The sequence below is a fragment of the Macaca fascicularis genome, chromosome 10 (assembly GCF_037993035.2).
Source record: "Macaca fascicularis isolate 582-1 chromosome 10, T2T-MFA8v1.1".
NCBI lineage: Eukaryota > Metazoa > Chordata > Mammalia > Primates > Cercopithecidae > Macaca > Macaca fascicularis.
This window is the reverse complement of record NC_088384.1, coordinates 34,010,690-34,081,319: the sequence shown is the minus strand read 5'-3', so window position 1 is coordinate 34,081,319 and position 70,630 is coordinate 34,010,690. Positions and strand designations below refer to the sequence as shown.

Below are 70,630 nucleotides of genomic sequence, written 5' to 3'. Positions count from 1 at the left end.
GGCTGAGGCAGGAGAATGGTGTGAATCCGGTAGTCGGAGCTTGCAGTGAGCCAAGACTGCATCACTGCACTCCAGCCTGGGCGACAGAGCGAGACTCCGTCTCCAAAGAAAAAAAAAAAAAAAAAGAAAAGAAAACAAAAAGAGCCTTCCCTAACTAACTGGACTGTCTGGATAGGGACAAATGAGTTTTTCTCTGGGGGTTTTCTTTGAGGACTTGCAGATTTTCATCTGTGCATCCTGCTTCACTCAAATGCTGCCATCACTCCTTGTGAGGCTCAGGTTGTCTGTCTTAGGCAACGGGAGCCTCTTCAGGTGCTTGGGCAGCGCCTGGGTTAGCCTCTGTGCCTCCAGGCGCTATGCAACATTCCAGGCTTATCTAGCACACTCCCCACCCCGGACCTGGACGCCTCCCTCTCTCCAAGGAGCCTGGTTCCTGTTAGCAGGGACCTTCCTTCTCTCTTGATTGCTGTAGCTACTTTTCGCTTTTGGGAGCACCTATGAATCTGTCAGTCATTTCTGAGTCTATTTTATGCCTCCCATTATTCTTACGAGCGAGTTCAATAGGGAAAATAGCTCTTTCTAAGGGGTGTGTGTGTGTGTGTGTGTGTGTGTGTGTGTGCGCGCGCGCGCATGACGGGGGCAGGGGAGAGAGAAAGAGACAGACATTTTGTAAAGACTGGCATATGTATTAGTGTGAGATTAAAGAGGGCATTAAAAGAGGCTAAAAACGTTGTCTTCATGCTAGTGGTTTTCAGTTCCCCAGATCCTTGACTCTTCCTCCCATGATCTTTGATTTTCCTAAAATATCCCTGCATCCTCCCTGGAAAGCCCCAGAATGTTCCAGAAGTGAGAGCAGGCTGGGGGCCGGGCAGCACCGTAGGCAGGACTAGAGGGTGGTCGGGATGTGGTGGTGGTGAGGGGGCGACAGACCCAGAAGGCCGAGGGTTAGGACCACAGAGGATACTGTCACTTAGAAGGATAATATATAGGACCGGGCCCCCCTCGGGCCTCTCCAGTGTCCCCTCAGCTTCCACACCTCCCTGGGAAGCCACAGCCACGTGCTGAATGTGACGCCGTGGTCTGGGTGGATAACTCGCTGGTTGTTGGTGGCTTCTGGATGCAGACGCTGCTTTCCTTAGGTCTGAATTGAACCCTCAGATGGAGGCAGAGACTAGACCCCACAATAAAGGAGAGAGGAGCAGGGACCCGGGAGCTCCTTCTATGTGTGCTGCTTCCCGGTGGAGAAAAATGCTACCAGGTAGTACCGTAATGAAAATGATAATGGCAAGACAGCATCAACAACTCTGGCTAACTTATACTTTTCAGATGAGGACAGGTTCAGTAACTCAGCCCAGGCCATGCAGCACAGAAAGTAAACTGAGAAGGCCAGGTGTGAACCTGGGGCGTGGGCCGCTCTGTGGGTAAAGCCTCTCCCTAGCCACCAGGCTTACGGAGATCCAGCGGGTTGCGTCCCCCGTCGGACTTCACCCCGTGTCGGGCTGCCCCGTGCTCATCCTTGTGCTCATCCTCCCTCAAGGCAAGGACCAGGTGTCACTCAGTTCCAGCGCAGAGACAGGACTAGGGTGGGGGCACAGTTGTAAAATTGAACTACGGGGCAATGGTCCTGACGCTCTGACCCCTCAAGATGCTACTCGAGGCAGCTGCCCTGCTCTCCATGCCCAGAAATTCTTCCACGTCCCCAGGAGCCCCACACTTTGACATGGACTCTACTGGCTTCTGTGCTCAGCCGTGCCCTCTGGAAGCTCTGCCCCTGGCTTGGGTTACCTGGAGCTGGAAAATGCCAGGGCAGGTCATAGATAAAAATAGAAACCCACAGACCTGGCACATGCTTCCTGTTGGGCTCAGGCAGCTGCCCCAGGCACAGTGCCACCTTGTGTGGGCCACTGCTTCCCCAGGGCAAGGTGTGGGTGGGACGATGAGTCTATCATCCCTATGCGTGCATGCACACACACACACACACACACTCTCCCCACCCCCCTTTTTCTTTAATAATTTCAACTTTTACTTTAGATTCAGAGAGTACATGTGCAGATTTGTTACACTGGTATATATCGTGATGCCAAGGTTTGGGGTCCAATTAATCCCATCATCCAGGTAGTGAGCATGGTACCCAAAGGTTAGTTTTCCAATCCTTGCCCCCTCCTTCCCTCCCTGCTCTAGTAGTCCCCAATGTCTACTGTTGCCATTTTTCTGTCCATGAGTACCCCATGTTTAGCTCCCACTTATAAGAATATGTGGTATTTGGTTTTCTATTCCTGCATTAATTTGCATAGGATAATAACCTCCAGCTGCATCCATGTTGCTGCAAAGGATATGATTTCATTCTTTTTTGGGGGCTGCGTAGTATTCCATGGTGTATATGTACCACATTTTCTGTATCCAGCCCACCGTTGCTGGGCACCTGGTTGGTTCTGTGTCTTTGCTGTTGTGAAGAGTGCTGTCATGAATGTGTGAGTGCACGTGTCTTTTTGGTAGGACGATTTTCTTTTGGATGTATACCCGGTAACAGGATTGCTGAGTGAAATGGTAGTTCTAAGTTCTTTGAGAAATCTCCAAGCTGTTTTCCACGGTGGCTGAACCAATTTACATTCCCGTCAGCGCACTCCCCATCTTAAGCTGTTAGTACAAATACCAATCAGGCACTTGTGGCTTCACATCAGAGCAAGGCAGAGCTAAGGACACTCCGGGGTCAGCTTTCCTTGACACTTGGCCTGGCATAGGTAAGGGGCAGGCTATGGGGCTACAAAGATTTTCCAATTGTTTGGCATGCAGGAGGGGCCTAATTTATACCCTCCCAATCCTCTCTTGGGATAACAAATAATCCTTTACTTCTACACCGGTAACCATGATACTACTGACATGGCATATACTTCCAGAGCATGTTCCTTTCATGAGTGCTCATTCGCTCTGTGATACCCTGAGACTGTGTGTGCGTGTATGTACACATGTGTGCACAATGCTCAGAAAGTCAGGGTCAGGAGTGGCTATGAATGCTGGCTTGCGTGGGAGTAGGTTGAAGGAGTTTCTGCCATGATCACCAGTTCTTCCTTGGGCCTTCTTCACCAGTGCAGGAGTCTTGTGGTTTGGAATTAGCCCCTTGCTTCATCTTTGCAACCGCTCTCTGTTTTTCTTTCCTGGTGTAAAAGGTTAACCCTGGGAGGCAACCTTCAGAGCAAAGCACAAAACAGCTGTGTCTTCTTTGGATCTAAGTCCTGGTCCAGCTGCTCTAGAGCTGGGGCACCTGCAGCCTCAACGCCAGCTGGCAGTGCGGGGCTGGGGCCGGGCTGGCCTGCAAGGTGAATGTTACGGGGGTGTAGGGCAAAGGCATGCTGGGGGCCTGGACTCTCTGACCTCGATGCTTCCCTCTCCCCACAGCGGGAATGCATATCAGTCCACGTGGGCCAAGCAGGAGTTCAGATTGGCAATGCCTGCTGGGAGCTCTTCTGCCTGGAACACGGCATCCAGGCAGATGGCACTTTTGATGCTCAAGCCAGCAAGATCAATGATGATGACTCCTTCACCACCTTTTTCAGCGAGACTGGCAATGGGAAGCACGTGCCCCGGGCCGTCATGATAGATCTGGAGCCTACCGTAGTGGGTGAGTGGGGGCGGAGATCCTCTCCACAGAGAACACCGTGAAACCGCAGAGGCATTGACCCACAGTAGCTAAGGAAGGAGCCTCTCTAGCTGGAAGGTGGGGCTGGTGCAACCGGAGCCTCCCACCCCACGTGACATCTGTCAGCTCCTTGGGGTCCCCACATTCTCGGAGAATCTCATAACAGTGATCAAGACTCTATGCCGAACAAAATGCCTCCCACTCAAACCCCCGAGACCTGCGGCGCCGTGCCAAAATGGTCACATCGCTACTAAATACTAAGGATAAGAAAATCCAAATAATTGTAGGAATTATAAGACTCCCCTAAGTGACCCGTTTCCCTAAGTATAGGTTTCGGAGTCTGCCCTCAGGGGTGGGTATAACCTCAGAGCATCTTACACACAAAGGGGCCTATCACGGTGGGCACATTCCTTCACAGCCAGGGGCTGCTGGAGTTCTGGAATGAGGTTCCTTCAGGTTTAGGAAACGTAGAGGAATTCTGCCTCGTGTCTGGGCAGATCTCCACCTCCCATACTATCCCCCAATAGTGCCACTTCCCCCATTTCTGACCCCTGGGTCAACTCTCAGTTGAACATCAGGATTTCCCCAGCTTCAAGCCTCGCTCATCAAGCAAGACATGGACAGTTCCCCAAAGAGGACTGGGCGTGAACTATAGTGCCTGAACACCAATGTCTAGGGGCAACAGAGGGCAGATGCTCCACCCCCTTGATGCTTTGTACCAATGCACAAAGTGCAGGTTACCTCCCAGGCCACTGCACAGATGACTTTTCTGCACGCAGTAGAGGAACCCCAAAGAGAAAAGGCGACATAGTTGGGGCCTGATGTGTCTTGATCTGCTTGTGTGGACCCTTGGAAGTGAGCAGAGACCCCTTAAAGGCCTCTCTAGGGCTCTTGCTCCTCTAGGACCTGGAACATAGCTTTGCTTCACATTATTCTAAAATATGTCTAATGCCTGGCATGTATTATTGCCACCACGAGGTGGAGTTGAGGGGTGGGACAACTCTTGGGAGGGTCTAGGTTCTGGGCAGATCATCCTGAATCTTTCTCCATGTCCCTAGAACATGTTAATGCAAATGGACTTAAGTTAAACTCTTGGTACACCTTGCAACATGAAAGGAAAAACGAAAGGGAAACCTTGAGGGTCAAGGTGGAAGGGAGGAGAGGCAGCTGGCATTGGTGTTCGATGTGCTTTGTTTTTTGTTTTTTGGTATTTTGCTTTTTTTGTTTTGTTTTGTTTTGTTTTTTTGAGACGGAGTCTCGCTCTGTCGCCCAGGCTGGAGGGCAGTGGCCGGATCTCGGCTCACTGCAAGCTCCGCCTCCCGGGTTCACGCCATTCTCCTGCCTCAGCCTCCCGAGTAGCTGGGACTACAGGCGCCTGCCACCTCGCCCGGCTAATTTTTTGTATTTTTAGTAGAGATGGGGTTTCACCGTGTTAGCCAACATGTTCTCGATCTCCTGACCTCGTGATCTGCCTGCTTTGGCCTCCCAAAATGCTGGGATTACAGGCGTGAGCCATGGTGCCCGGCCGGCCCAAGTTTTGTCGTTGTGGGTTTTTATTTTGGAGATGGAGTCTTGCTCTGTCTTGTTGCCCAGGCTGGAGTGCAGTACAAGATCTCGGATCACCTCAGCTTCTGCCTCCCAGGTTCAAGCGATTCTCCTGCCTCAGCCTCCCGAGTAGCTGGGAGTACAAGCGCACGCCGCCACACCCGGCTAATTTTTTGTATTTTAGTAGAGATGGGGTTTCACCATCTTGCCCAGGCTGGTCTCGAACTCCTAAGCTCAGGCAATCCGCCCACCTTGGCCTCCCAAAGTGTTAGGATTGCAGGCGTAAGCCACTGCGCCGGCAGTGTTGGATGAGCTTTGTAAAGCTCAGGCTTTTTAGGGTTCCAGCCAGCAGGGCAGCCTGCTTCTCACCACCCACATGAGCCACAGGCCTTGGCTCTGTTGGTCCCTGAGCTCCCCAGGAATTCTCGTAGCCTTTTGCGGATTCATTATGATGTGGTCTGGCTTAAAACCTCCGTGGAGTTTTATAGGTAGGGGAGACCGGAAGGGGGTCCTGCGGTAGTGTGATAGGGAGGGGGGCTTCTCCCCTGGGCAGTAGGACCTAACGGTCTTCCTCTCTTGGAAGATGAGGTTCGGGCAGGAACCTACCGCCAGCTCTTCCATCCAGAGCAGCTCATCACAGGAAAGGAGGATGCAGCCAACAATTATGCCCGGGGCCACTACACGGTGGGCAAAGAGAGCATTGACCTGGTGCTGGACCGCATACGGAAGCTGGTAAGAGTCAGGAGGGCAGGGGATGGGTGGGCCAGGCTGGAGTGGACACAATTGGCCCCATGCCTCTTTGATGAGGCTGGGGAGAGGCATGTGACCCCCGGCTATAGGATGGAGCTCCTAAGGTTTGGGAATTTCTGCTTAAATTCTTTAAGAAGCACGCAAAGGGATGATGCCCCTTCCTGTGTGTTGGCATCATAGACTGTGTTCCAGGCTGAGGCCCTACTCATTGATACTCTCTGGTAGTATCTGGGGAAGCTTCCGCGTGTAAGGCAGGATGAGGTCTCTGCTGGTTGGAAACACAGGTTAACAAAGCATTTAACTTGGAAGAGAAGAGGAAGAGATTGCTGATCCATTTGGGCACTTACAAATGCCATTACAAATGTCAAGTACATTCCTTCATTTAACCCTTAATAATTATACTTAGGAGGTCTCCTTCTGTACTTTACAGATGAAGAAAGTGAGGGCCGGGGTGGTTCAATATCTTAGCCTGGGTCACACAGCTAAAAAGTGGCAGAGTTGGGGCTTGAACTCAGTTGGTTGGACTATAAAGCTCTGAGTTGTAGGTTGTGTCACTTTCTTTCTTTAAGCTTCCATTTGCTTATCTGTAAGTGGAAAAGCTTGGACCTGATCACATGTTCTTTGCCTGGGAGCTAAGGGTGCCAATTTTTTTTTTTTTTTTGGAGTCGGAGTCTCACTCTATCGCCCAGGCTGGAGTGCAGTGGCCGGATCTCAGCTCACTGCAAGCTCTGCCTCCCGGGTTTACGCCATTCCCCTGCCTCAGCCTCCCGAGTAGCTGGGACTACAGGCGCCTGCCATCTCGCCCAGCTAGTTTTTTGTATTTTTTTAGTAGAGACGGGGTTTCACTGTGTTCGCCAGGATGGTCTCAATCTCCTGACCTCGTGATCCGCCCGTCTCGGCCTCCCAAAGTGCTGGGATTACAGACTTGAGCCACCGCACCCGGCTGGGTGCCAAATTTTTGCATATATTCACTTTTTCTGTTTAGAGGAGGGCTTGTCAGGGTCATTGGCCTCAAAGCTGTCTGTGGTCCCCAAAAGTTCAAATCACACCCAGTGGGAAAATCCTGTGATTCTGTGAATTCTCTGATAAGAGCTGACATCCGTGCCTACAACGCATCAGTCCTTGCTCAGCATGTTATGCTATTTCATTTAATTGTCACAATAACCTTATGAGGATTTTCTATTGTCCCTATTTTCACTAAGAAGGAAGAGAAGTGGCCGGGCACAGTGGCGCATACCTGTAATCCCAGCACTTTGGAAGGCTAAGGGGGGCGGATCACGAGGTCAAGAAATGGAGACCATCCTGGCCAACATGGTGAAACCCCATCTCTACTAAAAATACAAAAAATTAGCTGGGCATGGTGGCAGGCGCCTGTAGTCACAGCTACTCAGGAGGCTGAGGCAGGAGAATTGCTTGAACCCAAAAGGCGGAGGTTGCAGTGAACCAAGATTGCACCACTGCACTCCAGCCTGGCGACAGAGCGAGACACTGTCTCAAAATAAAAAAGAAGGAACAGAAGTTTGGAGAGGTTCAGTAACTTGCTCAAGTTCTTACAACCAAGAAATGGCAAAGTTGATGTTAGAACTCAGGCTTTCCGGCTCCATGTACCTTTCTGAAATTGGTGCCCTGAGTCACCTTCCAAGGTTAGGTTGAAGTCTGTAGGTAGCAGTTCCCACAAAATCAAATGACAATAGCAGGGAGAGTGGGCAAGGAGTTGGGGCCCCCAAAGGGCAAAGTCACCATCCACTGTGGTTCTGAAACTCTCATTCCCTGTTCAACCAAGCTAGTGGGCTGAAACCTTCATGTACCTAGAGGCGTGTGCCCCTGCAGCTTGCCATCCTATTAAAACAAAAATAGAGACAGAGTCTTGCTCTGTCATCCAGGCCAGAGTACAGTGGTGTGATCATAGATTTCTGCAGCTGTGAGCTCCTGGGCTCAAGTGATCCCCCTCCCTCAGCATCCCAAGTAACTGGGACTACAGGTGTGTGCCACCATGCCCAGTTCATTTTTACAATTTTTTGTAGATCTTACTATGTTGCCCGGGCTGGTTGGGAACTCCTGGCCTCAATGGATCCTCCTGCCTCAGCTTCCCAAGGCCAATGGATCCTTGGCCTCAATGGATCCTCGGCCTCAATGGAGCCTCCTGACTCAGACAGGCATTGAGTCACTGTGCCTGGCCCCATCCCATATTTTAGCCACTCCTCCAAAGATCAGTACAACTCCTTTTATTTCCTTACTTCTTCATAGCTGTTTTGATTTCATCCACAAAACACTGTAGAGAGGTGGGATGGGGCAGACAGAGTCGGTGGTCTGGCGTTTTTCACTGTGGGGTGTTCTCAGAAACTTGTCTTCATGATTTCTTCTCCTGTCCTGCTCTCCCCAGACAGACGCTTGCTCTGGCCTGCAGGGTTTCCTGATTTTCCACAGTTTTGGTGGAGGCACTGGCTCCGGCTTCACTTCTCTGCTGATGGAACGCCTCTCCCTGGATTATGGCAAGAAATCCAAGCTGGAGTTTGCCATCTACCCAGCCCCCCAGGTCTCTACTGCAGTGGTGGAGCCCTACAACTCCATCCTGACCACCCACACCACGCTGGAACATTCAGATTGTGCTTTCATGGTGGACAACGAAGCCATCTATGACATCTGCCGCAGGAACCTCGACATCGAGCGCCCTACCTATACCAACCTCAACCGCCTCATCAGTCAGATTGTGTCCTCAATCACTGCTTCTCTCCGCTTTGACGGGGCCCTCAATGTGGACCTCACTGAGTTCCAGACCAACCTGGTACCCTATCCCCGCATCCACTTCCCGCTGGTCACCTACGCGCCCATCATCTCTGCCGAGAAAGCCTATCACGAACAGCTCTCCGTGGCCGAGATCACCAGCTCCTGCTTTGAGCCCAACAGCCAGATGGTGAAGTGCGACCCGAGACATGGCAAGTACATGGCCTGCTGCATGCTCTACCGGGGCGACGTGGTGCCCAAGGATGTGAACGTTGCTATTGCTGCCATCAAGACCAAGAGGACCATCCAGTTTGTAGACTGGTGTCCCACAGGCTTCAAGGTGAGAGCTGATGACTTAGGAAGGGGGGAGAGGACCAGAGAAGCAGAGGGAGATTACCAAAGATACGCAATTCCATGGGTGCTTCAGGCTTTATGTGATGATAAGGGGAGGGGCACTTCAACCAAATGTAACATGAGTGGAATTCAGCTTTGGTTGAGACACAAATGCTGTTAAAGTTTTGTCTGTTTCGGCCATTTTAGAAAAGTTTGGTGCTATTTTAAATTGGTTAATTGGTTAATCACCTTTGGTTTTGTTTACTGAGCAACAAGTAATGATTTGGTATTGGCCGGAATCTACTGACCTGAAGGGCCATGCTTTTGGTGTTCATGATTTAATTCAATTTGCCTAATGTTAGTTATTTTTTTTTGAGACGGAGTCTCACTCTGTCGCCCAGGCTGGAGTGCAGTGGCACAATCTCGGCTCATTGCAAGCTCCGCCTCCCAGGTTCACGCCATTCTCCTGCCTCAGCCTCCCAAGCAGCTGGGACTACAGGCGCCCGCCTCCACGCCTGGCTAATTTTTTGTATTTTTAGTAGAGACAGGGTTTCACCGTGTTACCCAGGATGATCTCGATCTCCTGACCTCATGATCCACCTGCCTAGGCCTCCCAAAGTGCTGGGATTACAGGCGTGAGCCACTGCTGCTGGCCTTTATTTATTATTTATTTTTTATTTTTATTTTTGTGAGTCTTGCTCTGTCACCCAAGCTGGAGTGCAGTGGCACGATCTCGGCTCACTGCAAGCTCTGCCTCCTGGGTTCACGTCATTCTCCTGCCTCAGCCTCCCGAGTAGCTGGGACTACAGGCGCTGGCCACCACGCCCGGCTAATTTTTTGTATTTTTAGTAGAGACAGGGTTTCACCATGTTAGCCAGGATGGTCTCGATCTCCTGACCTCGTGATCTGCCTGCCTTGGCCTCCCGAAGTGCTGGGATTACAGGCATAAGCCACCGCACCCGGCCAATTTTTGTATTTTTGGTAGAGAGAGGGGTTTCACCATGTTAGCCAGGATGGTCTTGATCTCTTGACCCTGTGATCCACCCATCTTGGCCTCCCAAAGTGCTGAGATTACAGGCGTGAGCCACCGCACCCGGCCTCCAACTTAAAGTTAGTTTTCATGGATATTTTACGCTTCCTTGTACAGCATGATGTTGTGGCCATTTTAATTTTAGAGTTAACCAAATTATTCCAGTTGCCAGAGGAGTATGATGCCTCCCTCTCACACAAAGATGTGCTCTCCCAATTTATTTTGAAAATGTAAATATCTATCCTGCACATCTCAATCAATTTGGAGTAATAAGATACTTTTATAGTTATTCTATGATTGCTATTTTCCATTGCCATTAACCAGGAATAAGCAAAAACCAGCAAGCCGCATGACTGGTGGTTGACCAGGTGCCCGCAGTCTGGAAAATGCCAGGCTCAGAGAGTCAGTGGGGAGATACGAAATAGCGAGGGTAGGCCCTGGGGCCCCAGGACCAGGAATGCCGAATGGTTGAAGTCAACCCTCTGAGCTGGACCGGCAGGCATGCACCCTGGCTGTGCATGTGAACAGCTCAGCCACTCCCCTCATGGTCTTTTGTCAGATTCTGCCATCATAACAGCTACCACATTCCCTTTAACTAGTGTCCTCTAGTCGTGCTCTCTCTTTTTATTTTATTTTTTTAAATTTTTTTCCCCTGAGACGGAGTCTTGCTCTGTTGCCCGGGCTGGAGTGCAGTGGTGCGATCTTGCCTCACTACAACCTCCGCCTCCTGGGTTCAAGTGATTCTCTTGCCTTTGCCTTCCAAGTAGCTGGGATTACTGGTGTGCACCACCATGCCTGGCTAATTTTTGTATTTTTAGTAGAGATGGGGTTTCACCATATTGGCCAGGCTGGTCTCAAACTCCTGACCTCAAGTGATCCACCCACCTCGGCCTCCCAAAGCACTGGGATTACAGGCATGAGCCACCAAGCCCGGCCCCTAGTCATGCTTTCAATCATTCAGAGGTTTTTTTTTTTTTTTTTTTTTTGAGACGGAGTCTGGCTCTGTCACCCAGGCTGGAGTGCAGTGGCGCTATCTCGGCTCACTGCAAGCTCCGCCTCCCGGGTTTACGCCATTCTCCTGCCTCAGCCTCCCGAGTAGCTGGGACTACAGGCGCCCGCCACCTCGCCCGGCTAGTTTTTTGTATTTTTTAGTAGAGACGGGGTTTCACCGTGTTAGCCAGGATGGTCTCGATCTCCTGACCTCGTGATCCGCCCATCTCGGCCTCCCAAAGTGCTGGGATTACAGGCTTGAGCCACCGCGCCCGGCCCATTCAGAGGTTTTACGGATACCTATTATGTGTCAGGATTTGTCTCCGTTGCTGGAGGTGAAGAGATGAACATGCCTCAGTTCTTCCTGGCAGGAGTTACAAGTGTGAGGCACCAGCTGCCTGCTGGCCTCATGGCTGCCCTGTGTGAGTCTGAGGCTTTGACCTGGCTGTTCTGCTGAGTGAAGAGTGTGGCATTCCTTTTCACTGCTATCCTCCTAGCTACATATACAATTTTGCCTCAACACTATGCTTATTTTTTGTGTGGCAGTTCTAATCATCCTGGCAAACCCAGTCAAGGTCTTCCAAAACATGAAGTTCTTTTTTCTTTTTCAAATGGAAACAAACAACAAGCTAGTAGGAGAATGAATGGGAAAAAAAGAGAATGAATGAGAGAGACATGGCGGGTGATGGGGAAATTAACAAAAAGGAAATGCCCCCTCATTCTCTCCTTCCAGCAGAAGCTCTGGGGTTATGTCCTGAAGGATCATTATGGTAGTATTAGCATAAGCTAAGAAAAGTACGTTCCCTGGAGTGAATGCTGCTAAACTGCATCTTTTTTTTTTTTTTTTTTTTTGAGACGGAGTCTCGCTCTGTCGCCCAGGCTGGAGTGCAGTGGCCAGATCTCAGCTCACTACAAGCTCCGCCTCCCAGGTTTACGCCATTCTCCTGCCTCAGCCTCCCGAGTAGCTGGGACTACAGGCGCCCGCCACCTCGCCCGGCTGGTTTTTTGTACTTTTTAGTAGAGACGGGGTTTCACCGGGTTAGCCAGGATGGTCTCGATCTCCTGACCTCGTGATCCGCCCGTCTCGGCCTCCCAAAGTGCTGGGATTACAGGCTTGAGCCACCGCGCCCGGCCTAAACTGCATCTTACATTCTCTCCAGCAGTGTTTGTCCCCGCTTGACTCAGGTCAAGAGATGTTAGCACTTAGAGGAGGGCAAGCTGGCCCAGGCTCAAGGTTTATGGCAGTCGGTTCAGATCTAGCAACATATGTGACATGGCCAAGTTCATATTCATTGCCTTTCCCTTCCCCACTTTGCCCCTCTCCCAGTAGCACCTCCGCCTCCAAGATGCCACCTGTGCCTAAGAGGAATGACGGCTGCTGTGGGCCCAGTGGCTGGCTGGCTACCCATGTTGCTGCACAGCTGGCTGCCATTCCCACCCCAGCCCCTCAGGAGGATGTGCATTTTAAAGCTATGGATTTAAGAGACTGGCAATTAAAATGTGGTGGTCTCAGTGGGAGAGGTGGCCGAGGACATCCCTGTGGTTCTCAGTCCCCATAAGTAATGTCACGGTTTGCCACGTTAGACTTGTCCCAGTTTCCCATGGTTCCTGGGGTTGGCTTTGGTTTGGGACATGTGTTGGGAAGAAGAGAGATTTCCAGGATAGCGGCGCCACCGCAAGACGGGGCTGGGCTGAGCCTGGGAGACCTGCCATGCTGCCAGAACTTGGCAAGACCTTCAACAACCTTCTTGGATTGGAGTCCCTGCTTTTCTTCTAAGAACTCCCGATTTCCAAAAACATAGAGCCTGGTTAACACCAGCACCACCCCAGGGCCTTTCGGCTCTCTTTATTTACTGCTCTGGAATATCCCTGTGACCTCTTCCAACAGTTTTCACTCTTGGCAGGGAAACTTCCTTAAATTTACTTGCAACACAACTAAAGAGGAGCTTCAGATGACCACTTGGGAGAGAGTACACTTTTGAATAGCTTCGCATCTAGAATGCATTTCCCTCTTACACACACACATGTACCAGACACCTCCCCACCCGCTCCTAATGTTGCTCGTGACTCATTTGCCTACTTGCTGAGCCCCCTATACCAGCCCTGTCCTCCTTCTCTAGCCTTTGATTGCCCAGCCCTTCCCCACCTACTTTTTGTTTGTTTGTTTGTTTGTTTGTTTTTTGAGACGGAGTCTCGCTCTGTCGCCCAGGCTGGAGTGCCGTGGCCGGATCTCAGCTCACTGCAAGCTCCGCCTCCCGGGTTTACGCCATTCTCCTGCCTCAGCCTCCCGAGTAGCTGGGACTACAGGCGCCCGCCACCGCGCCCGGCTAGTTTTTTGTATTTTTTAGTAGAGACGGGGTTTCACTGGGTTAGCCAGGATGGTCTCGATCTGCTGACCTCGTGATCCGCCCGTCTTGGCCTCCCAAAGTGCTGGGATTACAGGCTTTAGCCACCACGCCCGGCCTTGTTTGTTTGTTTTTTAAGAGACAGGGTTGGCCGGGTGCAGTGGCTCATGCCTGTAATCCCAGCACTTTGGGAGGCCGAGACGGGCGGATCACGAGGTCAGGAGATCGAGACCATCCTGGACAACACGGTGAAACCCCATCTCTACTAAAACTACAAAAAATTAGCCAGGCGTGGTGGCGGGCGCCTGTAGTCCCAGTTACTCGGGAGACTGAGGCAGGAGAATGGCGTGAACCTGGGAGGCGGAGCTTGCAGTGAGCCGAGACTGTGCCACTGCACTCCAGCCTGGGCAACAGGGCGAGACTCCGTCTCAAAAAAAAAAAAGAGAGACAGGGTCTCACTCTGTCCCTGCTACTAGAGTACAGTGGTACCACTGTAGCCCACTGTAGCCTTGACCTCATGGGCTCAAGTGTTCCTCCCACCTCAGCCTCCCTGAGTAGCTGGGACTAGTAGGCGTGGCCACCATGCCTGGCTAATTTTTTTTTTTTGGTAGAGATGGGTTTGTGCTCTGTTGCCCCGCCTGCTTTCACTTTCTCTTCAGCTCCTCCCTCACCACCTGCTGGCTTCCCCAGTCCCATCCCGCCTGCTGCATCCCACAGACCCACTCCCACGCCCATGACCGTGACTTGAAGCCATGCCAGGTGACCAAGATGCCCCATCCTGAGTTATCCTCTGACTGACTTGAATCTTCTTCTGTGGCTCCTCCTCTTTCTCTGTCCCTCAGGTGGGCATCAACTACCAGCCCCCGACTGTGGTGCCTGGGGGAGACCTGGCCAAGGTGCAGCGGGCCGTCTGCATGCTCAGCAACACCACGGCCATTGCGGAGGCCTGGGCCCGCCTCGACCACAAGTTTGACCTCATGTACGCCAAGCGGGCCTTTGTGCATTGGTATGTCGGAGAGGGAATGGAAGAAGGAGAATTTTCTGAGGCCAGGGAAGACTTAGCTGCCCTGGAGAAGGATTATGAAGAAGTGGGGACTGATTCGTTTGAAGAAGAAAATGAAGGGGAGGAATTTTAAATATACACCTTTCCCTTGGCTGTGTCTGTTTATTTATGCTGCTCCTCTCAAAGCACATGTTCAAGAGTAACAGAACACTGTCCCCACCCCAGCCTGATTCCTGCCTTACCCAGGAAGAGGGTGACCGGCCCCAGTACCCAGGGTGGCACGACTGGACCATAAGTGGACACTGAACTCCATCAGGCTCTCCCTGGGTAGGAGCAGCTTTGTGTCACCAAAGAAAGTGAGGGCCACTCTCCCCGGGGGTGGGGCTGCAGCCCAGTTTCACATGTGAGGAGGCCTAATCAGGAGTTTCAATTCCAGATGGTGCTGGGTCCAGCCCTAAAACATGGCCTGCTGGCTGGGGAGTGGGAACACTCAGAGAAAAGGGAGATCTGGGCCTGGGAAGATTCTGGGGCGGGGGTGAGCGGAAGTTCACATGAGTGGGTCTATAGCCCGCTCCGGGCATCGTCTAGACTTAGCGTGCATTCACTCCCCCATCACATATTCCAGCACACACCCTGTCCTAGGCAGTAAGAGCTGGAGAGTTGGTGATAAGCGAGACAGACACATTTCCTGCCCTCACACGTCAGTAAGCGAATGAGATCATGTCAGCTGGTGTCAACTGACAGAAAGTAAAAGGCAGTGGTGAGAGAGTGTCTGGCCGTGCTCCCGTGGACTGCGTGATCAGAGACAGCCTCATGGAGGCCTGGGCCACGTGAGAGGATGCTGGGTGCAGGGAGAAGCAAGTGCAAACACAGACTGGGAACAAGCTTGGAGCGTCTGCAGAGCCGAAGGAGATTGTTCCCTGGAGGATGGTGAGAGGGGAAGAGTGAGGGAGACAAGACTCAGGAGCCAGGCAGGGCCAGAGTGCATCCAGCACTATAGGCCATGGACAGGAGTTTAGAATTTTTTCTAAGTGAAACAGGCATTTGGAAGGTTTCAAGCAGGATATCTATACCTTATTTCTATATTCATACTGACCTTATCTCCACTCTTCCCAGTCTCAAAATGGATATTCTGCTCATTGTGTAGATGAACAGACTGGGATGTTTTAGGTGTTGGAGACAGTAGGAGGTACAGCTCAGATGCAGGGCCTGCCTTTCCTCCTGTCCACCCTACACTATGCCATTATCTTTTTTTTTTTTTTTTTTTTTTTGAGATGGAGTCTCGCTCTGTCACCCAGGCTAGAATGCAGTGGCGCAGTCTCGGCTGTCTGCAAGCTCCGCCTCCTGGGTTCACACCACTCTCCTGCCTCGGCCTCCTGAGTAGCTGGAACTACAGGCGCCTGCCACCACACCCGGCTAATTTTTATAATTTTAGTAGAGGCGGAGTTTCACCGTGTTAGCCAGGATGGTCTGGATCTCCTGACCTTGTGATCGGCCTGCCTCAGCCTCCCAAAGTGCTGGGATTACAGGCGTGAGCCACCGCGCCCGGCCTACCCTACGCCATTTCTAACCCTGTGTGTTCGTGCCAGGTTCCAGCTGCTGCCTGATAAAATACTGGACAGAGAGACACACAGTCTGTATCATCTGCAAAGGAGGGGGTGGCTACCTGCTCCTCTTCCTCAAGTGGGCAGCTCTGGCGGAATTTAAGGAGTAACCAAAAGGCTATGAACCAGCTAGGAAGATACCCAGGGCTGGGCCCATGGTAGGTCCCTGGGCATTAAATGCACACGTCTTTACATGTGGACGTTTCTGTCCTGCATTCCTTGGAAGCTCTAAGAGAAATAGAGTAAAACGTCCCAAGGAAAGGAAGATTAGACACGAGGTGATGCCAGTCACTTCTAGAGGCCCAGATCTGTCGTCCACTGTGACCGCTCTTGCCAGAGGTCATGCCTGCACCAGGTTCCATGGGAATTGGCCTGGACACACTTAGCTGTGGTAGAGAATCAGGGTCAGGAGCTGTCAGTCCCCCTTTAGGAGGATGCATCCTTCTCTCTTGATAAAGATGAGACCAACTCAGATAAGCTTGAAAGGACTTCCTGCGTATGTGAGTATACCCTGTTATGGGGAGTATAACACACCTGCTAGGCAGGGCTTAGGGCGGGGACAAAGCGTGTGTGATACGTTCCTCTCCTGTAGATTAATACAAATTAGGGGCCGGGCGCGGTGGCTCAAGCCTGTAATCCCAGCACTTTGGGAGGCCGAGGTGGGCGGATCACAAGGTCAGGAGATCGAGACCACAGTGAAACCCCGTCTCTACTAAAAATACAAAAAAAAAAAAAAAAAAAAAAAAAATTAGCCGGGCGCGGTGGCGGGCGCCTGTAGTCCCAGCTACTCAGGAGGCTGAGGCAAGAGAATGGCGGGAACCCGGGAGGCGGAGCTTGCAGTGAGCCGAGATCGCGCCACTGCACTCCAGCCTGGGCAACAGCGTGAGACTCTGTCTCAAAAAAAAAAAAAAAAAAAAAAAATACAAATTAGGTTAAAATAAACATGATGGCAAAGTCACAAAAGTGCTAAGAGGCATGAATACAGGGAGATGGGTCAGCAGGGAAGTTTGGGATGATACACAAGGGCCTTGGATGTATCCCTGCTCCTCCCGGCTGCTTCTCCTCTCCCACTTCTCCTCCTTTGCTTGAGTCCTTGTCTAACTGTGGGGACTGCCAGAACTGTCAGCTTCAATGGTCCTGCTCATGAAGCAGGAGGCTGAGTTTTAGAACTGGGGACAAGGGATCCTAGAAAGAGGGTGAGAAGGAAAGCGGGTGGCTCTCTACGATTCCCCAAGATAGGTAGCTTTGTAAGTCTTTCCCCAGAGTGGGATTGCCTAGAGACTTAAAACTGTAAAGCAAATTTGGTGAACACTAGGGAAAGGATGGGCATCAGGAAAAGAGAACCGCACAATGGCCTTTGACAAGGAGCTTGGTTCGTCCACTGGGCTGAACCGCTCGATAACCCCGTCCTGGAATCCCAGTGCAGCTCTCTTGGGAAGCCCTAAGTCATATTTACTTACCATGAAAAATCAATTTCATTGTTAAATATTTTACCCCAGGCACAGAAGAATCCATAGTTAACATAATGTCTAGTGAGTCCTCTTTCACCCTCCACCCTGATTTCTCAAATGCATTTCTTGGCTCTCTGTCATTTGAGAGCGTGAGTATCCACATGCACCCCCTGCTCTGGTCCCAAATTCTCAGCAAGAGCGACACACCTCCAGTCTTCCAACAGAAATCAGCTTGGGTTCCAGAAATGAACCTACTGAGGAAGAAGACAGTATGTTTATTTTCTGTAAACTTGCAGACTCTATCAGCAATTTGATCTGGCTCCATTACTCTGAGTTTTTAAGGATCACTGGGCCTGGGCTGGGCGCGGTGGCTCGCTCCTGTAATCCCAGCACTTTGGGAGGCCAAGGCCAATGGATTCCTTTAGCTCAGGAGTTTGAGATCAGCCTGGGCAACAAGGTGAAACCTTGTCTCTATTTTAAAAAAATAAATAAATAAATAAAAAAAGCAGACCCCAGTGGCACTGCCTTTTCTATTAAATGCAAACATGCTAAAGGGATAGAAAACTTCCCTTTGTGTGAGTCCAAACTATCCACAGTGTTTTTTATTTTTTATTTTATTTTTTGAGATGGAGTCTTGTTCTGTCACCCAGGCTGGGGTGCAATGGTGTCATCTCAGCTCACTGCAACCTCTGCCTCCCAGGTTCAAGTGAGTCTCCTGCCTCAGCCTCCCAAGTAGCTGGGATTACAGGCGCGCACCACCACAACTGGCTAATTTTTGTATTTTTCATAGAGACGGGGTTTCACCATGTTGGTCAGGCTGGTCTCAAACCTGGCCAGACTTCAGGTGATCTGCCCACCTTGGCCTCCCAAAGAGCTGGGATTACAGGCGTGAGCCACTGTGCCCGGCCCACAATTTTTTTAAAGTACCATAATTAACTTTTCAAAAGATTTCGTGGCAAATTTATGTTGGCCACTTTAGGGATGAGTGAGTGGGGCAAAAGGAGAGGATACTGAGACTGAGAGAAATTAAATGTCATAGTGTGTAGGGCAGCCTTCTTCCCTCATGCATTGGAATCCTTAAGAGTTCAGGTGAGTCCTCACATAGCCATTCTTTTTTCATGAATATGCAGTATGGAACCCCTCATGGGAACTTCTATACACTGCATTTGGACCTTAGAAACTAAAGCCTCCAGTGTGAGGCTGCTTGTTAAGCTCATGGTCAGTGAGACAGAACACGGTGTTACCGAGCACGCTCCATGGTCTTGCAGTAGGGGGAAATAAAAACACAGAAAATGATTTTCCTTATAAATTGCAACACAAAAATCACTAGTAAAATGTTGATAAACAGAATCCATACCATACTGAAAAGATATATCACAAGCCTGGGCGACGTAATGAGATCCTGTCTCTAAAAACATCAAAACCAAACAACTTAGCTGGGCGTGGTGGCACACACCTGTGGTCCCAGCTACTTGGGAAGCTGAGGCAGGTGGATTGCTTGAGCCCAGGAGTTTGAGGCCAGGCAGGGCAACATAGTGAGACCACAATTCTGAAAGAAAAAATCTACGGCATAACTAAGAAGGATTTATTCTAGGAATTCAACCAGGGTTCAGTATTAGAAACTTCATCTGTTTCTCCAGATGTCTTAGCAACTTGGAGAGACACTAGAGAAACTGATTAAGGTCAAGAATAAGGCGAGGATTAAGGATGCATAGTATTGCTACTACTGTTTCAACTGCACTGGAAATATGAGCTAATGCAATTAGGGAAGGAAAAATAACTAAAAGAATAATTAGAAATGAAGATGAAAAACTATCTCTGATGATATGATGGAACATGGAAAATCCTGCAGAATTAATGGTAAGACTAATTTAAACAAAATGGAGCCTTCAGGCCGGGTGTGGTGGTTCATGCCTGTAATCCCAGCACTTTCGGAGGCTGAGGCAGGCAGATCACTTGAGGTCAGCAGTTTGACACCAGTCTGGCCAACATGGTGAAACCCCATCTCTATCAAAAAGATAAAAAATCAGCCGGGTGTGGTGGCACACACCTGTAATCCCACGTACTCGGGAGGCTGAGGCAGGAGAATCATTTGAACCCTAGAGGCAGAGGTTGCAGTGAGCTGAGATCACGCCACTGCACTCCAGCCTGGGCGACAGAGCAAGACTCTGTTAAAAAAAAAAAAAAAAAAAGTAGCCTTCATCTTATAAACATACAAGCAGTCAGGATAGGATATAGTGGAAGAGAAAAAGAAAAAACCTCTATTAACAATAGCAATGAAGTAGTTAGGTACTTAGCAATAACAATCTAGGACATGTTAGAAGCCTTTATGAGAAAAATTTTAAACTCAAAGACACAAAAGTAGATGAGCAAATTTAATGACATTTCTTATATCTCTCAACAAAATAAACATGTTATTTTCCCTCAATTAATAAACGTAATGCAACCTAATAAGAATGCCCATAACCGTTTCTTAAAACCCTTCATTTCGAAATAAGGATAGATCCACAGGAAGTTGCAAAAATAGTAGAGAGAGGTTGAGAGTACTCTTAACCCAGTTTTCTCTAATGACTACATTTTTACAGAATATCAAAACCAGGAAAGTAACATTGACACAAAGTGTGTGTGTACCTCTATGAAGTTTTATGAAGTACAGAGAGGTTGAGAGTACCCTTAACTTAATTAACCCAGTTTAAATGTTTGTATGGAATATCTTTTTTTCAGTTTTATTATCAACCTTTTTATATCATTATATTCAAAATTTCTTAGGAAATACTTTTTTTTTTTTTTTTTTGTCAAGGCCTCACTCTCTTGCCCAGCCAGGAGTGCAGCGGCACAATCAGATCACTGAAGCCTTGAACTCCTGGCCTCAAGCAATCCTCCTGCCTCATTCTCCTAAGTAGCTGGGGCTACAGGTGTGTGCTACCACACCAGGCTAAATTAAAAAAAAAAAAATTGGCCAGGCGCGGTGGCTCACCCCTGCAATCCCAGCACTTTGGGAGGCCAAGGCGGGCGCATCATGAGGTCAGGAGACCATCCTGGCTAACACGGTGAAACTCCGTCTCTACTGAAAAAATACAAAAATTGGCTGGGCGTGGTGGTGGGCGCCTGTAATCCCAGATACTTGGGAGGCTGAGACAGGAGAATGGAGTGAACCCGGGAGGCGGAGCTTGCAGTGAGCCGAGATCGCGCCACTGCACTCCAGCCTGGGCGACAGAGGGAGACTCCGAGTCAAAACAAACAAAAAAAAGAGTCAGGTGAACACATGTTCTGATCCACCCGAGGCAAAAGGAGCCCATGTGGAGCGCAGCACGTCTGTGTGGCAGGAGCCGCCTGGAGGAGCAGAGAGCAAAGCAAAGGGGCTTGGGACGGAACACGACGGGAGTGGCAGGAGCAGCCAGCGGGAAGCCAGGGAGACGGTTTGGAGATCAGCCCGTCGGGGGCAGGGGCAGGCAAAACCTGTAGATTCCTGTGGACGCCCTAGAATTGTGCAGTTACTTCTGAGTGAGGCATGAAACCAGTGAGTACTGAGGCTACAACTAATGTTGCAATTTAATTTCCACCTAGGCTGCGGAGCGTCAGAAGCTCTCACTCACAACGGGGATATTAACAAGGTCGGCCATCCGGAGGGAAATCCCTCAGCACAGAGAACATGAAGTGTGCACCCCACCCCCGGGCTGCAAGTCCACTCTCGCCCAGAGATGGAGGGAAATACATAGGAGGAAGTCCTCACTGGTAACATTGTATGGGCAGTAACCTGGCTGCTCAAACAAGGGTTTATAACTAAAGTGTAGTTACACAATGCTGACCTGTTGGAAGTAATGGAAGAGGTTCATATGCACACACGGATAAAATTAAAATGTTTCAGTCTGAGTTTAAATCTTAGAAAAAATAAATAATAAACCAGATGAGGTCTAGAGAGGAAAAATTATTTACCTAAAAAATGCAGACCGGGCACGGTGGCTCAAGCCTGTAATCCCAGCACTTTGGGAGGCCGAGGCAGGCAGATCACGAGGTCAGGAGATCGAGACCATCCTGGCTAACATGGTGAAACCCCGTCTCTACTAAAAATACAAAAAAAAAAAAAAAAAAAATTACCCGGGCGTGGTGGCGGACGCCTGTAGTCCCAGCTACTCGGTACTCGGGAGACTGAGGCAGGAGAATGGCGTGAACCCGGGAGGCGGAGCTTGCAGTAAGCCGAGATCACACCACTGCACTCCAGCGTGGGCAACAGAAAGAGACTCCATCTCAAAAAAAAGAAAATTTTTTTTTGTAGGGATGAAGTCTTGGTACCTTGCCCAGGTTGGTCTCCAACTCCTGGGCTCAAGCGATCCTCCTACCTCAGTGTCCAGTGTGAGCCACCATGCTTGGCGGTTGGTTCTTTTTTAAAAAAAAAGAAAAGAAAAGAAAAGAAAAGAAAAAACACCTACTCTGCCAATCTGTCTTTTTATTACTTTATTTCTATTTGATTGTTTTCAAAATTTTTATGGATGGGGCAAATTTGTTTGCCTCAGTATCATTAAATTGTAAAAACTAGATTTACAAAAAGATATATATATATTAAAAACAACCATTGTGGCAGTTATTTTAGACTGTGGAATTATAAGTAATTTCCCCCTTTACATGTTTTATATTTTTCAGTTTTTCTACAGTGAACATGTATTGCTTTATATTAAGGAAATGTTTATGTTGAGAATACTCAGTAGGCTACAGTTTGAAGATGAATTTTGTGACCTGAAAGCTGGGTTGTTACCAATATTGTAAGGCCTTTGGCTTCCATTTGCTGTGAGATGTGGTAGCAGTGGAAAGTTGTGCACAGAGAAGTGACATTATCTGGCCTGTGTTTATAAAAACCTGCTTGTTTATTTATTTAGAGATGGAGTCTCACTCTGTCACCCAGGCTGGAGTGCAGTGGAGCAATCTCAGCTCACTGCAACCTTCACCTCCTGGGTTCAAATGATTCTCCTGCCTCAGCCTCCCGAGTAGCTAGGATTACAGCCACCTGCCACCATGCCCAGCTAATTTTTGTATTTTTAGTAGAGACGGGGTTTCACTGTGTTGGCCAACCTGGTCTCGAACTCCGGACCTCAAGTCTTCTGCACACCTCGGCCTTCCAAAGTGCTGGGATTACAGGCGTGAGCCACTGAGTCCGGCCCTATGCAGTTTTGTTATATGCATAGATTGCATAGTGGTCAAGTCAGGGCTTTTAGGGTATCCATTACCCAAATAATGTGCATTGTACCCAATTAGTAATTACCTATCATATGATCCCCTCATGCTCCTTCACCCTTCCAAGTCTTCATTGTCTGTCACCCCACTCTGTCTTCCTGTGCACACATTTTGTAGCCCCCACTTATGAGTGAGAGCAGGTGATATTTGACTTTGTGTGCCTGGCTTGTTTCAGTCACCAATCTATCTTTTTATTAGTGTATTTAGACTGTAATTTAATATAATTACCTGTATGTTAAGGCTTAGGTCTTCCATAGAATTTTTTTGCTATGTTTGTTTCCTCTGTTCTTTGTTTCTCTGTTTTCTATTTCCTGCTTTCCTTTGGGTTACTAGCACCTTCCTAGAATTCCATTTTGATATGTCTATAGTGATTTAGTGTGTATCTCTTTGTGTAAATTCTTTAATAGCTGCTCCACATATTACATTATATTGTTATCTCAGTTTACTAGTGTTGACATTTTACCAGTTCGACTGAAGTGTAGAAACCTTACAGTTCCTTTAAGGCGTCTCTCTCACAGTTATCTTAAAAATTCTTCTACATACTTCAATAACCATGTTAGACAATGTTAAAATTTTTGCTTCAACCATCAAAGATACTCTCGAAAACTCAACAGAAGAAATGTCTAGTGTATTTATCTACATTTTTACTCTTTCTGTTGTTCTGTGTTCCTCCCTGATGTTCTAAGACTTATCATTTCCTTTCTATTTCAAGAATTTCCTTTAGCCATTTTTTTAATGGTAGGTCTGCTGGTGACAAATTCTTAGTAGTTTTTCATCTGAGATTGCCCTGATATCCCTTCCATTTTTGAAGGCTGTTTTCACTGGATAATAGAATTCTCGATTGACAGTGCTTCTCTTTCAGCACTTGGAAAGCACTGTGTCACTTCCTTCTGGTCTCTGTGATTTCGGAGAAGAAATATGCTGTCACTTAAAAATTGCTTTTCCCAGCCGGGCGCAGTGGCTCATGCTTGTGGCTCATCCCAGCACTTTGGGAGGCCAAGGTGGGCAGATCATGAGGTCAAGAGATTGAGACCATCCTGGCCAACATGGTGAAACCCCATCTCTACTAAAAATACAAAAATTAGCTGGGCATGGTGGCCATGCCTGTAGTCTCAGCTACTCGGGAGGCTGAGTGAGAATTGCTTGAACCCAGGAGGCAGAGGTGGCAGTGAGCCAAGATTGCACCACTGCACTCCAGCCTGGCAACAGAGACACCATCTCAAAAAAAAAAAAAAAAAAAAAGAAAAATGCTTTTCCCTTATAAATATGGTATAATTTCTGCCTTGCTGTTTTTAATACTTTTTTCTTTGCCTTTAGTTTTCAGACGTTTGATTAGGATATATATTGATATAGATTTCCTCAGACTTATCTTGTTAGGAGTTCATTCAGTTTTAGCTATGTCTTTTGCAATTTTTGGAAAATCTTGAGCCATCGTATCTTTGAGTATTTTTCAGCTTCATGCTTTTTTCTTTCTTGGGGGGACTTTGAAGACATGATGTTAAGTCTTACATCACAGTCCCAAGGGTTACTGAGGCGCTGCTAATTTTTTCCAGTCTATTTTATCTCTGCAGTTAATGTTGATTAATTTCTATTATTTAATTTCCAGTTTCCTGACTCTTTTCTCTGTTATCTCCAATCTTTGACCCTACCCTGTGATTTTTTTTCCTCTTTAACCTTTAGCCTGCCCTGACATGTTTTTTCTTTTTTAATAAGCTTTTTTTTAGGGTTTTTTTTTTTTTTTTTTTTTTTTTTTTTTTGAGATGGAGTCTCACGCTGTCGCCCAGGCTGGAGTGCAGTGGTGCAATCTCAGCTTAGTGCAACTTCTGCCTCCTGGGTTCAAGCGATTCTCTTGCCTCAGCTTCCCGAGTAGCTGGGATTACAGGTATGCACCACTATGCCCAGCTAATTTTTTTTTTTTTTTGTATTTTTAGTAGAGAGGGGATTTCACCATGTTAGCCAGGTTGGTCTTGAATTCCTGACCTCAAGTGATCCAACCGCCTTGGCCTCCCAAAGTGCTGGGATTACAGGCATGAGCCACTGTGCCCACCCTGGAAACTGATTCTTAGCAGTTGTTGATTTCACTATACTTGTCAGGAATCTTCTAAGCTGCGAAGGGGGAGGGAAAAAGAATCGTCTAAGTTTCTTCACAGCAAAGGAAATAACAGGAAAGGGACAACCCACAGAATGGGAAAATATTTGCAAACTATACATCTAACAAAGGATTAATTACCTATATATAAACTATGTAAGTGTGTCCGGAATTGATGGGTTCTTGGTCTCACTGACTTCGAGAATGAAGCCACGGACGCTTGCGGTGAGTGTTACAATTCTTTTCTTAAAAGATCGTGTGTCCGAAGCTTGTTCCTTCAGATGTTCAGATGTGTCTGGAGCTTCTTCCTTCTTGGGGGGTTCGTGGTCTCACTGTCAGAAGTGAAGCTGCAGACCTTCGTGGTGTTACAGCTCTTAAAGGCAGCGCCTCTGGAGTTGTTCATTCTTCCCAGTGGGTTCGTCCTCTCACTGGCATCAATAGTGAAACTGCAGATCTTCAAGGTGAGTGTTACAGCTCATCAAAGCAGCTCATAAAAACAGCGTGGACCCAAAGAGTGAGCAGCAGCAAGATGTATTGCAGAGCGAAAGAACAAAGCTTTCACACTGTAGCAGGAAGCCCCAACTGGTTACCACTGCTGGCTCCTGCAGCCTGCTTTTATTCCCTTATCTGGTCCCACCCACATCCTGCTGATTGGTCCATTTTACAGAGAGCTGATTGGTCCAGTTTACAGAGAGCTGATTGGTGCGTTTACAATCCTTGAGCTAGACACAGAGTCACAGAGTGCTAGTCCTCCAAGTCCCCACTAGGTTAGTGAGATACAGAGTGCTGATTGGTGCACATACGATCCTCTGGCTAGATACAAAAGTTCTCCAAGTCCCCATCCAGTTCAGGAGCCCAGCTGGCTTCACCCAGTGGATCCTGCACCAGGGCTGCAGGCAGAGCTGCCTGCCAGTCCCGAGCGGAGCCGCGCCTGCACTCCTCAGCCCTGGGGCTGTCGACGGGACCGGGACCGGCGCCACGGAGCAGCGGGCGACGCCCTTCGGGGAGGCTCAGGCAGCGAGGGAGCCCACCGCAGGGGGAGGAGCTCAGACATGGCGGGCGGCAGGTCCCCAGCCCTGCCCCGCGGGGAGGCAGCTAAGGCCCGGCGAGAATTTGAGTGCTGCGGGCTGGCACTGCTGGGGGACCCTGCGCAACCTCCGCAGCTGCTGGCCCGGGTACTAAGCCCCTCACTGCCCTGGGCCGACGGCGCCCGCCAGTCTCTCCGTGTGCGGGGCCCGCCGAACCGGCGCCCGCGCCCGCCGGAGCTCACACCGGCCCGCCAGTGCAGCCCCGGTTCCCGCCGGCCCCTCTCCCTCCACATCTCCCCGCAAGCAGATGGAGGAGGTTCCGGCCTCAGCCAGCCCAGAGAGGGGCTCCCACGGTGCGGTGCCGGGCGGAAGGACTCCTCAAGCGCCGCCAGAGTGGGCGCCGAGGCCGAGGAGGCGCTGAGAGGGCTGTTAGCACATTGTCACCTCTCATAAGGACCTCAAATAACTCAATAGCAAGGAAACAAATAATCTGATTAAAAATGGGCAAATGGGCCGGGTGCAGTGGCTCACGCCTGTAATCCCAGCACTTTGGGAGGCCGAGGTGGGCGGATCACGAGGTCAGGAGATTGAGACCATCCTGGCTAACATGGTGAAACCCCTGTCTCTATTAAAAATACAAAAAATTAGCCGGGTGTGGCTAATGCAGGCGCCTGTAGTCCCCGATACAGGCTGCAGTAAGCTGCAGTAAACTCAGGTTGCAGGAGGCTGAGGCAGGAGAATGGCGTTAGCCCAGGAGGCGGAGCTTGCAGTGAGCCGAGATCGCGCCACTACACTCTAGCCTGGGTGACAGAGTGAGACTCTTTATTTAAAAAAAAAAAAAAAAAAAAATAGGGCAAATGATCTGAAGAAGATTTTCATTTTCTCAAAAGAAGACATACTAGTGGCCATCAGGTATATAAGTAAATGCTCAACATCACAAAGCATCAGAGAAATGCAATTGAAACCACAATAATAGGTATCATCTCACCTCAGTTAAAATGGCTATTATCAAAAAAACAGAAAATAACAAATTCTGGGGAGGATGTGGAGAAAAGGGAAGCCTCGTACACTGTTGGTGGAAATGTAAATTCGTATAGCCATTGTGGAAAACAGTATGGAGGTTCCTCAAAAAACTGAAACTAGAACTACCATATGATCTAGCAATCCCACTGCTGGGTATGCACCCAAAAGAAAGCAAATCAGTATATTGAAGAGATATCTGCACGCCCATGTTTCCTGTAGGACTAGTCACAATAGCCAAGATATGGAATCAATCCAAGTGTCCATCAACAGATGAATGGATAAAAAATGTGCTAGATAAGGCCGGGCGCGGTGGCTCATGCCTGTAATCCCAGCACTTTGGGAGGCTGAGGCAGGTAAATCATGAGGTCAGGAGATTGAGACCATTCTGGTTAACAAGGTGAAACCCCGTCTCTACTAAACATACAAAAGTTAGCCAGTCGTGGTGGCAGGCACCTGTAGTCCCAGCTACTTGGGAGGCTGAAGAAGGAGAACGGCGTGATCCCGGGGGATGGAGCTTGCAGTGAGGCAAGATCCTGCCACTGCACTCCAGCCTGGGTGACAGCGAGACTCTGTCTCAAAAAAAAAAAAAAAAAAAAAAAAACAGTGCTAGATATACACAGTAGAATATTGTTCAGTCATAAAAAGAATGAAATCCTGTCAGTTGTAGCAACATGGATGAAACCAGAGGACATTATGTTAAGTGAAATAAGCTAGGCACCTAAAGATACATATCCCACCTTCTCCTATGTGGGAGCTAAAAACCTTGATTTCAGGGAGGTGGAGAGTAGAATGATGACTGCCAGAGGCTGGCAAGCAGTAGGAGGGAGGGAAGGATGAAAAGAGGTTGGTTATGGGTACAAAGATAGATAGAGGAAATGATAGCGCTGTACATTGATAATAGTTAATAATTTATTGTATATTTCAAAATAGCTAGAAGATTTGGAATGTTCCCAGTACAAACAAATAATAAACATTTGAAGTGATGAATACCTTCATCACCCTGATTTGATCATTGCACATTGTATGCATGTATCGAAGTATCACATGTACCACATAAATATGTACAATTACTGTGTATCTATAAATATAAGAAACAAAGGAAAAAGTTGCTGTAAAAACAGTATTGGGATAATTGTCAAAATTTAAATACTGAATATATTATATATGGGAAAATTGTATGAATATGAAATTATCTGAATTTGGTAATAATTGCACTGGAGTTGTGTGAACGGGCGCGGTGGCTCCCGCCTATAATCCCAGTACTTTGGGCGGCCAAGGCAGGTGGATCATGAGGTCAGGGGTTCGAGACCAGCCTGGACAAGATGGTGAAACCCCGTCTCTACTAAAAATACAAAAATTAGCCAGGTATAGTGGTGCATGCCTGTAGTCCCAGCTACTTGGGAGGCTGAGGCAGGAGAATCGTTTGAACCTGGGAGGCTGAGGTTGCAGTGAGCCGAGATCGTGCCATTGCACTCCAACCTGGGTGAAAGAGCAAAACTCCATCTAAACAGTAAGTAAATAAATAACTAAATAAAAATAATAATTGCACTGGGGTTATGTATGAAAACATCTTTGATTCTATGAGGTTCATATTGAATTATTTAGAGCTGAAGAATTTTGACCTCTTCAATTTACTCTCAAGTAGTCCAGCAAAAGAAAAAAGTGCGTAAATATATACACATATATACTGTGTACACACGCATACACATAGGTGTGTGTGTATGAGAGAGATTAGTGAAGGAAGGGTACGTTGGGTTGTTATAATATTTGTAATAACTTTTATGTTTAACATTCCTAATATAAAATATTTAATTTTGAAAGGTTCTCCATTAAGAAAACAAATTGCCAGAGGATAGGGCGTGCCTGGGAAAGGTGACAGATGCCAAGTCAGACTCTGTTTGAGTTGCACCCTGAAACCTACGCCAGGAAAAGGAAATGCTGAGTTGTGTTGGACCACTTCTACTCAACAGCTCCTCTCCTCAGGAGAATGCGTATTCCCAAAACAATACTGACAGGGAGGTTCAATGTTTAATTCATCTTAAAAATTATTGTTTATCTTTGGAAGCATGCAAAATACAGTAAAATTTAAAATAAAAAAACATCTTGACAAAATGCAGAGAAGAAAATAGGCAGGAGAAAGTTGTGGAGAGGGACTGAGCAGACGTCACAAGAAAACCACGCGTTTGTAGAGAATGTGCTTTGTAAAGGAGTACTACTTTCTCAGACATTGGTTCTGTTTTCTTTAAAAAAAAAAAACTTTTTTTTTTTTTTTGAGACGAACTCTGGCTCTGTTGCCAGGCTGGAGAGCAGTGGCATGATCTTGGCTCACTGCAACCTCCACCTCCGGGATCAAGCAATTCTCCTGCCTCAGCCTCCCGAGTAGCTGGGACTACAGGTGCACACACCACCACATCCAGCTAATTTTTGTATTTTTAGTAGAGACAAGGTTTCACCATGTTGGCCAGGATGGTCTCGATCTCCTGACCTCACGATCTGCCTGCCTTGGCCTCCCAAAGTGCTGGAATTAAGGCGTGAGCCATCGTGCCCGGCCACATCACTTGCCCTTACCCCATGCAACAAACCCTGTCCTTTCCCCAGGACAAAAATTCTTGTCAGTTTCTATAAATTGTTCCTCACGTTGGGCAAATAGCTTTTTTCTAAACAGCTTTCCACTGTGAGGGGAAGTAGATTAACCCATTAAAGTCAGCCAACACCTTCCTCTGTGACCAGGGTTTTAGACAGAATTTTAAAGTGAGGTAGGTAGGTGCGGCCTTTTGCCTCAAACTTCTTTATTTTATTTTAGTTTTTAAAGGGAAAAAGAGTAAGAAATTCAGATGATGAAAATTCCAGAGACACTGAAAGTATCCCAAGTTGGCAGAAATACTGGGTAAACTACAGAAAATGCTTCTCAGGGCCCACACTTTCTTTTGAAACAAATATTATACAGTTTCATTATAAACTCTTTCCTGCATGATTTTGAGAAATCTTTCCACCAGTGCTTTCAAAAAGCACAATCTGTCTTAATAAAAAACTACTACCTGGTGGCGGGCGCGGTGGCTCAGGCCTGTAATCCCAGCACTTTGGGAGGCCGAAGCCGGCAGATCACGGGGTCAGGAGATGGAGACCATCCTGGCTAACATGGTGAAAGCCCGTCTCTACTAAAAATACAAAAAACTAGCCGGGCGTGGTAGCGGGCGCCTGTAGTCCCAGCTACTCGGAAGGCTGAGGCAGGAGAATGGCGTAAACCCGGGAGGCGGAGCTTGCAGTGAGCTGAGATCCGGCCACTGCACTCCAGCCTGGGCGACAGAGCGAGACTCCGTCCGCCCACCACGCCCCCCCAAAAAACAAAAAACAAACAAAAAAACTATTACCCGGTAATATTATTTTACATTTTAAAATTGTGAAACAGTATTAAGCCTACAGAAAAGTTGCAAGTATAGTCCAAAGAACTTCCTTCTTGAACTATTTGAGAGTCAGTTTTCCACGTGACCTTGCATTTCTCCAACATCCCCTCCTACTACCACCTAATCCTCAGACCCCATTCAAGTTTCACCAGTTGTGCCAATATTGTCCTTTACAGCCAAAGGATCCAGTTTGGGATCTCCTGTTCATCTATGACCACTTTGGTCTCTGCCAGTCTGGGACCGTTCCTCAAAGCTGTCTTTGATTTTCATGAATCATTTGAAGATGGCAGACCAGCTGATCTGCAGAACGCCTCTCAATTTGGGTTGGCCGGGACCCGCCTCCGGGCGAAGGCCTCCAGTTACTCACCTTCGACGGGAACAGCATGGAAGTGATGCTGCGCTGGCTCCCCTCTGTCCTCTGGTGGCACACAATTCCAGTGTTCCTGGCACTGATGACTGCATGGCTACTGTGAAGGTACTCCTTTCTCTTTTTGTACTGAATATTTACATTAATTATATTCTTTATAGTTATGATGCAATATTACATATGAGACCGCGGGGTTCATCTGATTAGGTCCGCCCAATTTAGCCTGCCCTGCTTGCTTTTGGTCACTTGCTTTTGTTATTTTTTTTTCCGTGAAGCTGAAGGCCGCGCCGCTGAGCTCTGTGACTTAACCTTGCCGGCTTTCTTACAGATAACATGTATGTCACTACTGTCAGGATCGCTCAAATTGTTTTTCAGGAACTTGGGGCAGCTCCTGCCTAGTTCAAACCAGTTGAGACCAGTGAGCTTTCAAGTAGGTTTGTGCAAAAAAAAGAAGTGGCCTTTTGAACCCAAACGACCCAAGGGGCCCCAAACGACATCCTCAGATCATGCTAAGGCTGTCATTTTTTGAACATGTGTCCTGTGAAGTGCCATGAACCCTGACTGTGCTTGCACAGGTCACCGACTGCCTCATTTTCCCCCACTGCCAATCACCTTTGCCCATACCTTCCACCACCCTGCTTCTCTCACCGGTAAATATCCCTGAGCCTTATCTTTGAGGAGGCAGATTTGAGAGCTGTTCTCCTGCCTCCTCACTGGACTGCCTTGCGAATAAATCTTTTCTCTTTTGCAAAACCTGTCGCAGTGATTGATTTATTGCATGCCAGCAGAATGAACCTGGTCAGTACCACATGTATGTAATAATATTAGTAATTAATAGTATGTATTTTGTGGGAAAGTACTTTGAAACTGTGTAAATATCCTATTCCTCTTCAAACCTTTAATTTATTCAATATCTACTTTTATTGGTATGAAGTGTGGCTTCCCATTTTATTAAATGAGTCGAAATGTTACTATCATCATTTCTTTTAATGCTCAAGTTTTTCCAAATTTGGCCAGTGGGACCATGGTCTTGGAGCTGGCTTCTGTATGGTTTTGAGACATCCTCATCATTCTTGAAGCATTTCCTCACTTGCTGGCAGAACAAGATGTCCTAGGCTCATCTTGTACTTTCTCTGCCTTAACCCCAGAAACAGCCATTTCTCCAAGCAACATTGGTTCCTTTTACTAGAGAATGGGAATTAGAAACCAAGATCTGGGTGCGAGATGTGCTATTGGGGTGTCACTGTTCCCAGGCCCCCTCCAGACCAAGTCAGGGGATGTATGCATGTATACACACATTTACCATTTACCTCCACATGTACTTCTTTTTTTTTTTTTTTTTGAGATGGAGTCTCACTCTGTTGCCAGGCTGGAGTGCAATAATGCGATCTTGGCTCACTGCAACCTCCGCCTCATGGGTTCAAGTGATTCTCCTGCCTCAGCCTCCCAGTAGCTGGGACTACAGGCACCTGCCACCACACCCGGCTAATTTTTTTGTATTTTCAGTAAAGGCGAGGTTTCACCGTGTTAACCAGGATGGTCTCGATCTCCTGACCTTGTGATCCACCTGCCTCATACTTCTTTATCTATCTGTGTATACATACTGAAAATCATGGATTCACACTGCTAAGTCCAGTTCCACTTCAACACTAGTGGGCTCATTCTCCCCTTCCTTATTTGTAACTCCTATCTCTGACAGTTTCAACTCTGGCTTCAATTATCCTTAAGACATTCAGTTACCTGGTCATCCCCCTGTATGTAACTAATCTGTCATCTCCACCAGCACTCCACCCTCCCTGGACACCACACACTGGGCCACTGCAATACAAGGATGTGCCACATCCTCAAATTGCTTGGGCTCTGACACGTGGGCCAGGCTGCACCAGCACCCATTTGTGTCTGAGGCTGAGCCCCACTGTGCTGCCACCCTCCTCAACCTGCTCCGGTCCAGCACCCTGCTTGGGCCACTGTGGAACATACTACACAGACGCCCACCTTGCTTGACACACCCGATGGCCTTAGCACGGACTTGTCCAGGAAGCGAGCGAGGGATGTCTGGAGCAGGTGCACGGACTTGTTCCATGAAAGATGGAAGGAAGAGCCCCATAGAAGTGTAATGGATCCTTACATTATATAGTCCAGCCTCCACCCCAAGGTTCACCCTTGTCCATTCTGCACTGGGGCAACAATACCGGTTACTTTGCTCCACTGACCTACCAAGATTCAGATAGAATCATTGGATTGACTATTAATATTTTTCCGCTGATAGTTGCTGCAAGCAGCTACAGCTTGCTCCTTAGCCTTCTACCGACTTGCTATATTTAGCATATTTTATCAAATTTTGCAGCATCCTCTCCTCATTGCCCTCACTTGAGTTTTTGAGGTTCCTGTTTGTGGACAAGACTTACCAGATGTATGAAGCTGGTTATATAACCGATTGGTCAACAAATGTAATGAGGATGGACCCTGCGCAGCACCCTGTACCTGTGTAAATACCATATTGCGCACAGTCCACCAGTGTTCCAGGGAGAACATGCTGCAATGTGCCTGCACTGCCTTCATTCCAGCAGCAATCTAAGGGCAGTCTGGGCTGACGATGGACATGTGGGTAGCCTGTATGTATATGTCTGTGCTCATGCTTCTAACACACATCCACCCTGTTATGGACACGTTTATACATCTTCATGCCATGGTATTTTGTACCTTTCCGCAGAACCTACCAGTGCTTCAGTGAGGTCTTGGCAGCTTTGGGTTTTTGGAGCCTCTCTATTTGTCCATTGCTGCGTGGACGGCTTTCAGAAAGAATGATCGCTTTGAGGGCAATTGTACCCTGCTTTCCTGTGCAAATTCCAGTGGCTGGAGTTTGAGGCCCCTAGCAGATAACCCTTCTGCCCCTGCCCTCATGAGTCTACATACAAGAAATACATCTCTAAAGAGGTAATAAGCCTTTCCCGTGTGCATGTTATAGATCTTTTAACCTTATATATATACAGATGGTCCATCACTTACCGTGGCTTCACTTACGATGTTTTGACTTCATGATGGGTTCACTGGGGCCCGACCCCGACTTTTTTTCTTTTCTTTTTCTTTTCTTTTTCTTTTAAGAGGGAGTCTTGCTCTTGTCGATTTCTGCTTACTGCAACCTCTACCTCCTGGGTTTGTTATTTTTCTGCCTCAGCCTCCTGAGTAGCTGGGATTACAGGCGCGGGCCACCACGCCCGGCTAATTTTTGTACTTTTAGTAGAGAGGGGGTTTCATCATGTTGGTCAGGCTGGTCTCGTACTCCTGACCTCAGGTGATCTGCCTGCTGTGAGCCACCGTGCCCGGCCTGACCCCTTCTTAAGTAGAGAAATATCTGTATCTGCATGCCCACAGGGAAGCTCCTAATTACACCACGTGCCACATCCAAGCCATAGACCCGTGATGTGAGGACACTGGATCCAAGAAATACAATAGCATTAAGAAAGAAAAAATGCTGCCATGGATATTACCAAACGCCAAATGACTCTAAGACGTATGCTAATTGCAGGGACCTTAAAATCGCAAATAAAAAGGCGCCTGTAGGTCGGGCGGTGGCTCACACCTGTAATCCCAGAACTTTAGGAGGCTGAGGCGGGCGGATCACCAGAGATCAGGAGTTCGAGACCAGACAGGCCAACATGGCGGAACACCATCGCTACTAAAATATAAAAATTAGCCAGGCGTGATGGCAGGCACCTGTAATCCCAGCTACTCCGGAGGCTGAGGCTGGAGAATCGCTTGAACCCAGGAGGCGGAGCTTGCAGTGAACCGAGATAGCGCCACGGCACTCCAGCCTGGACCACAGAATGAGACTCCGTCTCAGGGAAAAAAAAAAAAAAAAAAAAAAAGCGAGCGCGTGATGTCTGGAGCAGGTGCGCGGTTGCGACGGCCGCTGCGGGAGGCTTGGGCCGGCCCGGTTTCCCGCCACGCCGGCGCCCCGCTCGTGGCGCGGAGGCCGCTCTAAGTTTCGCTTTCCATTCAATGGGAAACGAAAGCTGGGCGGGGCGCAGCCGAGCGCGCGGCCAGACCAAGGCGCGGAACTTCGGCCGCAGCTGCGTCCCCGGCTCAGTCACGCCGTGGAACTCAGCAGCGGAGGCTGGACGCTTGCGTGGCGCTTGAGGCAAGTTTGGGGCTCATTTTGGAAGTTTTCTTTCTAGCGCAGACATCCAACTCTGCTCTTACGCCAGTCAGATAATTAAGGAAATAAGTAATGATTGTGCTCTGCAAATTATGATAGCGATCTGTATTTGCTACGTGCATATATTGGGCCAATGGATTTTTTTTTCTAAGCTAATATAGTTATTTGGACTTTTGGCATGACTTTGTGTTTAATTTAAAAAAAAAAAGAAATTACAGAAGTGTTGTAAGCTTGTAAAAAAAATTCAAACAATGCAGACAAATGTGTCTCTCAATCTTCCACTCAGTATCATTTTTGTTTGTACCTTATCAGAAATGTTTCTATGTACAAGTCTTTAAAATCGTTTCGAACTTGCTTTGTCCACTGAGTATATTATGGACATCTTTTCATGGCAGGACATATAGATGTGTTAATGGCATTAAAAATAAAACAAAAAACTGACGTGGCCTGGCACGGTGGCTCACGCCTGTAATCCCAGCGCTTTGGGAGATCGAGGCGGGCAGATCAACTGAGGTCAGGAGTTCCAGACCGACGTGGAGAAACCCCGTCTCTACTAAAAATACAAAATTAGCCGGGAGTGGTGGCACGTGCCTGTAATCCCAGCCACTCGGGAGGCTGAGGCAAGAGAATCGCTTGAACCCCGGAAGAGGAGGCTGCGGTGAGCCAAGATCGCACCATTGCACTCCAGCCTGGGCGACAGAGCGAAACTCTGTCTCAAACGAACAAAAAAACCTGATACATAGTATGGGAAGTACATTGTTTAAACAATGCATGGAGATTTAGGTTGTTTCCAGTTTTTACTGGCATAGATACAGCAATGAATATCATTTTATGTATACATTCATACAAATATATTGGTGGAAAATTCCTAGAAGTGGAATGGCTGGGTCAGTGGGCATTCATATTGAGAAATTGGAAGGATGTTGTCAAAGTCTGCAAATCAGAATATTTTAGTCTTAACCTCTCTTCTTTCCCCCTTTTCCTTGGAAGAAAGCTAAATTTAGACTTTTTTTTTTTTTTTTTTTTGAGACGGAGTCTCGCTGTGTGGCCCAGGCTGGAGCGCAGTGGCGTGATCTAGGCTCACTGCAAGCTCCACCTTCCGGGTTCCCGCCATTCTCCTGCCTCAGCCTCCCAAGTAGCTGGGACTAGAGGCGCCCGCCACCACGCCCAGTTAATTTTTTTTTGTATTTTTAGTAGAGGCGGGGTTTCACCATGTTAGCCAGGATGGTCTTGATCTCCTGACTTCGTGATCCGCCCGCCTTGGCCTCTCAAAGTGCTGAGATTACAGGCTTGAGCCACTGCGCCCGGCCAAATTTAGACTTTAAATACAAAACTCTATTCTGAGACCCCTGAAAATCTGGGTTCAAAGTGTTTGAAAATTAAAGCAGAGGCTTTAATTTGTACTTATTTATGTATAATTTGTGTAAGTTATATTTGTATAAGTTGTTCCAGAAAAAAGGCAAATATTGAAAAGCATTTCATCTGACGTTTCTTTCTGGTATTGTACAGAGTTGGAGAGTGAATGCAGGTTATCTGATGTGTTCACAGGAACAAAACGGGAGGGAGAGTAACAGGTGCACGACTGCATCTTGATTTATCAAATAACCTGGTTTTGGACTGTTAAAAAATGTGTTGCACAGTTTTGACACTTTTACACAGTGATGGGCTTACAAAGGGGAAAATGCTTAACATAAACATAGTTTCCAAGAAGGTAAGTCCTGGTTCTTCCACATGAGCTGTTTTTTATTTTTATTTTTTTGAGAGACAGTAGTCCCAAAATTTCCCTATTATGTGGCTTTTCATCCAAAGTGTTGTAATCCGTGTGTTCTAACCCGCATATTACGATTACTCAAGAAATGCAAAATAGGCCGGGCGTGGTGGCTCACGCCTGTAATCCCAGCACTTTGGGAGGCCAAGGCGGGCGGAACACGAGGTCAGGAGATCAAGACCGCCTTGGCTAACACGGTGCAGACCCTGTCTACTAAAAATAAAAAATATTAGCCGAGCATGGGGCGGGCGCCTGTAGTCCCAGCTACTCAGGAGACTGAGTCAGGAGAATGACTTGAACCGGGGAGGCGGAGCTTTGCCGTGAGCCGAGATCGCGCCACTGCACTCCAGCCTGGGTGACAGAGCGAGACTCCGTCTCAAAAAAAAAAAAAAAAAAAAAAAAAAAAAAAAAAAAAAAAGAAATGCAAAATGATGTGAACACGTCATTGAGACTGCGGTCTACAATTGTGGTTGCCATGATGGGTTGGGTCGGAAGACGCTGAGGCTGCTGGAATCATGTTCCTGGAAGGTTAATTTTGTTCCTTTTAGGGCATCTAAATGTTGGAGCTGGCTTTCCTGGCAGAGTCCAGTTGTGAGTGGAGTGTTGGGTGGAGGCCCCGCCCTCCCCAGGTTTTCTGCAGCGTGTTCCTGGCTCTTCTGGGGCTTCTCTGAGGACCCTGATTGGTCCTGGGGCTACTTTAGTGGTGGGCCTGGGCCAGTTCCTTGGGTTGCTCTCCTCTCCTCGAAGCCTAAGGATAACATTTCGGGAAGATCATGAGAGAAGGTGAACCAGAAAAAAAAAAATTCAGGTAGGGCAGGAGCTAAGTTAGTTTAGTATTTGGGTTTTTTGTTTTGTTTTGTTTTGTTTTGAGACAGAGTCTTGCTCTTGTTGCCCAGGCTGGAGTGTAATAGCACTGTCTCGGCTCACTGCAACCCCTGCCTCCCGGGTTCAAGCGATTCTCCTGCCTCAGCCTCCCAAGTAGTTGGGATTACAGGCGCCCTCCACCGTGCCCAGCTAATTTTTTGTATTTTTAGTAGAGATGAGTTTTCGCCATGTTGGCCAGACTGGTCTCGAACTCCTGACCTTGTGATCCGCCCGCTTTGGCCTCCCAAAGTACTAGGATTGCAGGACTGAGCCACCGCGCCCGGACTGGGTTTTTTTGTTTTTTTTTTTTTTGAGTCGGGTTCAGTTTGGAAATTCCCTTCCTTGGAATCCACCCACGGTGTTTTCTCTGGTGGATGCTTATCAGGCCTGCTAACTTCAGCTGCAGTCTCTCTGCTCGCGTTGCCCTCCCCGTCCTCCTTAGACCTTTAAGCTTCACTTTCCTTTCCTTGCTGCCCCACTTCCCTATCTCCCCAGTGTGATCTGCCCTGAAAGGTTGCTGTGTTTTCTGTTTCCCTTTGGTACTGAGCCTACCCAAATGATCTGCTCCATGAGGTTTTACTGCTATATCCTCCTGAAGTATCCAGGAGATCTTGGCGGAGTAGAGGACAACATCTTGGCAAATGCAGCCTGGAACCTCTCTGCTCTCTTTCATCAGCTTTCCCTCAATGATGAGCTCAAAATCCTCTCTCTGGTTGATGGAATTGTCTGCTGTCATCATTTCAGTCGAGTCCTCCTAGACTGGGCCTCGTAAGAGGAACAACTGTAACTATTGAAAGTCAATATTTACTAAGAAAAAGAGGTTTTTGTTATCTGAGCCATTCAAAATGAATTTAAGAATATATTCCAGGCCGGGCGTGGTGGCTCACACCTGTAATCCCAGCACTTTGGGAGACCGAGATGGGCGGATCACCTGAGGTCAGGAGATCGAGACCAGCCTGGCCAACATGGTGAAACCCCGTCTCTACTAAAAATACAAAAATTAGCCAGGTGTGGTGGCACATGCCTGTAGTCCCAGCTACTTGGGACACTTAAGGCAGGGGAATTGCTTGAACCCAGGAGGCAGACGTTGCAGTAAGCTGAGACTGTACCACTACACTCCACCCTGGGCAAAAAGAGTGAAATTCTGCCTCAAAAAAAAAAAAAAAAAAAAAAGAGAGAGAGAGAGAGATAGGGTCTTGCTCTGTTGCCCAGGCTGGAGTGCCGTGGCACGATCATAACTCACTGTGGCCTCAAACTCCTGGGCTCAACTGATTCTCCTGCCTCAGTCTCCCAAGTAGCTGGGACTACAGGTACATGCCACCATGCCAGGCTAATTTTATTTTTATTTTTAGAAACAGGGTCTTGCTATGTTGCCTAGACTGGTCTTGAACTCCTGGCTTCAAGCTATCCTCTTGCCTCAGCCAACCAAAGTGCTTGGATTATAGGTGTGAGCCACCATGCCTGCCTTTCTGTTCTCTATTTCTAGCGATAAGCTTTTTGAGTTTTCACATGTGAGTGTGAACATGTGGTATTTATCTTTCTGTGCCTACCTTATTTCACTTAAGTAATGTACTCCAGGCTCACCCATGTTGACGTGAATGACAGAATTTCATTGTCTTTTAACGGCTGAATAACATCCCATCGTGTGTATAGAGTCCACATGTTCTTTAGCCCTTCCTCTTTTGATAGACACTTAGGTTGATTCGTATCTCGGGTATTATGAGTAGTGCTGCAGGAAATATGAGAGCGCGGATATCTCTTCAACGTACTGATTCCCTTTCCTTTGGGTATATATTCAGCAGTGGGATTGCTGGATCCTACGGTATATCTATTTTTAGGTTTTTAAGGAATCTCCATACTGTTTGCCATAATGGCTCTACTAATTTACATTCCCACCAATGATTGGTTCTGAGTTTATTCCTCACTCTGAGCAGCATGTTGGCTGGACTTAAACCCTGTCCGGCTTGTCCACATCTGGCCCATCACTTGCCAGTGGGAAAGGCACTTACTTCTTTTATCTCAGTTTTCTCATCTGTCAAATGGAAATATAACAGTAATTAATTCACACGGCTGTGTAAAGATAAATAAGACAGTACATATAAAAGGCTTTCACCTTTTATAAGAAGTAGTGCTTAGATGTTACCCATTAGTATTATTTTATTTATTTCATCTTATTTATTTAGCTACAAGGTCTCATCTGTTGCCCAGGCTGGAGTGAGTGGCACAATCATAGTTTACTGCAGCCTCAAACTCCTGGCCTCAAGTGATCCTCCTGCTTCAGCCTCCTCAGTATTTGGGACCACAGGCGTGCACCACTATGCCCTTTTAAATTTTTTTGGTATTTTTTTGTAGATGGGGTTTTATATGTTGCCTGTGCTGGTCTTGAACTCCTGGGCTGAAGTGATCCTCCCACCTCGGCCCCCCAAAGTGCTGGGATTACAGGCGTGAGCCACCGACACCAGGCCTCATCTCTGTATCTTTAGGGTTAGTCACTGGCACCTTAATTTGTTCATTTGGTGCTGTCGCTTTTCTCTGATTGATCTTGATCCTCACAGCTGCGTGCCAGTGTCTGCATTGACACAGGTACCTAAGCCAGTCTTCATTGCCTGGCTTTGTTTGGGCTCTTCTTTCATCAGGAAACCCACATGAGATTAACGAGAGGCTGATTGGTCAGTGCCCTAAGCCCATGACTGCTTCAGCTGTTGCAGTTGTGCTAAGGGGTGCCCTAAGCCCAGGATCACTGTGGCTGGAATTCTTTGGCCACTGAGGCTGACACAGCCCTGGGTCACGCCTGAAGGCCAGGCTGCCGAGACTGGCACAGCACTGGGGCACGCCCAAGACCCACGATGGCTTGCCTGCTGCTGCTGAGGTTCATTCAGGGCCCAAAGCCACTGTAGTTGGCATGTTGGTGATGTAGCCCAGATCCCAAGTCCCTGTCACTGGGGCTGTGGGTTCTCATCTGGCACTAGGGTGGGGTGAGATCTGCCTGTGGATACTGGTCTAGCATCAAGAGTGATGAGGCTCTGCCCAGTACTGGGTTTTACTGTAGAGAGCCTAGTCCTGGGTTCCAAGGCAAAGTCCTCCACTTACCTCTTCCTCCTCCAAGCAAACAGTGTCTCTCTTCGTGCTGCTGTGCTGGGGTTGGGGGAGGGTACAGGGGTAACCCTATGGCCACTAAGGCCGACACAATATTGGGTCACACCCACAGTCCACTGCGTGAGACCAGCCCAGCACCGGGATGTGCCTAAGGCCTGCGGGTGCTACAGCCTGCCTGCAGCTGAAGTTTATTTGACTGCTGCAGCCGGCTGGCTGTGATGCGGGCCAGAACACGAGGCTGTCCTGCCAGGGCCGCAGGTCCCCTTGGGTGTTGGACGGGTTGAGAGGCTTTGTCTGTGTGCCAGCCTGGCATCAGGGGCTGAGGGTTCCTGCCTTGTGCTGGCTTTTACTGAAGTGGTCCTGGTCCTGGGTTGCAAAGCAAAGTTCTATGCACGCTTCCCTGTCCTTCCCCAAGAGGGCGTTCCCGGTTAGGATTTGGCAGCGCGCTCTGAGGAAGAATGAATGGAAACGCCTGGGACCCAGGGTAGGGGATGTGTAGCCTAGCTGTCATTTCCAGCCTAGAGCTCTATGAGTCAGTCTCCCCAAACATTTATCTCCCTCTAAGACCTGCTCTTTGGCATCAGAACGGATTACATGAATACACGTTCCTCCTTCTCTAATCCTTACCTACCCGCGTTGTCTTTTCACAGAGATCCCACCGTGCCTGGCTCACATAAGCTCTTCCGGGAAGTGAAGTGCTGTCCTGAACGCGGCCCAGGCAGCCGCGGCCTGGGGGTTTTGAGTGATCATGAATGGGCAAGGTGTTTGGGCTCAAGAGACAAACCTGTAAGTCCGTCCTGGCTGAGTCTCCGCAGTCCCCGGCAGATCTTGTTGAAAAGAAGGAAGAAGACAGCAACATGAAGAGGAAGACAGAGCAGCCCAGAGAGCATCCCAGGGCCTGGGACTACCCTCATGGTCATTAGACCCCTCCTGCTTTCCTTTTCTTGTCTGCCTGTAAATGCTCAGCTCACCTGCTGTGCTCTGAAGCAGCAGAGCTTTGTGTTTGATGGCTCCTGGTTTCCTGTGCCTGAGTTTCTGCATCTTTTAGATGGGGATACAGCCTGGGCCATAGCGAAACCCTATCTCTGAAAAAACAAAAACAAGGTCGGGCGTGGCGGCTCACGGCCTTAATCCCAACAGTTCGGGAGGCCGAGGCAGGTGGATCACGAGGTCAGGAGTTTAAGACCAGCCTGGCCAAGATGGTGAAACCCCATCTCTACTAAAAATACAAAAATTAACCGGGCGCAGTGGCAGGTGCCTGTAATCCCAGCTACTTAGGAGGATGAGGCAGGATAATTGCTTGAACCCAGGTGGCAGAGGTTGCAGTAAGGTGAGATCACACCACTGCATTCCAGCCTGGGCGACAGAGTGAGACTCTGTCTCAAAAAAACAAAAACAGCAACAACAGAAAATGGGGGTAATAATAGTAGCAAGCACATAGGGTTGTTGGGAGGATTAAATGGGGTCATCTGTGGAAACTGCTTTAAGCCAGTGCTGGGCGTCTAGTGGCATTTAGCGTTAGTTCCCATCTTTACTGCTGCCTTTGGACGGGTCTGTCTGGAGGCAATGTGCTCCTGATAGTCTGGGAGCAGAAATCAGTGCTCACCTGCAACCCCAGATTTTTACTTTCTTCCTGTCCTATCTCATAAGCCAAAGCCCTTTCCCCAAGAATCCTGAGATTAGTGGTACTTCCTCCCCCTTAAATTGCTTACCTTGTGGGGTTCGCCGAGCCTAAGGTTGGGTTGGAAAAGAGGAGGTTGGTTGCTAGGGGTCAAATGTTATCTTTTGTTTTTCTTGTATTCTTGTAAGTTCTTCTGCCTTTCAGCCTCTCAGGGTGAGACTGGATTAGGCGAATCTTCCCCAAAGCAGCCTTCTGATTTCCTGCCTCCCTGTGGTGGGGACTGGGCAGAGACCTCTCCACTGGAGTCCCACACAGACAAACTGTGGACTCCCTCTTATTTCTGAGCCACACAGATGCACATTTGGACTTAGCTCCGTGGAGAACGATTTGAATGAGAGGAGGCCATATTCTCAGTTATGCTTTCTCTAATGTTTCTTTTTCTCTCCCAACAATTGCTCATACTACTCATTTGGCAGTGAGTAAATATACACTTTTGGTGACATCTCACTTTTCCTAATGGACTATTAAAACTTTTCTTGTTATTGAACTTCTTTTTTTTTTTTTCTTGTGAGATGGAGTTTTGCTGTGTCGCCTAGGCTGGAGTGCAGTGGTGCGATCTTGGCTCACTGCAACCTCTGCCTGCCAGGTTCAAGCGATTCTCCTGCCTCAGCCTCCTGAGTAGCTGGGATTACAGGCATGCACCACCACACCTGGCTAATTTTTGTATTTTTAGTAAAGATGAGGTTTCACCATGTAGGCCAGGCTGGTATCGAACTCCTGACCTCGGGTGATCTTCCCACCTCGGCCTCCTAAAGTGCTGGGATTACAGGTGTGAGCCACTGTGCTTGGCCCTTGTTATCGAACTTTTTTTTTTTTTTTTTTTGAGACAGAGTCTTGCTCTGTCGCCCAGGCTGGAGTGCAGTGGCGTGATCTCGGCTCACTGCAAGTTCCGCCTCCTGGGTTCACGCCATTCTCCTGCCTCAGCCTCCCAAGTAGCTGGGACTACAGGTGCCTGCCACCTCACCTGGCTAGTTTTTTTTTTTGTATTTTTAGTAGAGACGGGGTTTCACCATGTTAGCCAGGATGGTCTCGATCTCCTGACCTTGTGATCCACCCGCCTCGGCCACCCACAGTGCTGGGATTACAGGCGTGAACCACCATGCCCGGCTAAATTTTTTTTTGTATTTTTCGTAGAGACGAGGTTTCACTGTGTTAGCCAGGATGGTCTCAATCTCCTGACCTCGTGATCCGCCCGTCTCGGCCTCTCAAAGTGCTGGGATTGCAGGCGTGAGCCACTGCGCCCGGCCTGTTATCAAACTTTTTAAAGGTTCATGTTTGATATTTTCTCTCCAATTTGTTTGCAAGCTGAGTGAATGCATTGTACCTGAGAGAACTTTATAGGACTTCATGTCCTTAGTAACTTTAAGAAAAACATTTGATTTTTGTCAACTTTTTTTTTTTTTTCGTTTCTGAGACAGAATTCCACTCTTGTTGCCCAGGCTGGAGTGCAGTGGCGCGATCTCAGCTCACTGCAACTTCCACCTACCAGGTTCAAGCGATTCTCCTGCCTCAGCCTCCCAAGTAGCTGGGATTACAGGCATCTGCCATGACGCCCGGCTGATTTTTGTATTTTTTGTAGAGACAGTGTTTCACCATGTTGGCCAGGCTGGTCTCGAACTCCCGACCTCAGGTGATCCGCCCACCTTGGCCTCCCAAAGTGCTGGGATTACAGGCGTGAGCCATGGTGCCCAGCCTTGTCAACTTCTTTACCTAGGCCTTGCCTCAGCAGTTTTTTCTCTTCCCCTTATAGGCCTGGTTGGTTTACACAACATTGGACAGACCTGCTGCCTTAACTCCTTGATTCAGGTGTTTGTAATGAACATGGACTTCACCAGGATATTGAAGAGGTAAGACTGTTCTTCAGGCTGATAAGCGTTTGTACTGTTTCTTTTTCTTTTCCTTTTTTTTTTTTTTTTTTGAGACGGAGTCTCGCTCTGTTGCCCAGGCTGGAGTGCAGTGGCCGGATCTCAGCTCACTGCAAGCTCCGCCTCCCGGGTTCCCGCCATTCTCCTGCCTCAGCCTCCGGAGTAGCTGGGACTACAGGCGCCCGCCACCTCGCCCGGCTAGTTTTTTGTATTTTTTAGTAGAGACGGGGTTTCACCGGGTTAGCCAGGATGGTCTCGATCTCCTGACCTTGTGATCCGCCCGTCTCGGCCTCCCAAAGTGCTGGGATTACAGGCTTGAGCCACCGTGCCCGGCTCTTTTTCTCCTTCCTTCCTTCCTTCCTTCCTTCCTTCCTTCCTTCCTCCCTCCCTCCCTCCCTCCCTCCCTCCCTCCCTCCCTCCCTCCCTCCCTCCCTCCCTCCCTCCCTCCCTCCCTCCCTCCCTCCCTCCCTTCCTTCCTTCCTTCCTTCCTTCCTTCCTTCCTTCCTTCCTTCCTTCCTTCTGATGGAGTCTCACTCTGTTGCTCAGGCTGGAGTGCAGTGGCGCGATCTCGGCTCACTGCAAGCTCCGCCTCACAGGTCCAAGAGATTCTCCTGCCTCAGCCTCCCGAGTAGCTGTAATTACAGGCACCCGCCACCACGCCTGGCTAACTTTTTCTATTTTTTAGTAGAGATGGGGTTTCACCGTGTTAGCCAGGATGGTCCCGATCTCCTGACCTCGTGATCTGCCTGCCTCAGTCTCCCAAAGTGCTGGGATTACAGGCGTGAGCCACTGCGCCCAGCCTGTATTATTTCATTTTTAATATATTCTGTTATTCAGAGTGACTTGAACTTTTTGAGATCTTCTTTCAAAATTTGGCAGAGGGAAGACTGGCTTCTGCATATTCTGGCCTACACTTTATTTCTAATACTTCTTAGGTTGGTCTGGGGTGGGGCCCAGATATTGGTACCTTTTTTTTTTTTTTTTTGAGACAAAGCCTCACTCTTGTCCTCAAACTGGAGTGCGATGGCATGATCTCAGCTCACTGGAACCTCCGCCTCCTGGGTTCAAGGGATTCTCTTGTCTCAGCCTCTCGAGTAGCTGGGATTACAGGCGCCCACCAGCACGCCCGGCTAATTTTTGTATTTTTAGTAGAGACGGGGTTTCACCATGTTGGCCAGGCTGGTCTCGATCTCCTGACCTCAGGTGATCTGCCCGCCTCAGCTTCCCAAAGTGCTGGGATTACAGGCGAGAGCCACTGCGCCCAGCCAGGTATTGGTACTTTTTAAAAGCCCTCTTTGGGTGATTTTTAATGCAGCCAGGATTGACAGCCACGAACTTGGTTAAAAGAGAGAGTTGGGACTAGACCAAAGTAAGAGAAGGAGTAAGTCAGTGGGCAGTACACATCCGTGCACACCCCTCCTTCCACCAACACTCACACAATGCACTCTCTCTCTCTCTCTTTCCATAACTCTTTTCCTGCCCTGTGCTCTCTCCTTTTTCCCATCTGAGAAATGCCTGTAATTAAATGAATCATTGCCAAACCACACGGACAGCCCTTCATGTTGCCTTTCTTCCCAGGACCTGTCTGTAGTTTGGAGAGCTTTAGGCTGGACATTTTGCTGCTTGCCCGAGATGTGGAGCCAGGACTTCGTCCATCTGCCCTCTGCTCTAGCATGATTGCTGCGCAGGGTGCAGATGGGCTGAGGCAGCGGTCGCGCTGATCCCCCTCTGTGGAGGGTCCCCTGTAGAGCGGATTCACTCACATCATGCTTCTCAACCTTGGCCACACATTGAAATCTGAGGAACTGAAAAATTCTGATAACTGCCCCACCCCCGCCGCCCCCAGAATTCTGGTTTAATTTGTATGGGAGTGGCCTGGATATGGAGATTTCAAATTTCTCCCAACTGATTCCAGTGTGCATCTAGCTTCGAGAACTACACATAAGAAGGTTTCTGGCTGTTCTTGTGTGACAGGATCACGGTGCCCAGGGGAGCTGATGAGCAGAGGAGAAGCGTCCCTTTCCAGATGCTTCTGCTGTTGGAGAAGATGCAGGACAGCCGGCAGAAAGCAGTGCGGCCCCTGGAGCTCGCCTACTGCCTGCAGAAGTACAACGTGCCCAGTAAGACGTCCTCCCACTAGGCTTCTGGCTGCTGATCCAAAGCGGGTGGGAAGCTTAGAGAGAGCGTGAAGAGAGGAACTAACAGGCAGTGAAGCAACCAGACAAGTTAGGTAGCCTGGACCCCTCGGATTATAGAGACATTTGTGTAAGAGGCACACATCTTTGGAGGTGCAGAATTGATATTATTTATGGACATTTTACTTCCATACCTACCCTTTTTCTGCCTCTCAGTAGGGTAAACGAAGGCATCTCCTCCAAGCTTATTCTGCCACTGTTAGGGAACTGCAGGAAAACAAAATAAAGGAATAAAAAAGAGAAAACATGTTCTACAAAATAATTCATAAATAGGTTAGGGTTTTTTTTTTTTTTTAGATAGCTATATTGAAATGTGCATCACATACTGTAAAATTCATCCATTTAAAACCATGCAATTCAAAGGTTTGTAGTGTATTCACAGAGTTGTGCCTCCATCATCACAATCTAATTTCATAACATTTTCATCACCCCCAAAAGAAATCCCATACTTATGGGTTTTCCCTTGTGTATAACACATTGCTTTTCTCTTGCTGCTTTCAGAATTCTTTGCCTTTAACTTTTGAAATTGATTACGATGTGTCTTGGCATGGGTTGCTTTAGATCAGTCTTATAATGGTGTCCTTTGGGCTTCCTGGATGTGGATTTCTATTTCCTTCCCTGGGTTGGGAAGTTTTCAGTCATTATAGCTATGGGTTGCTTAACAACAGAGAGATGTTCTGAAAATGCATCAGAAGGTGAATTTGTCATTGTGTGGACGTCATGGAGTGGACTTACACAAACCTAGATGGGACAACCTACTACACACGTAGGCTGCTTGTCATGGCCACTGTGCTTATGTGGCCTGCCATTGACCGAAATGTCAATCTGCCACTTGGGACTGTTATTTCTTTGGATAAGCTTTCTGTCTCCTCTCACTCTCCTCCTTCTGGGACTCTGATAATGCCTATTTTGGTCTGTTTGATGTCCCGTAATTCTCTTAAGAGATCTTCCCTTTTTTGGGCCGGCCGCTGTGACTCATGTCTGTAATCCCAGCACTTTGGGAGGCCAAGGTGGGCGGATCACGAGGTCAGGAGATCGAGACCATCCTGGCTAACACGGTAAAACCCCATCTCTACTAAAAATATAAAACGTTAGCCGGGCGAGGTGGCGGGCGCCTGTAGTCCCAGCTACTCTGGAGGCTGAGGCAGGAGAATGGCATGAACTCAGGAGGCGGAGCTTGCAGTGAGCTGAGATCATGCCACTGCACTCCAGCCTGGGCGACACAGCAAGACTCCTGCTCAGAAAAAAAGATATCTTCACTCTTTTTCATTCTTTTTCATTTTTGCTTCTGTGAATGATTTCCAGTGACCTACCTTCTAGTTTGCGAATCCTTTCTTCTGCTTGATTTCATCTGTTGAGCTTCTCTATTGAACTCTTATTTGAGTTATTGTATTCTTCAGCTCTGTTATTTCTTTTGAACTTTTTTCTGTCTCTTTGCGGAAATTCTTCGTTCATGCATTGCTGTCCTAGACGTGGTAAGTATCTTCGTGGTGATTATTTTGAATTGTCTATAAGGTAAGTCACTTATCTTCATTTCACTGAGGGCATTTTCTGGAGATTTATCTTATTCTTTTGCTTGGAACATATTTCTCTGTTTCTTCATTGTTCCTGACTCTGTTATTTTCTGTACTTTAGATAAGAAAAATGCCTCTCCCAGTCTTGTCTCACTGGCCTTGTAGAAGAGACGAACTTACCAATTAACGCTGCCAGACACTCGGAGCGCCTCTTGACCCTTTGTGCTTGTCCAAACTGTCATCTGTGTTCTTAGCTGCCCTCAGGAGATTAGAATGTGTCAAGTCCTGTCAGTGCCCCAGACAGGGGAGATAGAAGCCAGCCCCTTGAGGTGCAGCTGGAGACGTTGGGGCATTAAATGTGTGTTCCAGTTTATTCTATCCTCAAGGAAAAGCTGGGAGCATGTGTTTATCCCCCACTTGCTCTGCAAAAAACTGGACAGAGGATCTGTGGCAAGTGCCTGCACTCATGTTTAAACTGCACACTCTTGCATGCATTGTTTTGCTCTTGTCACACCCAGGGGCCTAGCGAATGCTGGCTCCTCTCTGCTTAGAGATGGACAGGTTGGAAGCTTGACGCTATCTGTCGAACAAACGAGTGGGAGCCGCGGTGGAAGTGCTCACCTGCCTGTTCAGGGTCTCAGAGGAGCACTGGTTTCCTGCTCTGTCAGCTCCCAGATGCGTGGAAACCCCAGGGCAGCAGCTGCACATGTGCAGACGGATTCCTTCTAGGGAGAAAGTGGGAGCCAGGCCTTTTTGCCTGTTCACCCTGCACTGGGCCTGGGGGGATGTTTTTTGGTCTCTGTGCCCCTGTGGGACCCACAAATACAGAGCCTCATCAGCTCCCAAAGCTCAGGGATGGAGGAGCTAGTCCTTCATTTGAGAGGGATAGATGTTGTGTACTCAGTGTGTGAAGTTAGAGACCTGATTTTATCATGGAGCAGGGGGTGGGAGAAGGCATGGGACTTGCCCACACACCTGTCCAGACTCCTGGAAATCTGTTTATCTGCCTCATTGGCTCCAGGTGCAGGCTAGTTATTACTACATGCCCATCCCTCAGGCAACAGCTAGGAGAGCCCGCAGACATACCCTTCCAGGGAGAAACTGGGAGCCTGGCATTTCTGCCTGTTTGTGCTGAGCGCAGGAGCACAGCTGCCGGAAGTGCTCACGTGCCCATTTAAAACTGCCTCTTTGCCCTCTGCGGTCGCAGGGGATTCATAGCTGCTGACCCATGTCTGTTCCCAGAGCTAGGTGAGCTAGCAGCCAAGCCCTTGAATGGGAACTGCAAAAGCTGGGGCTGCCTACGTGTGGTCCAAACCCTCGCCTCTCCAGGAGAAAGCTGGGCGCAGGGATTCCTTTCCGACAGTAAGGTACTGTGTCTAGAGTGGGGCTTGTGGTGCGAGTGTGTCTCAGCTTTTCCAACCCATTGCGATGTGGATGTTTTCTCCATTGTCCCCTGTACAGGCCTGTCTCAGCTGGTATCTGGGTTTCTTTCTGAGGGAGTTGATCTGTGTGTAGATGGGAGTTTTTCCATGTGTCCACGGGAGAAGGGAGCACCAGGAGCCTCCTTCTCTACCATCTCGCTTGTATCACCCTCTGTGATTCTTTTTATACATAGTTGAATTTGATTCACTAATATTTTGTTGAGGAATTTTGCATTTATGTTCACGAGAGATGCTGGTTTCTAGGTTTTTTCTGATAACATCTGTCTGGTTTTGGTATTAGGATAATGCTGGCCTCAGAGAATGAGTTAGGAAGTGTTCTCTCTGCTTTTGTCTTCTGGAAGAGGTTCTAGGGAACTGGTATAATTTTTCCCATAAATGTTTGGAAGAACCCATCGTTCACTAGTGAACCCGTCTGGGTGCAACTGAGTACCCCCATTCGCTAAGAGATAGTTCCATTAGTTTTCTTATGATTTTCTTTTCACTTCTCCTCTTCCCATCCCTCACCCCTCACCATGGCCGTGTTTCCTGTTTCCTGTTAGCTCTGTAGAAATGCAAATATCACCTTTCGCCTACCCGTCTCCAGACATTCCCTGCTGGGCAAAAGGAAGAATCTGTAAATGGAGGTAGGCTGATGGAGGTTTGACTGAGAACAGGGCAAGTTCTTCCAGCTCATCTTTCCTGAGACTTGGCAGTAGATTTGCAGCCCCAAGCATACCCACCAGGGAACCCTCCCTGCCAGGGGTGGCCTCGAAACTTCCACCTTCTAGGGGTTTGTCTTTCACCCACTAGGAAGGCATGGAGAAAGCATGCCCACTCGGCCACTTTTACAATTTACTTCTGCCCAGGAAGGTGCCAGCTCAGCTGGGTACATGATAACTGCCCGGTAGAAAACCGCCATTGCTCAACCCCTCACCCCCACAACACACCTGATGAAAATGCCCCTTTTTCCTCCAAAGGAGAAATGGCACATTAAAAGGCAGGCTGCGTCGTGCTCCTTCCTCCAAGCTGGCTTCAGAATAAATTCACGTTTGTGTATGAAGCCTTCTTTTGTATCACATTTTTTTTTGTATCAGAGTTAGTTGAACAGCACATGCGGTGAGCAGCTAACCAGCTTTTCGGCTGCAGAGGCACTATGTTCAACTTTCCTTCCGTCCTCAGTCTGGAGAAGCTCAATCAACCTATCTCCAGGTGTATGGATTCTTTCTTTTGCCAGCTCTAATCTGCTGTTGACCTCCTCTAGTACATTTTTCATTTCAGTTATTGTTCTCCTCAACTCAAGAATTTCTGCTTGGTTCTTTTTTTACAGTTTTTTCTTTATTGATACTCTTTATTTGTTGAGGTAGCATTTTTGTACTTTCTTTCTTTCTTTCTTTCTTTTTTTTTTTAATTGAGATGGAGTCTCGCTCTGTCACCCAGGCTAGAGTGCAGTGGTGCGATCTCCACTCACTGCAAGCTCCGCCTCCCGGGTTTACGCCATTCTCCTGCCTCAGCCTCCCGAGTAGCTGGGATTACAGGTGCCCGCCACCGTGCCCGGCTAATTTTTTTGTATTTTTAGTAGAGACGGGGTTTCACCGTGTTAGCCAGGATGGTCTTGATCTCCTGACCTCGTGATGCGCCTGTCTCGGCCTCCCAAAGTGCTGGGATTACAGGCGTGAGCCACCGCGCCCGGCCCCCTTCGTACTTTCTTTCACTTTTTTTTTTTTTTTTTGAGACGGAGTCTCGCTCTGTTGCCCAGGTTGGAGTGCAGTGGTACAATCTCGGCTCACTGCAGGCTCCGCCTCCCGGGTTTATGCCATTTTCCTGCCTCAGCCTCCTGAGTAGCTGGGACTACAGGCGCCCGCCACCACGCCCGGCTAATTTTTTGTATTGTTAGTAGAGACGGGGTTTCACCATGGTCTCGATCTCCTGACTTTGTGATCTGCCCGCCTCGGCCTCCCAAAGTGCTGGGATTACAGGCGTGAGCCACTGCGCCCGGCTCTTTTACTTCTTTTGACATGGTTTTCTTTAATTCTTTGAACATATTATAACAGCTAAAGTCTTTGTTTAGTAAAGCCAACATCTAGGGCTTCTCAGTGAAAGGTTCTACTGATTGCTGTCTTCCTGTATGTGGCCATACTTTTCCGTTTCATTGTGTGTCTTGTCTCTTTTGTTGGAAAATGAACATTTTAGATGATGTAAGGTGGCAACACTGGACATCAGAGATGCCCACACCAGGGTTTGTTGTTGTTGCTGTTTTATTGTTACTGGGCAGTTTATGATTCTGTATTTGCCTTCATTGTTTTCTTGCACGTGGCCTTGTGGTCAGCCAGAGGGGAGGGATTGGAGCCCTTTCGGGTCTTACTTGGGCATGCGCCTGGCCTTCTAGATCCTCAGGAATGTATCAGTGCTTTTCAGAGTCCCTGTGGACATCTCATTCCCCAGGCTGAGTGCAGTGGTGACATCACATCTCACTGTAGCCTCAACATCCTGGGCTCAAGTGATCCTCCTGCTTCAGCCTCCCAAGTAGCTCTGACTACAGGTGTGCACCACTATGCTCAACTAATTTTTAAAATTTTTTATAGAGACAGAGTCTTGCTTTGTTGCCCAGGCTGGTCTCAAACTCCTGAGTTCAAGCGATCCTCCTGCCTTGGCATCCTGAAGTGTTAAGATTATAGGCATGAGTCACTACACCTGGCACTGGAGCTTAAGTTTCAAGAGGCGTTCTCAAAAATCAATACCAAACTTACTGTTCGTTTATTGATCACCTCTTATATAGTGCCAACTTAGCCTTGCAGTGGGGTGGAGGGCTAGGAAGAGACAAAATGGTGAGTATTCATGTATGTCTAGATACTAGGGCATGAGAAGTGACTCTGAAGACCTCACTAATTGGCTGTTCCTTTTCTCTGTGGCTAGTGTTTGTCCAGCATGATGCCGCCCAACTCTACCTCAAACTCTGGAACCTGATCAAGGACCAGATCACTGATGTGCACTTGGTAAGAACCTAGAACCAGAGCACTCGGAAGCTTAAGATGCTGCTCATTTAACTCATTCAGCTGTTGTTCCTGTAGTGTGTAGAGGAATAAGAGAGTTAATCCACATAAAACACTTATCACAGTTTCATAATATTGTTACTGGTAATATTTTGCACCTTTGTGAGTAGGCCAAAGAGCATTAGTGGCTACCATTTCTAGAGCTTCTGTCTCTTGGCTCCACCTTCTTGCAATTGGCCTGACCTGGCTTATGGTGCTGTTCCCATCTCACCTCTCTGCTCTCCCTCTTGCAGGTGGAGAGGCTGCAGGCCCTGTATATGATCCGGGTGAAGGACTCCTTGATTTGCCTCGACTGTGCCATGGAGAGTAGCAGAAACAGCAGCATGCTTACCCTTCCACTGTCTCTTTTTGATGTGAACTCAAAGCCCCTGAAGACACTGGTAAGGGGATTCTCTTGGTATTTGCTGCCCCCATATGTGTTAGTCCATTTCTGTTGTGATAACTCAATATCTGAGACTAGGTAATTTATTTCTTACAGTTCTGGAGGCTGGGAAGTCTTGGTTGAGGGGCTGCACCTAGTGAGGGCCCGCCTGCTGGTGGGGACTCTCAGAGTCCTGAGGTGAGGCAGTGCAGGGCATCACATGGCGAGTGCAGTGCAGGGCATCACATGGCGAGGGGGCTGAGCGTGCTAATGTGCCGCCAGCTGGAGTCTCTCTTCCTATTCATATGAAGCCACCAGTCCCACTCCCAGGATAACCCATTAACCCTTTAATCCATGAGTGGATTAATTCATTCATGAAGGCTGTGCCCCTCATGACACAATAACCCCCGCTTTTTTTTTGGAGACAGAGTCTTCCTCTGTCACCCAGGCTGAAGTGCAGTGGCACAATCTCAGCTCACTGCAACCTCCGCCTCTGCTGTTCAAGCGATTCTCCTGCCTCAGCCTCCCAAGTAGCTGGGATTACAGGGGCCCGCCACCATGCCCAGCTAATTTCTGTATCCTTAGTAGAGTTGGAGTTTCACCATGTTGGCCAGGCTGGTCTGAAACTCCTGACTTCAAGCGATCCACCTGCTTCAGCCTCCCTGGGATTACAGGCATGAGCCACCTTGCCCTCCCCAATTATCTCTCAAAGGCCCCACCTTTCCATACAGCCACATTGGGGATTCAGTTTCAACATGGGTTTTGGGGAAACCATCGAACCACACAACACAGTGTGACCAACTCCCCCTTGCCTCATCTCTGGCTTCTGAAAAGTCACTTATTTCATTTTCATGGCTCTGGCCAGTTTCTCCTTTGTTTTGGCAAAAATGCTTTTCCCTCCTACCTCCACCTCCCTCATACTGCTCCCTTAGTAGGAGCCCCATCCTGTTTTGTTCCTCCAGTCAGCAGGTGCCGTTTGAGATCCTGCCAAATGGACCACACCAGGCCAGGCATTAAGGGGGATATGAGGAGAACCAGAAGAAAAGCTGAAACCCTCAGCTGCAAAGTGTGGGGAGGCTGTACCTGATACAGTTTGGGTCTGTGTCCCTGCCCAAAAATCTCCTGTTCAGTTGTAATCCCCAGTGTTGGAGGTAAAGTCTGGTGGAAGGAGATTGGACCATGGGGGAGGTTTTCTCCTGAATGGTTTGGCACTATCCCCCATGGTACTGTCTTTGTGACAGTGAGTGAGTTCTCATGAGATCTGGTTGTTTAAAAGTGTGGCGCCATGGCCGGGCCTGGTGGCTCAAGCCTGTAATCCCAGCACTTTGGGAGGCCGAGACGGGTGGATCACGAGGTCAGGAGATCGAGACCATCCTGGCTAACACGATGAAACCCCGTCTCTACTAAAAAATACAAAAAACTAGCCAGGCGAGGTGGCGGGCGCCTGTAGTCCCAGCTACTTGGGAGGCTGAGGCAGGAGAATGGCGTGAACCTGGGAGGCGGAGCTTGCAGTGAGCTGAGATCCAGCCGCTGCGCTCCAGCCTGGGCGACAGAGCCAGACTCCGTCTCAAAAAAAAAAAAAAAAAAAAAAAAAAAAAAGGTGTGGAGCCAGGGTGGGTGGTGCCTGTAATCCCAGCACTTTGGGAGGCTGAGGTGGGTCGATCACCTGAGGTCAGGAGTTTGAGACCAGCCTGGCCAACATGATAAAACCCTGTCTCTACTAAAAATACAAAAATTAGCTGGGCATGGTGGTGCAGCCTGTAGTCCCAGCTACTTGGGAGGCTGAGGCAGGAGAATCGCTTAAACCCAGGAGGTGGAGGTTGCAGTGAGTTGAGATCTCACCACTGCACTCCAGCTCCCCACTCGCTCTCTACCTACTTCTCCCATGTAAGACGCCTGCTCCTGCTTGGCCTTCCGCCATGACTGGGAGCTTCCGTGGCCTCCCCAGAAGCAGATGCTGCCATGCTTCTGGTCAGCCTGTGGAACCATGAGCCAATTAAACTTCTTTTCTTATAAATTACCCAGTCTTAGCTGTTGTCTCACAGCAGTGTGAGAACAGAATAGAGTACTCTAGGTGGGAAATACCAACACTGCTTTTTCCCTGTTCTCTTGGGTGGGACAGGAGGACGCCCTGCACTGCTTCTTCCAGCCCAGGGAGTTATCAAGCAAAAGCAAGTGCTTCTGTAAGAACTGTGGGAAGAAGACCCGTGGGAAACAGGTACTCATACCCTAGATCAGACTCAGCTGTCCCTCGGTGCACATGGGGGATTGGTTCCAGGACCCCTGTGTGTACCCAAATCCACACACCCTCAAGTCACACCCAGTCGGCCCTGTGGAACCCGTGCATAGGAAAAGTCAGTCCCTCATCTATGCGGTTGTGCATCTGGGATACTGTATTTTTGATAAGCGTTTGGTTGCAGATGTGGAACTCGTGCCTATCGGGGAGGGCAGACTGTATTTATTTACAACAATTTGTGTATAAGTGGACCCACACGGTTGAAACCCGTGCTGTTCAGGGGTCATCTGTCCTTCACTAGTCTGGGGTTGCCCCCCGTGGATTTCCTGATTTCTCTGATTTCATCAGAGGCCTGAGGACACCCCATGGTGGGTAAGAAAGGGAATCTGGGTCTGGCTAGTATCTGGGATGCTGGGGTTCTGATGTCTAGAGCTGTGGATGTGGCTTCTCATGGTCGCATCACTGAGAGGGACCAGAGGAGGGGTCCTGAGAGCAGCCGTAAGGGCATTTCCCTGGGGGCGAAACCAGCTCCCTGGAGCAGGTGCCATGGCTCCACTGGTCCTGGCGCCTGTGCAGAGCCCTGTGCCCTTGTGCCTCTCGTAGGGGGCCACACGGTGGTAGAATAGCCAGGTTTTGCATTTTTCTCAGAGGAGCTCAGCAGATTCAGTGCACAGGAGCCTTAAACTCCGTGATGTCACCCTGCTTCCCTCTTTTTGGGAAGAACGCGTCACTAGCCCTGACATTTGTCTGACTCTCCCATTCCAAGTGGACTTCATCTCCAGAGTGATTTTGCTTTTTCAGGTCTTGAAGCTGACCCATTTGCCCCAGACCCTGACAATACACCTCATGCGATTCTCCATCAGGAATTCACAGACGAGAAAGATCTGCCACGCCCTGCACTTCCCCGAGAGCTTGGATTTCAGCCAGGTCCTTCCGATGGAGCGAGAGCCCTGTGATGCTGAGGAGCAGGTGGGATCCTCCCGACCTCCTGGCCGTCCTGCCTCTCCCCAGACGCCTCATCCTTTCCGTTTTCCCTTCCTTCACCCCCAGTCTGCTAGGAGCCACCTGTTCCTTAGAGACTGTCCTCAACCTCTAAAGACTTTCTTTTTTCTAAATATTGGATTTGTGTTCATGTGCCTCACAGCACTGAGGGACGGAATCCAGAATTCAGTAGGCTCCTTTGGAAATAATGTGGAATACATAGAAATGCATAGGCAAACATGTCATTGTGGGTTCTTAGTACCAACCAAACTTTCTTCCTCAAATGGCCTGTGCCCACTTTGAGGATAATCATAGAGTAGCCAGTTGACTGGACCACATTTAATCAGAGTAAAGTTTAATTCACTTGTCCTGAGATAATAACTTACTGAGAGATTCTGAGAAAAAAAGAGACACAAGGCCAGGCAATGTGGCTCATGCCTGTGATCCCACACCTTGAAAGGCTGAGGCAGGAGGATTGCTTGAGCCCAGGAGTTCGAGACTAGCCTGGGCAACATAATGAGACCCCATCTCTCAAAAAAAAAAAAAAAAAAAAATTAGCTGGGTGTGGTAGCACAAACCTTTAGTTCCAGCTACTTGGGAGGCTGAAGCAGGAGGATCACTTGAGCCCAGGAGTTTGAGGCTGCAGTGAACTGTGATCTATCACTGTACTCCAGCCTGGGAGACAGCACAAGACCCTGTCTCTAAAAACAAAACAAAACAAGAAAAACTTAAAAAAAAAAAAAAGACACAAATATCTTTTTTCCGTAGATTTGAAATGCTACATAGCAAATTTTGTATTCCCACATGTACGGGTCTATTTTTGGAGTGTCTCTTCTGTTTTATTGGTCTGTTTGGCTATTTATGCTGTAGAACCATGGCATTTAGAAAATTAAGGCCTGATAATATGTTATAATAGCTCCTATTGTAACATGATTTCTTTACCTACTTAGGCTGTGTACGTTTCATGGGATTCTCTTTTTCTTTCCTTCTAGTTCTTTTTATTTCTACCTGCAGATTCTGCCCGATGAAGTATATTTAAAATTGTTTTTCACTTAAAAAAGACTTTTTTGGCTGGGTGCAGTGGGTCATGCCTATAATCCCAGCTCTTTGGGAGGCCAAAAGGATTGCTGGAGTCCAGAAATCAAGCCCTGCTGGACACTAAAGCAAGACTCCATCTTCTTGCAATAGCAACAAAAAAGACTGTTATGGAACATTACAAATAGATACCAGGGTGTGTAGTGAAGGAAGAATTAGACAGTGAATCCTCATTGTAACAGTTACCAAACTCATGGCAGGTCTTGCTTGTCCTATAACCCACCCTCTTGTTTCACCCAACCCTGTACTGGATTTTTTCTGAAGCAAATCCCAGACTTCATACTGTTTCATTTGTAAACACTTTGTTAGGTGTCCCTAAAGAATAAGCACTCAAAAGATAACCATCTCCATCTTGTAATTCCTTCACAGCATCAAATATCTGGTCAACGTTCAAACTTCCTGACTGTTGTATAATCTATGTGGTTTGTTTGAATCTAGATGCAGACAATGCCTACACTTACATTTGGTTAAGTTTCCTTCTTTTCTTAAGTTCCTTTTAGATTTCTGCTCCTTTTCTTTTCCTTGCAGTTGATTCGGTTGAAGATTTTTTCAATATGCCAGCACTGGCTGGTTGGTATCATTTAACATGTTCCTCTAACCCTTTTATTACTTGTAAACTAATATTTAGATACAGATATTCCCTGCATTTTGTAAAGTCCTGCACAAAGTCTGCAGATGAAAATAGGGATAATTCCAGCCTCCACTGTGGGTGACCCAGCTTTGCATGTGCCACCCTTGTTGGCCATCTCCCCTCCGCCTACAAAAGACTTTTGGCTGGGTACTTTTGGTTAGGGCCCTTCTGGGCTTGTGGAGAAACAGAACTGTGTTCTGATGACCCCACCCCTCCCAGGGGAAAGTTCTAATCTTGTCTTGGCTTTGGGGGCCTCTCTCGTGACCTCCTGCCTTCCATCTCCTGTGTGCTCTGCTGTGCCAAAGCTGCTGAGCCTTCGCAGTTCAGGATCCACACTCAGGAAAGCTCCTCCTGGAGGGTGCCCACCGGCCGTGGGTCAGGACTGTTTTTTAATACACTGAAGTCCCAGAGTCGGGCCTAGGGTGGGCAGGTATAAATGTGTGAGGCAGTCATGTTTGTGGCGGTGGGTGAACTGTCTCGTGCCTGTCTCTTTCCAGCCTGGAGGGCAGTATGAGCTTTTCGCTGTGATCGCGCACGTGGGAGTGGCAGACTCCGGTCATTACTGTGTCTATATCCGGAATGCTGTGGATGGAAAATGGTTCTGCTTCAATGACTCCAATATTTGCTTGGTGAGAAACATCATCCACAATTGCCTCCTGCCCTGGATTGGCCACCTCTAGCACATGCTGGGCCCGGAACTGCGTGGGTGTCTGAGATCAAGACACACGGTGGTCCCGCTGTCTCGGTGTGGGGCCTTTGATGAGGGTTCAAGCCTTTTTTGGCCTGAAGTCCCCATGTGGTTTGCACCTCTGTAAGGGTTCACTTCCCTCCATTTCTAAGTGCTTGGTGCTCTAGGCTCATGCTCTGCGGCTTCCTGCTTCGTGGGGAACGTCTAGAGAGCAAGGAGAGTTAGAAATATGTAAGTTAGGCCTCTGGGAGAAGCATGACCAAGTTTAAACACAGGGACGAGGGTGCTAAAAAGACTTCATTGCACATGACGTCCTGCTGCTGATGCTCCAGGCTCTTGGGAGCTGCTAGAGGTGGGCTTGTCTGGAGGATGAGGGGTACATTGTAGCACCCTGTCCTCTGTGGGTGCCTGTAAGTGTCAGCTGGCTGCTTGACCCTGTTTGTTTCTGGCTTCCAGGTATCCTGGGAAGACATCCAGTGTACCTACGGAAATCCTAACTACCACTGGTAAGAAACGTATTTGGGTAATGGGAGCCTAATGAGCTCACATAGGGTCCTTGGAGCTCATGAAACGCCTGTGGATTCCCCTGTTACTAACATGCTGATGGCTCACTGTCCGCCTCATCTACAACACTCCCCCCACCACCCCATGCTTGCCTCACACGTCACACTCCAGGAATATTGAAGTACAGGTAGCTCAAACAGCCGTGCCCTCCATCTCCCCTCTGCTGTGCATGCGTACTTCCTGGCTGTACTGTCCTCTCCTCATTTACCATCTAGGCCAACTCCCCGCTCGTGTTTCATACTCATGGTCTTTTCCTACCCTTTAAAGCCTTTACTGATTCACCCAGATTTGTGGGGGCTTCTTGCATGTTTTTTTGTTTTTTTTTTTTTTTGATGGAGTCTCGCTTTGTTGCCAGGCTGGAGTGCGGTGGCACAATCTTGGCTCACTGCAACCTCCACCTCCCAGGTTCAAGCGATTCTCCTTCCTCAGCCTCCTGAGTAGCTGGGACTACAGGTGCATGCCAACAGGCCCAGCTAATTTTTTTTTGTAGAGATGGTGTTTCACCATGTTGACCAGGATGGTCTCAATCTCTTGACCTCATGATTCGCCCGCCTCAGCCTCCCAAAGTGCTGGGATTACAGGCATGAGCCACCACACCTGGCCTTCTTATATGCTTTTATTGCATTTAAGCATACCTCTTTTACAGCAAAGATCTTTTTTTTAAAATTTTATTTTCAGAGATGGAGTCTTGCTTTGTTGCCCAGGCTGGAGTACTGTGGTGTGATCACAGCTCACTGCAGCCTTGAACTCCTGGGCACAGGCGATCCTCCCACCTCAACCTCCTGAATAGCTGGGACTACAGGCATGCATCACCATGCCTGGCACATTTTAAAAAAATGTTTGTAAAGGTGAGGTCTCACTATGTTGCCAGGCTTGTCTCAAACTACTGGGCTGAAGCCATCCGTCCATTTCAGCCTCCCAAAGTGCTTGGATTACAACGTCCATTTCAGCCTCCCAAAGTGCTTGGATTACAAGCATGAGCACCATGCCTGGCCATCACACTGTTGTTTCTTTTTTTTTGTTTTTTTTTTTTGTTTGTTTTTTTGGGACAGAGCCTCGCTCTGTCACCCATGCTGGAGTGTAGTAGCGGGATCTCGGCTCACTGCAAGCTCCGTCTCGTGGGTTCCCGCCGTTTTCCTGCCTCAAACTCCCGAGTAGCTGGGACTACAGGCACCCGCCACCACGCCCGGCTAATTTTTTGTATTTTTAGTGGAGATGGGGTTTCACCATGTTAGCCAGGATGGTCTCGATCTCCTGACCTCATGATTCCACCCGCCTCGGCTTCCCAAAGTGCTGGAATTACATGCGTGAGCCACCGCGCCTGGTCAATAAATATTTTTATAATCATTAACTACTGAGGAGAAGCTGGAGAGAAAAAAGGTGGATGAAGTTAAAGCAGAGAGACTTTGTAAGTTTCTTGGCTGAGCTTTGAGATTGTGTATCAGAGATGCTATTGGAGATGATTTTCAGCTGCACAGATAGGCCTGGTCATTTGAAAAGTAACGGATTAGGTGAAGCTCACGTTTGAAATCCTCCTTCTACTTTTCATTTTTCTCTCTTGTTTATTCTGAGCATCCGTCTTAGACATCGATCTTTGTCACTTTGTGGTTGTCATTGATTTCCCTATTATTGAGATCAGAGGTTGGCTGACTTTCTCTGTAAAGGGTTGGAGAGAAAGTATTTCAGACTTTGTTGTCTGTACAGTGTCTGCTGCAACCACTTAGCTCTGCCCTGTAGAGCAAAAGCAACCGTAGACAGTGTGTGGGCAGAGGCGCATGGCTGGGGTCTAGTTAAATTTATTTGCAAAAAGAGGCTTGGAGACTGGGTGTGAGCTCACACCTTTAATCCCAGCACTTTGGGAGGCCAAGGCGGGAGGATCACTTTAAGCCAGGAGTTCAAGACTAGCCTGGGCAATAAAGCAAGACTCCATCTCTACAAAAATTAAAAGTTATTATAGCTAGGCATGGTGGTACACACCCCTAGTCCTAGCTACTCAGGAAGCCAAAACAGACAGAAGGATCAGTTGAACCCAGGAACACGAGGCTGCAGTGAGCTACTATTGTGCCACTGCACTCCAGCCTGGTGACAGAGCAAGAACTGGTCTCGTCAAAAAGTAAACAAAAGGCTGGGCACGGTGGCTCACACCTGTAATCCCAGCACTTTGGGAGACTGAGGCAGGCAGATCATGAGGTCAAGAGATTGAGACCATCCTGGCTAACACGGTGAAACCCTGTCTCTACTAAAAATACAAAAAGTTAGCTGGGCATGGTAGCGGGCTCCTGTAGTCACAGCTACTCGGGAGGCTGAGGAGGGAGAATCGTTTGAACTTGGGAGGCGGAGGTTGCAGTGAGCCAAGATTGCACCACTGCACTCCAGCCTGGGCGACAGGGCAAGACTCCATTTCAAAAAGAAAAAAACAAACAAACAAACAAAACGTAATGCATATTCTCTCTTATAAATGGGAGCTAAACATTGGGTATTCATTGACTTAAAGATGGCAACAACTGGGAACTGCTGGATGGGGAAGGAGGGAGGGGAGGGGTCAAAAACTAACTGTTGGGAGCATGCTCGTATTCACGTGACAAACCTGCACGTGTGCCCGCTGAATCTAAAATAAAAGTTGAAAGTAGATTTTAAAAACCCCGAGGGATTGGATTTGGCCTATAGCTTGTTAACCTCCTCTTTAGATATTAACTAATAGAAATGTAGTGTGGGCCGGGCGCGGTGGCTCATGCCTGTAATCCCAGCACTTTGGGAGGCCGAGACGGGCGGATCACGAGGTCAGGAGATCGAGACCATCCTGGCTAACACGGTGAAACCCCGTCTCTACTAAAAAATACAAAAAACTAGCCGGGCGAGGTGGCGGGCGCCTGTAGTCCCAGCTACTCCGGAGGCTGAGGCAGGAGAATGGCGTGAACCCGGGAGGCGGAGCTTGCAGTGAGCTGAGATCCGGCCACTGCACTCCAGCCTGGGCGACAGAGCGAGACTCCGTCTTAAAAAAAAAAAAAAAAAGAAATGTAGTGTGCATCTTCCCAGGTTGCCTATTTTGTTCCTCTCCAAGGTGATGGATAGACAAGGCTTGATCCAGCCGCCTGGAAGTTTGCTGACGCTTGTTCATCATAGATGAACGAAGCGTTGTTTTCTGACGAAGATTTCATGCCGCTGTGCTGATGTGTCTTCTCTTCTCTCTAGGCAGGAAACTGCGTATCTTCTGGTTTACATGAAGATGGAATGCTAACAGATATGCCCAAAACCTTCAGAGATTGACACGCTATCATTTTCCACTCCGTTCCTGGATCTATGGAGTCTTCTGAGTCTTCTAAGAGATTTTGTAATGAGGAGAAGCATCGTTTTCAGACTATATAACTGAGCCTTATTTATAATCAGGAATATTACCAAAATATTTAACCATGAGGGTCCTCAGGTCCTGATCAGTCAGAATGGACGCTTTTAGCAGTGGACTCGGCCATGTGGCTGCTCAGTCCTGGGTGCTTCCTGCTGTGCAAGACGTTAGCCCTTTAGTTAGCAGGCTGTGGGGAGTCCAGGTGCTCCCAGTGGGGAGAGCAGCGGCAGTGGGAGGCATCTGGGGGTCAAAGGTCAGTGGCAGGGGGTATTTCAGTATTTTATAACTGCTATGACCAGACTCATGTGTACTGGCTGAATATCAGTGCTGTTTGTAATTTTTCACTTTGAGAACCGACGTTAATTCTATATAAATCAAGTGTTATTCATTTATTCAGCAAATATTTATTGATCACCTATTCTCCATAAAATAGTGTGATAAACACAATCATGAATAAAGTTATTTTCCACAAAAGGACTTTGCAGTTTTATTGGGGGGCAGTAGGGCTTGTGCTATAGGAATTCAAAGGCAAGGGAAGTCACTTCTGTCGTGGGGCCCTGGGAGAAGGCTCCAGGCTGAAAGTGTTAGGGTGGAGGTCCCCCACAGGGACAGCGTACGCAGTGGACCGGCTGCAAAAGGCCGTGCTCAGCATTCAGACAGCATCACACACTCAGCTTTTCTCTGCCAGGGAGGCGGGTGGGGAAGGATAGGGATGGGAAGGCAGATGGAGCTCAGAATGTGGAGGGGATCCAGCGAGGCTCGGAAGTTTGCACCTGATCCAGTGGGTGCTGAGGAACCCCTGAAGGGGCGAGGAGGAGAGGAGCACTCAGCTGTGTTCTGCTGACGCTGATCTGCTGCCGGAGTTAGAGACAAACGTGGTGGGAATGGAAAGCCACACACAGTCACTAGCGCCATTCTGGAGGGAGAATGGATGTGGCTGGCGAGAGAACAGGGACCCAGGGAGAGTCCGGCACCAGCCTGGGAGGGGAGCCCGGTGGATGTGGGCACCCCCACTTTACAGATCAAGTGATAGAGACACTCAGATGTTTAACCCCTTGTTCAAGATTCCATACTTGACAAATGGCAGATCAAACTCCTAACATAAAATGTGGGTCATTTCTTTATTATTTTATCTGTATTGGCTAATGATGATTAGGCATGCAAGAATAAATTATTATTGTAAAATCTTCAAACAATGTAGATACGTAAAGAATCCCTTCCTTGGAGCTTGCCCTTGTCAGACAGGTGTGGATGAGCATCCTGGGGTGGCTCTAAAAACTGCCAGAGTCTGGGTTGCTTACAGCAGACACATGTGGTCTCCCAGAAGCCCACGTTCGAGGTGTCCAAAGGCCTGGCTCCCGGAGGCTCTGGAGGAGCGCCTGTTCCCTGTTTCTCAGCTTCTGCCGGTTGCCAGCAATTGTCCTTCATTCACTCCAGCCACTGCCTCCATCTGCACACAGCCAAAACGGCATATCCTGACGCGCTCAACCTTACAGCCAATATTTAAAAATATCTGGAACACACAGGGCCATGGGAGTGGCTGTTGGAGAAATTTTCATGAAGGAAGAAAGATTACAACTAAGTTTTAAAATGCTAGTTGTGTTTGTTTTGTCTTGGAGAGGAGGTAAAAGTGGGAGTGAAAATAGGGAGTTTGGTGTAAGGTGGGAAAAGCAAAGGAACCCTGCATGGATGGGCTGAAGGGTGTGATGGGAGAACAGTGAGAAGTACGTTTGGGGAAGCAATTGGAACTAGCAGCTAAGCTTAATCACAATCTATCAAAAGGGATTTGTTGAAGAATTAATGTGTGACGAGGAACAGGTAGGTTGTGGGCTTGTCAGCTCGACAGTGGGCACTCGGCTCCATTAACAAGTGATGCCCGTGTGGACAGACAGAATGATGGGCAGGCAGATGAATGCGTGGGTTTTTTTGTTTGTTTGTTTTTTGAGATGGAGTCTCGCTCTCTCACCCAGGGTGGAGTGCAGTGGCACCATCTAGGTTCACTGCAAGCTCCGCCTCCCGCCTTCGCGCCATTCTCCTGCCTCAGCCTCCTGAGTAGCTGGGACCACAGGCACCTGCGACCACGCCCAGCTAATTTTTGTTGTATTTTTTAGTAGAGACAGGGTTTCACCATGTTAGCCAGTATGGTCTGAATCTCCTGACCTCATGATCCACCCGCCTCAGCCTCCCAAAGTGCTGGGATGACAGGCGTGAGCCACCGTGCTGGGCCAAATGTGCGGGTTTTAGGCGAAACGGGTCCACTTGGTTGTTGAGAAGATAGTGTTTTAAAGTTCTGTTTTTCCATACTTCGAATAGCTTTACATTAGCTAAATTTAACCACATACAAAATCACTAAGGCAGACACTCAGATTTCCCACACGAAAATCAAATGTAAACCAGCTGTGACCTACTTCAACGTGATCATCGGAAGTCGGAAGTTGAGCTCTTTTTTGATGTTTAAAGCCTGCATAATATTCACTGTATTATTATTCAGTGTATTACTATTTCCTTCGTGATGGAAATTTGGTTTGCCCCAACTTTCTATTCTATCAAAACACTGCTACGTAGAAAATCCCCATGCACATATTTCTCCTAATTGTGGAAATATTTTACATACAAGACTCTAGACATGAAATGAAATTTTACTGGAATTTTAAAATAGATGGGTACTCCTAAATTGCCCTCTTTCAAATTCTATGAACTCGTAAGCTTCCAAGTGTTACGGAGTTGCCCATTTTGAGAAATCTGTGCTAAAAGGACCCAACAATGCTGATGACAACGGTCAGGATGGTAAGGAGGCCGGGAAGACAACAGAATGATTTAGATCTTAGACAGATCACTGTCGGTGTCTCCACTGGTCCAGCTCTTTCATTCGTTCTCGTGCTATCTTTTCCCTTTCACCAAATAAAATCGCTCCTTGACATCACATGAATCCATGCTATGCTTAATGACTGTTGGTTAGTAAAATGCCTATGACTAGCAATCTTCATGTGTGCAATTAAATATTAATTTAAAAAACACTTCAAACGTAAGCAATTAATAATTAGTGAATGAAAAGTACATCATACCTCAATTTAAAAAATCACTATTAAAAAGACATTATTTGTGTGATAAAAGAGATTGCCATTTTTGTATTTTTCTGCAAGGCTAAAGAAAACTAAGTCAGCTTACACAAGTGAATTTTAAAAGACTTTAGGGTGAGCATGGTGGCTCACACCTGTAATCCCAGCACTTTGGGAGGCCGAGGTGGGCGGATCACCTGAGGTCGGGAGTTCGAGACCAGCCTGACCAACATGGAGAAACTCCGTCTCTACTAAAAATAGAAAATATTAGCTGGGCATGGTGGCGTATGCCTGTAATCCCAGCTACTTGGGAGGCTGAGGCAGGAGAATTGTTTGAACCCGGGAGGCAGAGGTTGCAGTGAGCCGAGATCGTGCCATTGTACTCCAGCCTGGGCGACAAGAGCGAAACTCCATCTCAAAATAAACAAACAAACAAATAACTAATTAAAAATAAAAGTCTTTAACCCAGAATGCTGAGTAAATTGGCCGAAAATGCTAACCTATGCATTTCAATACTATAGGATTCACAAAGATAGAAATAACCAGATGAAATACTTCTGGTATTTCACCTCCCCAACCATATGAGCCAGTGTTTTTTTCTGTGAATAACAAGAACATCAGAATTTACTTGCCTCTCCATAAGAGGTTACTACTTCTGTGTGTTCCCCTAAAACAGGTGGTGGCTGGGTGAAAAGGGGCAGGAGATGGGGGCTACAGTATCACGGGTGAGCTTCCTAAACCTCTACAACTTTCAGCCCCTAAATGGGATGAGCCATGGGAAGTTTTAGCACAATGCCCAGAACAAAGTAAAGATTTGACACATGGCGCCTCTCTCCACATTGTTCTGTCATCAGTCACTGCGTCCTGCACCTCCCAGCCCACTGGGTCTGGCTGTTTCTATCACATGGAGAATGACCCAGAGCCTGGCCTCCAGCCACCCTCCTGGCCTTGCTGCTTCTCACTCTGCCACTGGCTCCTCACAGACCAGCCCAGGTGTCCTCAGACATACCACACACTTCACTGTGGGAGTCACGCAGCCCTCACTGCTCCTTCCCCAGGCAGCCACAGGGCTTTCCTCCTCAGGAGGGCTCTGCGAGCACCTGGATGAAGGGCCTCTCATCCCTCATCCTCCCTTAATTTTTGTCGCAGCTCTCCTTCCTTCCACTCAGTGCAGCACCCACTGACTGATCCTCCATCTTCCCCAAAAGACAAGAACAGCATGAGCAGTAGAGAGTAGATATCCAATGACAGAAAAATTGGTCAACGATTTATCATTTCCATTTATCATCAATTAAGAAAATGTATCCTGAAGGTCATGTACCTCCTATGGGACTGCTGCATCCTCAGCCTCCTGAATTTCAGCCCAGCACCTTCCTCCCCAGCACAGCAGCAGGTCATCCTCAGTCTCCTGGATTTCAGACCAGCACCTTCCTCCCCAGCACAGAAACAGGTCAGCCCTTACCAGCATCCCTCTCTTATTGCTTTTGTGCAGAGCCAGAACAAGGGCCAGGCAAGGACTTGGGATTGTCACTCCCCAACAATCTGTGAAACAATCCTTTACATCACCAACAAAGCACAGCCTTATGAATTGGTGGTCAGTCCCTCCCAACACCTCTGTAACTGTACAGATGGCAGTGCTCCTCCAAGGTTGGCCTTCCCAGGCACTGCACCTCTAGGAGCGTGTCCTTACTTTGAGGCCTGGGTGCTCAGTCTATCCTGTCCAATAAGCAAGTCGTGGAGAAGGGGGGATTCCAGATTAAGGGGAGACTAGCGGAGCCCCTACTTTTATGCTGTCCTGTTGGGAAGGCTATTAAAGAAACAGAAAGTGTGAAGCAGTGAAGATATAACATGTTTTCATTACTTAAACCAATACACTCCACAGACTGGAATAATAAGAAATGCTACATCCAAGCTAACTGAATCCAATAGCATATCAAAAAGACAATCCACCATGGTCAAGTGGGTTTCATACCAGGGATACAGGGGTGGTTTAACATATGCAAGTCAATAAATGTGATACTTCACATAAATAAAATTAAAAACAAAAATTACATGATAATCTGAATAGATGCAGAAAAGGTATTTGACAAAATTCAGAATTTCTTTATGATTAAAACCCTCAGCAAAATCAGCATAGAAGGGACATACCTTAAAGTAATAAAAGCCATCTATGACAGACCCACAGCCAACATTATCCTGAATGGGGAAAAGTTGAAACCATCCCCCCTGAGGACTGGAACAAGACAAAGATGCCACGTTCACCACTTCTACTCAACACAGTGCTGTTCACTACCGCATTGGTTATAAGAGCAAGACTGGAAACAGAACAAATGGATACCCAGAGGGGGTGCTTAAGTCATTTTGGGAAGAGTCATAGGGTGCAGTACTTTACAGCTCTGAAACAATACAATGGATTTACAGTTGAAAAGTGGAAAGATAACTAAGGTGCATTGCCCAGTGATATATGCAGAGGTGCAGAGGACTTTGTATAAGCACAATCACGCATCAGCATGCATGCCAGGTGCATGTTTCTATTTGCACATAGATTGTAGGGATGACATGTAAATGAAAATGTCGACTTGGTGTTTGGAAGTTCGGAGTGGAAGGGAAACTTCCTTGCTAACCTTTTATGATACTTAGAGTTATTTGTAACCTTGAATATGTAATATATTTAGAAATCTTGGTTAATAAGAAAAGCCTCTGTTCCTGGCCTCCTGCTGGCACATGTCAGGTGGACATGGGGTGGTCATGCTAATGTGTGCAAACTCAGAAAAATCCAAGAATAGGAGTCTGCTTTTTTCATCATACAAATAATTATTAATAGAAAGAGTATGAGGGTTATCACTCATTGATATACCATGCATATTCTATTAGATAATAATAAATTTCTGACATTTGAACTATATTTACACATGGAAATTGAAATATATGGATGAAATATCATGGCTTATACGGGCAATGGCTTTATTGGCATTTTACAAACTGATCATCGTTCCTCATGGCATGGGTCCGTGTGATATTAAGTAGCTTGTTATGCTTGGGAAAGGCAGTGAAGACCACAAGAATGACTTCAACTACTAAAGTGCAATGGAGATTTCAATAATGTTTTGTTCAATATTTAATTATTTCATTGTGCTCCCAGGTTTTTTCTCACCCTAGCTCTGACCCATATCATGTGGGTCCCATTAATAGAGACACCTCCAAATGCACCACTCTTCCATTATATGCAGTCAATTGCTGGTTACCTTGGGCCTACAACGGGGGGAGGGCAGGGGCTGCTTGCCACCTCCTGATCTACAGTAAGAGTCAATGAGCAGTTAAGGGGATACTGAAAACCATTTATCCTGCTGGAGTGAGAAATAAATGGTTTCTTTCAATAGGGTAGTAAAATGCACCTTTTCCAACCTATTCCTATGACTCAAGGCCCATCTCAATTCCAGACGTGGTTAGCCTCAATTCCTGATGCTCACCAAGGTGTGTAACGTCATCCATGGCCCAGCGCAGAGGAACACGGGTGTTGCCGTCAGACTGCCAGGGTCCGATCCCGCCTCCTCACTCACCCTGGGAGATCCTTTTAAGCCAGGAGTCAACAGCGAGGATGGAAACATGACTGCTTTTCAAAGTCCTAAAAGTTCAGAGGACGACCATCAATTTCTCCTGCACCCCTGGGCACACACCAGGAGAACTTTGTCTCCAGGTTCAAGTAAGTGCCTGTGAGGGAGTTGTGTCCTCAGATTCTGTTCGCCACAGGTGCCGCTGGATGCAACCCCAAACCTCTTCTGCACAATCCCAAGGGGTGCTGACTAGTCCAACCTCTAAATATCATAAAAGGTTAGGAAGGAAGTTTCCCTTTGGGTTGATGTTTGGCAGAGGCAGAAGAGAAAAGGCCACCTGTTTTGGGAAAGATCACCGTTAAATCACACAGCACCCTCACAGCCCAGAGAGACAGTTCTTACATTGTGGCAAGAAACTTGGAAAAGACAAAATCCAATTTGACACATATTTCCTTTTTCTTTTTGATTTCATGCCCCCTCCCTCAACCTCCCAAACAGTATGGATACCCCGAAGGCCCCTGGGAACTCTCTCCCATTGAATCTTACATGGAAAGTAGTTACCTACCTGCAAAATCCTCATCATCAGATATGCTCTCCATAATCAAATCTTTAGAAACACAAACATCAGGATAAGTCATTAGAGAGAGGCCCACTCCTCCCACCCCAGCTGAAGCCCCCGTGCTTCCCACAGGATCCCCTGGTGTTTCCTCTGGGCTCACAGACATCCCTCCAGCCTCTCTGAACATTGTTTTATACTTGCAAAATCATTTGCTCTCACCAGACCCCAAATCCTCCTCCCCAAAAGGAGCCCAGAATCAGGTTTCTGTATGCTAGAGACAGCATTTTTCCCTCAGGAAATGAGTTATTTCAGGGTACGTACCATTCTCCACTGTCAATGGCTCCTGCAGTTATAGAAAAGGAAACATTAGGAGGGTGAAATGATGCCATGCACGTCACACAGATCTGATATTCTCTCAACAACTGGAGAAAATAAGAAGGGGTATAGTGACTGAGTCAGAGGTTGGAGTCCCCCAAAACTAGCACTGAGGACACCTATGAAAAAGACAAGACCTTTTCCCACAGAATTTATCTTTGAAGTGTATCTAGATTGGCAGTTTCACAACCTTAATCCACGGGGGGAAACTGCTGTGGAGGGAAACACCTCTGCCTTGCAGTGGATCGTGGACGCTGCCATCTACCATGCCCCAGTGTGCCCGGCATGGGTTGATGAGAGGCTCCCAATCAATAGCATCACACCAAGGGCATTGTGGATGTCATAAATAATCCACATTGGCAGATGTTCATGTCTACATTTGATTAAATTGCAGATGACAATGATAATGCACATTGGCAGATGTTCGTGTCTACATCTGATTAGAAAGAAGCCAGGAAAGTAACATTTCGGTTCAAGACAAAAGTGTCTTACCTTGGCAGCATCTTCTTTTTTACAGATGTCTTGTACAGTGTCCTCATTAGCGATGTCGTATACAGCGTTCTCATTAGTGATGTCGTGTACAGAGTCCTCATTAGCAACGTCGTATACAGCGTCCTCATTAGGGATGTCTTGTACAGAGTCCTCATTAGCAATGTCGTATACAGTGTCCTCATTAGCGATGTCATATACAGCATCCTCATTAGTGACCTCGTATACAGTGTCCTCATTAGTGATGTCATATACAGCATCCTCATTAGCGACCTCATATACAGCGTCCTCATTAGCGATGTCGTATACAGTGTCCTCATTAGTGATGTCTTGTACAGCATCCTCATTAGCGATGTCATATACAGCGTCCATATTAGTGATGTCATATACAGTGTCCTCATTAGCGATATTGCATACAGCATTCTCATTAGTGATGTCTTATACAGTGTCCTCATTAGTGATGTCATATACAGCGTCCTCATTAGCGATGTCGTGTACAGTGTCATTAGCGATGTCATATACAGCATCTT

At 47.9% G+C, this 70,630-nt stretch overlaps 2 protein-coding genes across 7 annotated transcripts in view; both read left to right on the top strand.

Annotated features, from left to right (window-relative positions):
- TUBA8 (tubulin alpha 8) overlaps nt 1-14,508 on the top strand; it is a 23,487-nt gene extending 8,979 nt beyond the window's left edge. For 2 of the 3 annotated variants that reach the window (XM_005568015.5, XM_045364042.2), the window contains exons 2-5: nt 3,397-3,619; nt 5,766-5,914; nt 8,316-8,996; nt 14,197-14,508. In XM_005568015.5, the coding sequence (XP_005568072.1) occupies nt 3,592-3,619; nt 5,766-5,914; nt 8,316-8,996; nt 14,197-14,490 (1,152 nt within the window). In that variant the 5' untranslated portion in view covers nt 3,397-3,591 and the 3' untranslated portion in view covers nt 14,491-14,508. The remainder of the gene's footprint in view (nt 1-3,396; nt 3,620-5,765; nt 5,915-8,315; nt 8,997-14,196) is intronic. The other variant, XM_065522517.1, reaches the window with a different exon arrangement.
- A 20,089-nt stretch (nt 14,509-34,597) lies between these two features.
- On the top strand, nt 34,598-62,538 carry USP18 (ubiquitin specific peptidase 18). 4 transcript variants are annotated; one of them, XM_005568010.5, is made up of 11 exons: nt 34,598-34,693; nt 41,090-41,354; nt 43,871-43,967; nt 45,960-46,105; nt 52,029-52,108; nt 52,399-52,545; nt 54,649-54,744; nt 55,564-55,731; nt 57,967-58,098; nt 58,614-58,663; nt 61,914-62,538. In XM_005568010.5, exons 2-11 carry the CDS (start codon nt 41,192-41,194, stop codon nt 61,957-61,959), a joined length of 1,125 nt encoding a protein of 374 aa, XP_005568067.1. In that variant the 5' UTR covers nt 34,598-34,693; nt 41,090-41,191; the 3' UTR covers nt 61,960-62,538. The 4 variants fall into 4 exon arrangements, with proteins under 4 accessions (XP_005568067.1, XP_073860588.1, XP_073860586.1 ...); XM_074004487.1 differs by lacking the exon at nt 54,649-54,744; XM_074004485.1 differs by lacking the exons at nt 57,967-58,098; nt 58,614-58,663; nt 61,914-62,538 and having other exon boundaries at nt 55,564-56,497.
- Nucleotides 62,539-70,630: the final 8,092 nt, after the last annotated feature.

Bases quoted from the DNA above. Each gene is read 5' to 3' on its own strand.
- USP18 (XM_074004485.1), top strand. From the start codon at position 41,192: ATGGGCAAGGTGTTTGGGCTCAAGAGACAAACCTGTAAGTCCGTCCTG. The intron at 43,968-45,959 runs GTAAGACTGTTC...CTTGTGTGACAG, and splicing joins TTCACCAGGATATTGAAGAG to GATCACGGTGCCCAGGGGAG. The intron at 54,745-55,563 runs GTACTCATACCC...TTGCTTTTTCAG, and splicing joins AGAAGACCCGTGGGAAACAG to GTCTTGAAGCTGACCCATTT.